The sequence below is a fragment of the Helianthus annuus genome, chromosome 11 (genome assembly GCF_002127325.2).
Source record: "Helianthus annuus cultivar XRQ/B chromosome 11, HanXRQr2.0-SUNRISE, whole genome shotgun sequence".
NCBI lineage: Eukaryota > Viridiplantae > Streptophyta > Magnoliopsida > Asterales > Asteraceae > Helianthus > Helianthus annuus.
Genome location: NC_035443.2, coordinates 12,236,391 through 12,308,479, shown reverse-complemented (window position 1 = coordinate 12,308,479; position 72,089 = coordinate 12,236,391). Strand labels below are relative to the sequence as shown.

Genomic DNA, 72,089 nt, shown 5'->3' with positions numbered 1-72,089 from the left:
AGACTCATTTATAGCCTCTTGAACACTGCCTTTGTAATACATTTTCACATCTTGTTGACTACTCGGATTATTCATCCTTGCAATCTTTTGTTGTTCAAGATTTTGACCCTCAATCTTCTCGATGAACTGAGAAATCGTCAAACAATCATATTCTCTGGTGTTCTTTAAGATCATCAAAAATGTACCCCACTCTTTCTGAGGTAAAGCATCAGCTAATTTGTCGACCCATTCCTCTTGTTCTTTGGTTATGCTTAACAATGACATAGAACGCACTAAGTGGCAATATCTTTCAACCAATTTCTTTGTATCTTCCCCTGGCAAACTTGTGAAAAGATCAAATTCTTTCTTAAGCAGTGCCTTTTTACTCTTAATCATCTTCTCACTTCCCTCAAATTTGGTTTTAAGAGCATCCCAAATTGATTTTGAAGTTTTGTCATGTTGAAGCAATACAAAGATGTCTTCTTTAATAGCTTGCTGAAGTAGACTAATCATCATCTTTTCAGCTTTGTACATGTCACGTTCTTTGTCATTGAATTTAGAGATTGTTTTTTCAACTCGCAGTTCAGTACGTGGTAGTACATACTTTTTCAGAATACACTCCCAAGATCTCAAATGATTAGCTTGAACCCAGTTTTCAAACCGATCTTTCCAACCGTACTACTCCTCAATGCTCATTAGCTTCGGGGGTTTTTTTGCATAGTTCCAGTTTCGTTTTCCATGTTCATGCTTTGAGTAATGGCAGCCGGAGTAGTCGGGGATGTGACAAATGCGTTGTAAAATTCTTCACTCATGATTCAGTAACACGGTTATCAAGACAAATACTTTTCAAGCGAAATCAGTGTCTCAAACGGAATTACACCAAGCGAGATTACTTCAAGCGAGATTAACCTGCAACAACAAACTTCAAACGGAATTAATCTCTTCAAACGAAATTACCTAATTTCGTTTGAATTGTAACCAGTTTCAAACGGAATACTAATTCCGTGCGGAATTAGTTTCTATTTCAAGCGAAATTAGCTTCACACTTTAATTCCGTGCGGAATTAAGTAGCAATTTCAAACGAGATTAGTTTCTGACTGTAATTTCGAGCGGAATTAAGGCATAATTCCAAGCGGAATTAAGATGATGTCAGCATTTTTGAAACAGAATTACTTGTTTTATCAGTTTTAGATTGAATTAAGGTCCAATTTTCTCAAGGCTTTGTTAAAACATGATTCCGATTATGATGTGTGAAATTCAAATCATTTTGACCGATAAAACTTGTTCAATTTAGAAAAGAAGGTGTAGAAGTAAGAAAACAAGATGAAATCAAGCTGAAATCTGCAGAACTCCTCCTCCTGAGCTCTGATACCAATTGTAGGATCGTTGTCGGACCCGAAATGAGTCGATCAGAGGCGTTCTACTCAACATGAAAGGCGGAAACATACATGATGAGTTGAATTCGGCTAGATAAACACTTTAACTATCGTTTGTATTGATCTGAAACAGTTTTACAGCAAGACGACACTTCGACAGAGCTTCGCCGTCGGAAAACCTCTAAGTAACTTCGTACCAAATGACATGGTATTACACCTATTTATAGACTCAGTAATTCCGCACGAAACATGCTCACACGGAATCAGATATAAACGAAATTACATGTTCACACGGAATTACCTTGTAATTCCGTGTGGAATTACATAATGCTTCATTCAAGCGGAATTAGCCCTTCATACGGAATTAGCCTTTGACATGTTTTCTTGAACTTCGTGCCATGAGTGATGTGTGTAAAATGCAACATATAAATTACATCAAATGAGGCATAAAACTAACCCTTTTTTAAGTACTAATGTTGGAAAAAGTATGTTTTTGTCTTCCTTTTGTATTTTCAGGATTAAATGAGCTCAAATTAACAAAAGAAGCAAAAAGACAGCTAAATCTAGCATAAATACAAGAAAAGGAACAAAAGTGGATTGCCCGACCCCTCAACAGCATCCTCCCAAGCAAAACAGAGAAGGCAGAAGACTGAACACGCCCCGTGCTCAGCGAGCACGGGGCCGTGCCTAAGAAGCAGCAGAAAAGACAAACATATAGAAGCTTCTATTGCTCACCAGGGGGCCGTGCCCAGTGAACACGGGGGCGTGCCCAAAGTACTGCAGGCGCATTAATTGTAATTGCGAATTACAATTAATGAAGAGAGATAGTGTCAGACAGGCACGGGGCCGTGCCCAGCGGACACGGGGCCGTGCCCAGGCCTCTGTTTAGCCTATAAATAGGAGTGCTTGGCTTCATTGCAACTCATCCCTTGGCACACCACCTCTCTCACACTTCATCCACCACCCACCACCATCACAACACCATCATCCACAACCATCATCCATTGTCCATCATAGAGTGTGTGAGTCGTCTCGGGATCCAAGATTGCTCGTAAGAGTTCTTGACAATCAAGGCCATGTTTGCCTAAGTCTCTTACATCACTTGGTGAAGACAAGTGTTTAGTATAACACTTTTAATTTTTAATCTTTTGCACTTTGGTTTTGTATTAATGACTTTAATAACTAGTTGCTTATGTTGAAGGTGACTTTTCCTTATCGTTTGTCCGTGGTGTCTTGGCATTATTTTACTGTCTATATAAAATAAAAGATTTTCACCATTCATATCTCCACGGTTTATATGGAGGTATGTTGGCTAGCTGGTTGGGGGTTAAGGGAACGGTTTGGTAAGGGTCTTGCCCTTGTTCAGCGTTTAGAGGTCCTGCAAGGGACCTGGGTCAAATTTAGTAAGATCTACTTCAATACCGAAAGGTATTGGATGGCGGGGATCCAAACTCTTTGACCCCCTCATAAGTTAACTACTATTAATACTATAAAACGGCTATTTAGGACTCTATCCCTGCTGACCCAGACTACTTAGTCGAGGGTAACGTCACCTCCAAAAGAGGGGCCTACCATAATTTGCATTAATAACTTAATTCATTATCTTTCAATAATCCGACCCTTTAGGATTGTATCCTTGCTGACTCAAACTACTGGGTTGAGGGTAACGTCGCCTTCAAAAGAGGGGTCTACTACAATAACTAAGATAATCTCTTAAACAAGTGCAAAAGTGCGAAAATAATCAAAGGTTATACTAATACACGAGTCGGATCCAAGTGATTCATCTTGTCTATCTGTTTTTTTATTTTATTTTTCTCAGCATTTAGTTAGGTTTATTTTCTTAGTTTAAAAATCTTTTTCTAACATTTTGATTTGATTAGACGTTGAGGATAAACCGGTACTAAAAGCTCTTGTGTCCTTGGACGACCTCGGTATCTTACCAACACTATACTACGTCCACGATGGGTGCACTTGCCCATATGTGTGTTTAGTGTTAGTAAATATCGTGTTTTATAAATTTAAAACTTGGCTAAAAAGTGTAAAAAGGGCTTAAAATATATACCGAAAATATATTACACTACACGCACATCAAGTTTTTAGCGCAGTTGCCGGGGACACAAGGATTTTAAGAAAGTTAGGAATCAACGGCCTAATCATTTTTTTTATTTTCTTTTTAATTTTTTAGGATTCTCTTAGTTTTTCAGCTTCTGCAGAGCTCAGCACGGGCCGTGTCTGCTGAACACGCCCCCGTGCTCAATCATTGGAACTGGCAATCTTGTTTTAAGTCAGACAGTAAGCTGAACACGGGGCCGTGCTCACTCAACACGCCCCCGTGCCCAAGATTTAGTTACTGAAAACAGAACCGTTAGATCCCGGCGGTTGGTAATTTCTGACACAAACATGAGTGATGGTAATTCTTTTTACTTTCGGCACTCTTATGGTACGTGGTGTCAATTATGTGGAGGCAAACATAAAGAATTAGAATGTTACTTTCTAAATTATAAGCCCCACTATATAGACCCACCGTCTCCCTATAACCTTAAGAGGGGCGAAAGTAAAAATAATCACTATCTCTCCCTCGAATGCGCCTAGCCAGATATTCTAGGAGAAATGCTCCTTGACAAGTTATTTCAACTAGAAAATCTAATTTTAAATTGGTTAAAAGAGCTTAGGAACGATTTCATTAATCCATCCCAAGACAACGACCATGAAGAAATGTTGGGGTCGCATTCCAACAACCTCGTTGCTCCCAAAAATACCTTCAGTTCTAGCGAAGACTTGGACGATAGTCGTCCCTGTGCCGATTGTGCCGTGAAGGACTCTCCATCGACTTTGTTCGGTGCATACATAGACCTGAGCGATTCGGCATATACCTTCTTTAACAAGAGCCCGGAAAAGGGTTGGCCTTGTCCACCTAGAATAAAAATAGGAATTACCCTCACCGACAACCTCTTGCGTTCTCGCCTTAGTCTAGGACAATTAAGGTATCTTAGGCACTTTGGGGTTGTTCCAACCAGTAAGGAACCACCCGATACAATTAAGTTCCTTAACAAAATTAGACAAACTTCATAATCAGCCTCTTGACACGGGGCCGTGTCCAGCCAACACGCCCCCGTGCCCACCAAAAGATTCCCTTCTGACCTTTACGTCAGAATACGGACAAACCGTGTCAGAATTCTATCTGCACACGGGGCCGTGCCCCTGGACACGGGGCCGTGTCTAGGATGCTGTCGTTTTCTATAAATGCAACCAAGAATTCTGCACATTTGGACCATCTTGGGACAGAGATTTGAAGGAATCTTCTCTCAACTATCCTAGGTATGTTCTAAAAGAAGGTTCCAACAAACCATCTTGTCATTTCCTCTTTTAACCATTTCCTTCTTCTTCATCTTTCTCCAAGAACCTCCATTAAAGTTTGAAATTTCAAGCTTTGTGGTGAAGATTATTGAGTTTTGTTCAAGGAATATTGTTAAAAATAAGTTGTATAACATTGTTTTAAGTTATTAATGTTTAAGAAGACCCCACAAGTTCAGAAAATAACTTAAAACTTCAAGTTTCCTTGTTCCAAAACTCTGCAGAAAGATGAACACGGGGCCGTGCTCAATGAGCACGGGGCCATGTCCAGATTACTGTTCAGCAAATAAACTATTTTCAGTTTATTTTTCGTAGAATGTCGAGTGAAAACAGCGAGACATCTTCCGTGCATTCATCAAACAGTCGAAGAGGGAGGAGGCCCTCCATTGAAGTTACACTTGTACACTATGTCATAGCATTAAGGGAGGCTCTCGACGAAATGACGTCAGTAGAGGAGGTCCTAATCGACCGTATCAACGATCTTACGGTGGGACTTGAGAGTAGCTTCCAAGAAATTAACCTCTTGCACCAGAGGTTAAATATTCTTGTAACACCCCCGATGGAACCAGTCCTTCCTCAAGAGGATTGGAACCTAGCGCTTGAAGTTAACAACCATACCGGGTGGGACGACATTCCGGTGGAACCTCCCATGGAGCATCAACAAGAGATCCCGGTGGAAGTCGCAACTCCTCAAACTAATGCTAACGAGCCCTCTTTTCTCCTCCCAAGGGAGGTGGAGGAGTGGCTCGCCGACATGTGAGGAAACCACACCCGGAAGAAGGAGTTCTATGAAGCCACATCCAACCAAGATACTAGCTTCTTGGAAATTTTGCTAATTAAAATAACTTGTAGGCTAGAACTCCATGGTTTAATGCTTCTTGTGTTTTCTTATCTAGCTTAATATTATTATAGGACTATGTATCTCTCTATGGTTTTAATGGAATGATGGTTTTAAGGTTTGAATGGGTCATAATAAATAAAACACAATCATGGTGGCCAAGGATGACAAGGGAAACGAGAAACATGGCTCCATGCACAAAAACAAGGCCATCCGACAACAATTTCTCCATTACAGTAAGTTCAGCACGGGCCGTGCCCAGCCAACACGGCCCCGTGCTGAACACCCTGCAGACAAATGCCCAGTTCAGGTAACTGGACACGGGCCGTGTTCACCGAACACGCTCCAGGCTTCTGTTTCTTTTCTTTAATTATTGTTACTGGCACCTGAACACGGGGCCGTGCCCGGTCCCCACGGGGCCGTGTCCAGACTGCCAGTAACATAAATTTTTGCTTTTAACACCATGTTACACATTCAATCAACCTAAAAATTTATTTTTGGGACACATTGAGGACAATGTGTAATTTAAGTGTGGGGGGATGCTAAAACCTTGAATTTTGCAAGTCCTAATAACAAGCCTTACACAAAACTCTATTGGAACCGCTAATCACCCCAAATTTTTTTCAAAAATTTTCATTTTTTTTACTTGTCTAATTTTTAAGTTGGGAATTCTAAGACTAACAAGGTTATATTTTTACACGTTTACAACCGATAGCGTCGTGATAAAAAGAACCAACATAAGAAAATTATGAAACGGCATGACAAGCTTAGTTAAAATTCGATTATATATACTTGATCACATAAAAACCCATTCCCATAAAAGTGAGTTTTGAGCCTTTATTGAGCATACAAATATACATCTTTACGCTAAATGCTCATTTTTCGTTTCTTGTGTGAATAGCCGCTTGGTTCTTACGACTCTAGAACTTGCCACGACAATTCATTCCCGATCCTTACCAACTTAAACCCAAGTAAGTAAATGATGGAGGCATTCGGACTAACCCTTTTTCTTTCAAAACCATTATTTTTATTTTTCTTTTCACCTACCCAAAAACTCCCCCTAGTTAGCCCCTTTGAGCCTAAACCGTTTCGTTTCTTAACCCAAAACCCTTTTTACCCACCAAAAACCCTTTTTATTTTTACCTTTATTTTAGTAACAAGCTCGGTTTTCGTATGACCAAATATATATATATATATATATATATTTACAATGAAGTTAGAAATAAACAAACAAAGCTCCTCAAACAAAAGCTTGTTTGAAGAAATACTTCATTTAAAATAAAAAGTCACAAAAACAAAATGTTTTACGAAAACCGACGCTTTTTACGAATTTCGCCCTTTTCTACTAACCACTAACCCAACTACCCACCTTTAGCCCAAGCCTAACCCTTCACCCAAAAAGTCCTCTTGATATTTACAAAGGTATAAAGTTAAAAAGGAGGAGGATTGATTGCTTGGCAAGCTTATGGTAGGAATAAGTTCCATGCCGCTCTCGAGTGATTCACTAAAAATACACATTCGGCCGAGTGTGAGTGATTTCTCCCGTGAGGTATGTGAACTTGTATATAAATGGAATTTTAGAAAGGTATGTTATGCCTTAATAAATAATTTACCTTATGAAAAGTTTTTAATAAATCATGACGAATAGGATTGTAAATAAATAAAAATAAAACCCGATAAAGATCTTGGATTACCGACACTCTATGACAAGCCAAAGCCTTCTCTTCTACCCATTCCATTTGGGAGTGTAAGCCACATATTAAAGAGTTTTGCTTGAGGACAAGCAAAAGTTCAAGTGTGGGGATATTTGATGTGTGTAAAATGCAACATATAAATTACATCAAATGAGGCATAAAACTAACCCTTTTTAAGTACTAATGTTGGAAAAAGTATGTTTTTGTCTTCCTTTTGTATTTTCAGGATTAAATGAGCTCAAATTAACAAAAGAAGCAAAAAGACAGCTAAATCTAGCATAAAGACAAGAAAAGGAACAAAAGTGGATTGCCCGACCCCTCAACAGCATCCTCCCAAGCAAAACAGAGAAGGTAGAAGACTGAACACGCCCCGTGCTCAGCGAGCACGGGGCCGTGCCCAAGAAGCAGCAGAAAAGACAAACCTATAGAAGCTTCTATTGCTCACCACGGGGCCGTGCCCAGTGAACATGGGGGCGTGCCCAAAGTACTGCAGGCGCATTAATTGTAATTGCGAATTACAATTAATGAAGAGAGATAGTGTCAGACAGGCACGGGGCCGTGCCCATGCCTCTGCTCAGCCTATAAATAAGAGTGCTTGGCTTCATTGCAACTCATCCCTTGGCACACCACCTCTCTCACACTTCATCCACCACCCACCACCATCACAACACCATCATCCACCACCATCATCCATTGTCCATCATAGAGTGTGTGAGTCGTCTCGGGATCCAAGATTGATCGTAAGAGTTCTTGACAATCAAGGCCATGTTTGCCTAAGTCTCTTACATCACTTGGTGAAGACAAATGTTTAGTATAATACTTTTTATTTTTAATCTTTTGCACTTTTTATTTTGTTTTGTATTAATGACTTTAATAACTAGTTGCTTATGTTGAAGGTGACTTTTCCTTATCGTTTGTCCGTGGTGTCTTGGTATTATTTTACTGTCTATATAAAATAAAAGATTTTCACCATTCATATCTCCACGGTCTATATGGAGGTATGTTGGCTACCTGGTCGGGGGTTAAGGGAACGGTTTGGTAAGGGTCTTGCCCTTGTTCAGCGTTTAGAGGTCCTGCAAGGGACCTGGGTCAAATTTAGTAGGATCTCCTTCAATACCCAAAGGTATTGGATGGCGGGGATCCAAACTCTTTGACCCCCTCATAAGTTAACTACTATTAATACTATAACCCGGCTATTTAGGACTGTATCCCTGCTGACTCGGACTACTTAGTCGAGGGTAACGTCACCTCCAAAAGAGGGGCCTACCATAATTTGCATTAATAACTTAATTCATTATCTTTCAATAATCCGACCCTTTAGGATTGTATCCTTGCTGACTCAAACTACTGGGTTGAGGGTAACGTCGCCTTCAAAAGAGGGGCCTACTACAATAACTAAGATAATCTCTTAAACAAGTGCAAAAGTGCGAAAATAATCAAAGGTTATACTAATACACGAGTCGGATCCAAGTGATTCATCTTGTCTATCATTTTTTTTTATTTTTTTTTCAGCATTTAGTTAGTTTTATTTTCTTAGTTTAAAAATCTTTTTCTAACATATGTCATAGGCTTTACTCTAATTTCTTTATCTTTGTCTTTCATTTGTAATTTTGCTGTTATTTGATTTTTATTCCAAAATTGTAATGGATTATCCGTATAACACTGTCTTAGCTTATATTTTATATTTTCCATGTGGTTATCTAAGTTTCTTAAATTTACTTGGTAATCTAGTGGTTCTTCTGGATAATATTCCAAAATTGGTATACCTTTTTCAAGTTTGGGTTTTTGTTTGTATCCTAAATCACCACGCTGGCTTGCGCGTGTTGTAAAATTAATTGGGAATTTTCTACCATATGCATTTTTTATTCTTTTTACAACTATCAAGTGGTGACATGGTGTTTTTAATATTATTTGATATGCTATTATATCAAAAGTTATTTTGTTAAATCTTTCTAGGAAATCATTTCCTAATAGTACATCTGATCCTGAATTATAAAAATAAAATGGTGGACATTTAACCATATATGATCCTATTAATATTGTTGGATTTTTTACTCCTCTTCGCAGAGGGATTATATCTTTTGAAAAACTAACACCGTTACAAGGTGTTAAATCTTCATGATATTCTTTTGGAAAGCAATCAGGTTTACATATGCATAACCCTGATCCACTATCTAAATAAGCAGCAAAGTATTCAGCTTTATAATCTTTATAGGTTATTCCTATATGGATGTATACACTTTTAGGACTTGTCATTTTGGTATATATATCATCTTATCATTATATGTGGTTTTTAACCCATAAAAGGTTATTTGATAAGGTTTAACATTTTCTAAAAAGGTTAATCCTAGCATAATTTCTAATGTATCATTTTCATGTTCATTACCTATTAACAATCTTAATGGAATTTTTTCTTCACCAAATTTAATTATAGTTTCTATGGCTTCATTTATTTCATGTAACTCACCATTAAAGTTAATATATTGGTGAGGTTCTTCTAACGGATATTTTTGCAAATGGTCACATAGTTTGTGATTTATATAATTTCCATTTGCACCTGTATCTATTAGTATATTTATATGAGAGAATTTCTTTCCATTGAAATATTCTCCTTTTATTTTATAATTTCTTACGTTATCTTCTTTAGCATCAATGATATTATAAAATCTATTAGAATTAGTCAGCGTTGCAAGGGGATGACTAACTACACCTTTATTTGAAAAGGAAATCTAGGGGCGATCTGGTTAGTTAATAGAATTGGTTTATCTTGTAAATCAAGACTTAATGGTCTTGAATCTATTTCTTCAATTTTAGGTAGGGTTGGTATTTGTATTTGGCATACTTCATTAAACAAAAAAGGAAAATCTATAGTATCTTTTATACTAAAACAATTGAATGGTGGGTATTTGATATAGCATATGTAATAGAATATGGCCTATTTTGTTGTTTAAAGAAATCTTTCCTTTTAAAATCTTGTAACAAACTTAAAGTTTTATCAAAATCTTTGTCTTGGATATAATAGGAAATTCTTGGGTATATATTAAACTTTAGTTTACCATATTGCAAATTTCCTCGTAGTATTCCTAGACATGCTTCTTCTTTGTTTTGGATTCTATTATCCATAACTGCTAATTCTATAGGGGTATCTATACCTTCTTTAAAGGTGGATTTTATTATTATTTGGATAGCTCCAACGTGTACCCATCCCAAAGTATTCCTTATTTCAGGCTTTATCTTTTGTAGTTTTTCTTGAATATCTTTTTTAGACAACAATGGTATCATTACTTTGTTAGATGTTATATTAATATCTAAAGCTCGTTCCTGAATATTCAATCCATAATATAGATTATGATTTCTTGGTTTTATCCCTAACCTTTGTAAAGTATTTATTTTAAATCCCGAATAATTTGATAATGAAAAATTTTCATGTTGTATTTGTTTTAATTTTTTCTTATCTATTAAAATTTCTTATTTATATTCTCCTAGTTGCTTTTCTTGACAATCTATTATAAAATTATCTGTTTTACTAGTAGTAGCTATGTCAGATTTATTCATTTTCAGAGGACGTATATTCAGTTTCAGTTAAAATAAATGTACTTTCATCAGAATCTATATCATGAAGATCATTAATTTGTATGAATTCTCCTTCATCTATCATTTTTTCCATATCCTCATTTATTTCAAATATTTTAAGATTTTTATTAAACTTTTTAGGACACTTATTTGCAAGATGTCCTTCCTCATGACAAATAAAGCATCTACATTTTTTAGGATTTTGTTTTCTTTTATATGTAGGCTTAAAAGTCTGTTTATATCCTTTTCTTTTATAGTATTTGGTTTTACGCTTTTTAAAATATCTTTTCCTAAAATGACTTCTTTTCTTATATTTTCTTTTTATCTTTCCATAGTAAAAAGAACTATCACATCCTATCATTAAAGGCATTTTTGGGCTACTACAACATAGAGATATTTTTCTTTTTAAGTTTTTACTCATTTTAGCTAGTATGGCATCTCCACACCACTCGCTCAATTTATCTCTAGCATGTGTTATTCTTTTTCTTAAAGTATCAGTTGTTCCTGGGTTATATGTATTCATTAGTTTTTGCCCCCATGGGTCAGGTATCTTTGCAAAAAATAAGGGTAAATAATTACATGTATCCGGTACTTGGTTATAGATATGATAATAATAATAATCTTGAAAAACACAAATATATCTATCAATTTCACAAATATCACATAATTGTAGACGTAATAAAGCTGTCAAATATTTTTGTATAGTTGCTGAGTCTTTTATTATATTACCTTCCCTACAAAACTCTAATCTAAAAGCTTCAACAGCTCTTGTTATTATGTTTGCTATATTTTGATCTTCTGATTCAAATATATAGCTTTTTGCATCAGGGCTTATGTTTTGCCAATATCTTAAAGCACTGTTTAAAAGAGTCCTTTCTAAAAATCCTTTTATTGTTTCAATGTCCATTTTATTAACAGAAACTGCTATTCTAAAAGCGGTTTCCCATTTATCTATTGCTTCTTCAGTATTGTTCACACAATCTATATCTAAATATATTTCAAAAGGATTAATTGGTTAATTTTTCATAACTCGGTATGGTTTATAATTATCTTCTTGTTTCATTGTTGACTTTATTGCAGCATGTCCTTGAGTAGGCCTTTGAGATTCATTTCTTATTGGTATATTTTTATCCTTACTTGTACTAGGTGTATCATTTATCTTAAAATTTTCACCAACTTTAATATTTATAAAATTTTCATTTAAATCCATATCTCTTACTTTAGTTATTAAATTCTCTACCTCAGAATCTTCTACGTTACGGACTATATTATTTTCACTTTCCGTATCTGAACTCATTTCTAATTTTCTTTATAACCCTTAGGTATTTTCATACTTTGTAAGAGTTGGATCAAAGGATCTTGTAGTCTACTTATTTTTTCTTTATCTTTCCTATTAGGACATGTAGACTCTAATAATTCCATAATTTTATTTAGTCTAAAAATTATATTTTCTCCATAAAATATGATAGTTTTTGTACTTCTATCAAATCTTTATCTATTTTTAAAGAATTTTCACTTTCTTTTAGTTTATTAAAATTATGGTTATCCATTAAGATGAATTATATTGCCAATCAGTATCATCATATACAAAGTCAGAACTAGTCCATTCATATCTACTAAAATTAAAATCTTCGTCAGATATATAATTTTCATCAAAATCAATGTAACACCCCGTGTTACCGAATGTCAAAGTCAAAGTCAAAGACAAGATTTACTTCTTTGACTATAGTTAGTCTACTTTAGGTGTGCATTTTCGTTAGTTGTATTATGTGGAGTAAGTGTTATTAATCAAAGTAATCGAATGAATCGAATGTTTATCAACGCGAAACGCTAAATGACTGTGAATAGTAGGAAGTAACAATGCGATAAAGTCAATCAATCAATAATCAAGCTAATCGAAATCATCATCAAACTCGAAACTCGAACTGTGCAAACTTTGGTGTCGTTATACGTGTGTGTGTGCCTTATGTGTTACTTGTGCGTGTTTACTTTATGTTATGTGTGGTGTTCAATCGAATCAAAACTCGAACTCAATCGAAATCGAATCATGATAATTGGTGGAGAAGAGACAGTGCAAGATGTAGATGCTTGTATATAGATGTAGTGGCTGGGATTAAAAGTAATTTGAATAGGAAATTCTATCGTATTCATATCGCCTTCAATCGAAATCGAAATATCAGAAATCGTCGCGCCGAACGCTCGAAACAGGCTGTTGATCGATCAGGCTCCTAGCCGATCGAACAGCCCAGCCGATCGGACGGACTGTCCGATTGAGCAGGCTGTCCGATCGGGATGCCTGGCCGATCGGCCAGCCCTTCCCTCTTTGGGAAGCCTATAAATAGCCCTGTCATTTTCATTCTTTCCACTTTTGGAAACTCTCTGACCGACCAGCTCGTGCTCCCCTTCTTTTCTTAGATTTCTCTCGATTCCGGTAAGATTTCATCCTAAATCTTGTACTTTCTTGATCAATACACACTCCTACACCTTTCTATCTTTCAAATCTTAACTTTTGACCGTGAAATCATCAAGATTCAAGCATTCAAGGATGATGTCATCATGGTGTTCTTGAAGAACTCCATGTTTTGGCCTCAATCCACCAAGAATAGCTTAGATCTAACCGATTTCCACATAAACAAACAAAGATCTATCCTAGATCTAAACATTTACACGATGTAAAGGATGGAAAGATGGATTTTCCAACTTTCTTTCAACTCTTTTACACTAAATGCCTTCAAACCGGTAGGAACGGGGCTTGAGCCAACTCACTAATCATTCTAATAGTTGTGTGGTTCAAGATTCGGATTCTATCTACGAGGTTCACCGATTTCGGGTTAAACTATAAACTTCATTCCGAACCGTTCACCGACCGGACTTGGGTGATTCCTGTCCGAGCAGGGGAAACAAGTAAGAACGAAGGTTCCATGGTTCAACTCGTTGTCAAAATACTTCGATATAACGTCAAACCATCAGAACAGCCAAGTGTTAGACGAACAGCCCAGCCGATCGGACATGTCAGCCGATCGACCAGGCCAGCCGATCGACCAGGCCAGCCGATCGGCTAGCACATGGCCCCACACTTTGACAATTTCATGAAATCTAGTATTGAACGAAGTGCTGTTCGATCGAACTACGGTTTGGGTTGAATTACTCTTCGGATCATGAGATACTATGCTTCAACACTTAATCGATTTCCAACTCGTTCAACGTATTGGAGTGCCACCCGATCGAACATGCTGTCCGATCAGGTGACATCCTGCTAAGGACTTATTACTGAAGTACCTAACTGATCGGTTAAGCCGGCCGATCGAACGGCCCATTCGATCGATCGATCTGAAAGGTAAGGACACTCCAATGTTCTCAAATACTACAACGAAAACTTCAAAAGGTCAAGCCATCATACACAAACACATCCTACTCAAAGGAAGAAACAATCCACTTTAACAGCCCAACCGATCGAGCCTACCGGCCGACCGAACAGGCTGTCCGAACGGACTGTCAAACCGAACGAACAACCCATCCGATCGAACCTACCGTTCGATCGACCAGGCTGTTCGACCCATCAACACTTGTATTCGTTTTACGCGTTACCCATCGTTACACTATCGCACTATTTAGGCTAACCCTACTCTCAAGCGCTCCCTTCAATCCGTCAATCACTGTGAGTATACTCGATCCCTTTTTGCTTTTAGCACTTTTGGGTGTTACATACGTTGCTTATCTAAAATCACACTCGAACACACTACTCAATTACTTTAAACGCTAACCGTTCTGCATGTATTACGTGACTAAATGAATGCTTGTTGTTATGTTTACACGTGGAATGCTGTCTACCTGCCTTAACGATGATAGTACTATAGTTTGGACTCAGCACCCGTTCACACGGGGGTTGTTAAGGACAATTACTTGCATGGATTACGGTGGTAATCATGTATTGCGAACTGCCTCGGGCAGTCAACCCGCAGTCATTGGTATCGATAGTTCCATGTCGATAATTAACATGCTTCGTTTTCCTCTTTGTACGTGCTGGTTATGCGTAAACTATTTCGAACTCTATATGCTATTATCAAACTTGTATGCTCACCTTTACATTTTATGTATTGACTTTATTTTAACGTATGTGACAGGCAATTAGGATGCTCATCTGCTAGGAAGGCGAGCTTAGAATAAGCGTCTAGAGCATAGTTGTCTGTAGATCTTGCAGATCGAGTCTCTAGAAGCATTTGAACAATATTTATATTTGAATCTGAGTTGTCGGAACAGAACATTTGACTAGTTGTTATCTGTAATAATTTGTTTTACTATTTGGGATATGGTATGTGACGTATTATTTAAACTGAATGGTAATGATAGTTGTTGTGGAAACTTCTGGACAATCTGTTTCGCTCAGTGCCATGCCCCGATGATTCCGCCATCAGTTGGGGTGTGACAGATTGGTATCAGAGCCATAACTATAGGGAATTAGGCCAGACACGACCTAGTCTGGGTCGCTGTCTTAGAGACCTAGACTATAGCTAGGAACCAATGGACCAAGCGTATGTGCTAGATCCTGCTATTCTTCGTTATCACTGCACACAAATTTTCAAATAGAGCCAAGCAATTTAGTCGAGATTAGGTGTGAAAACCGCAAACTCTCGACTAAGCTACTTGCTCGGTATTGTTTTACCAACTTATCAGAGAGTTTCATCATTACTCTTCAATAACGAACGAGGAGAATTATACCAAATCAGGAGTGAAATCCATATTTTGATGAATAATCTCCTCAATTTCACTAAAACGAGGAAGAAATTGCTAAGCCAGGGGTGAAACCCAAACCTTGGCAACTTATTCCAACTTATACTCATCTCACCAAAGCCTCGTAAGACTTCAACGACCTGAACTCACGAGTATGACCTAGGGAATGCGTAATGAATGCCCAGGAAACGAGGCAGAGACACGATCCCGAAAGTCGAAATGTGACGACAAGTCTATTGAGAATAGTCAAATCGCTTTGGGTAGTCGACGTCTAGTAGCCGCAGACAATCTAATTCTCGATTTTATGTGTTTCTGAGTCGGCAGTTGTCACTTTGATGGTTCATCGATTTTATGTGCTTTATGTGTAATTACCTGTTTATGTGTTTGAATTTTTGGAAGATTATTCGATTTTGCTATCACTTCGATCGACACACACGACTCGCATTGCTACTATATCTCAATACGCTAACAAGTCGCTGCAATTTTAGACGATATCATGCTATGATGTACGATTATATTATACTATTCGACATGCTAGACGACTATACTATGCTATACCCGATATGCTAAACGCAATCACTATACACGAACGACACGCAAGCTTTGAATGATAGGTTTCTGTATTCTGACTGCATCTGTGATTAAAAGTGTTTCTATGTTTATGTGTCTCTATGCCCTACGTGCTTATGTGCTTCTGTGACTACGTGAATCTGTGACTATGTACTTGTGTGTTTATGTGATACATGTTTCGACGTGTTCCTAAGCTTTAGTAACGTGTGAGGTGAGCTTCGATTTTGATGTGTCTGAGACCAACGACGATGTCTGTTGCAGACCATGTCGTCATCTGGACACCGAACCCCTCTTACCCGCCGAGAAAAGAGAGACCGTCGCCTTGCTGCAATCATCGCCAAGCAAGTGGCAAAAGCTGTGAGCAATGTGTATGGAAACGTCAGCAAATCTTCTGAGGAGTCGCGAACCGAAGCTCCTAAAGATGCTAACAAGACTGTTTTCAGCTTCAAACAGTTCAAGGCATGCGGACCAAAAGAATTCACCGGAGAAGATGGCCCAACGGCTATGTTTCAATGGTTCGATTCTATCGAAGTCACTTTGCGCCAAAGTGGCTGTCCTGCAAATATTCGTACCCTAAACGCAACCGACGTCTTCCAGTCCCGAGCTCTAGACTGGTGGACGGCCGAACGAAACAAACGCGGGAATGATGCAGCTTATGAGCTGACTTGGGAAGAGCTGAAAGCCATCATGATGGATGAATTCTGCCCTCCCCATGAACGCCAAAAGCTGGAGGACGAGTTTTGGAACATCAAGCAGAAGGACGGAGACAACGCTGCCTTGACTGCTCGCTTCAAGCAGCTTAGCATTATCTGTCCATATCAAGTCAAGACGCCAGACATGGCCATCAAGAAGTACATTCGAGCTCTACCCGATTGTGTTGCCGATTTTGTTCACGCCGCGAAAACCTCATCAATCGAGGAAACTTACTTGCTTGGCGCCGAGATCAATGACAAGCGAGTAAAAGCTGGTTTCTGGGATAAGCCATCCAAGTCGCTTCATCAAGCTACTACTGCACCAACCGCCGACACCACCACTGCTCAACCATCCAAGTCATCACGCCGCAAGAAGAAGAACAACAACAACAGGTCCAGCAACAAGAGCTGTGCTGTCGCTACAACTGCTGCTCCTCTGCAAGTCGTACCACCTCAGCAGCAGTCTCATCATCGACCAGCACCAGTGACCAATGCACCGCCAGCAAAGCGCGCTTACACAGCTCCCCACCCGCTCTTCCCGACATGCTCATATCATCATCCGATGGGACTTGCCTGTCGTTTCTGTGCTCATTGTAACCTCTACGGTCATTTCACTGCCAATTGTCGCTATGGTCCTCGTCAAGCCCCAGTTCAAGCCACTACTCATCAAGCTCTACTCCCAGCCCCTCAAGGCCAACACGCAGCTCAAGCACCCACGGTCAATGCTCGAGTCTGGTTTGCATGTGGTGACCCTAACCATTTTGCAAACATGTACCCAAACAGGGTTGTGAAACAAGAGCCCCAGCAGCAGCAACAGCCTCAGCAGCAGCAACAACCTCAGCAGCAGCAACAAGCAGCCCGTCCCAGAACCTTCAACATCAACGCTCGTCAAGCGCAGGCTGATAACAACGTGGTTAATGGTACGTTCCTTGTGAATGGTATTTATGCATCATGTTTGTTTGATACTGGAGCCGATAACAACTTTGTGTCATTTGAATTCGAGAAGCTTCTTAGTCGTAAGCGCCCCCCTCATCATTCGAAGTTGAAGTCGCTACGGGAAGAACTGTCGCCGTAAATTCTGTTCTTCATGATTGTACTCTCGAGCTCAACAATCACGTCTTCCCAATCGACCTTATTCCAATGCAGCTCGGAAGTTTTGACATCATAGTAGGCATGGACTTTCTACTCGAAACCATGCTGAAGTTGTGTGCTTTGATAAAATGATTCGATTCTCGCTCGCGAATGGTGATTTATTATGTGTGTACGGTGAAACTGCTTCGAAAGGTCTCAAGCTCATGTCATGTGTCCAAGCTAGCAAGTATCTCCGCAAGGAATACAAAGCTTTCTTGGCTAACATCGTAGTAGCGGAGAAGGAAAAGAAAAAGAAGGCGGAAGCCAAAGACGTTCCAGTGGTCCGTGAATTTCCACAGGTGTTCCCTGATGATCTTCCCGGATTACCGCCAAGTCGTGATATCGACTTTCGTATCGACCTCATTCCTGGAGCTAACCCCGTTGCCAAAGCTCCATATCGACTCGCGCCATCCGAAATGAGGGAATTTTCGAACCAACTCCAGGACTTACTTGAAAAGGGCTTTATTCGCCCGAGCACCTCTCCTTGGGGCGCACCAGTCCTTTTCGTCAAAAAGAAGGATGGGTCGTTCAGGATGTGCATCGACTATCGGGAATTGAATAAGTTGACCATCAAGAACCGTTACCCTCTATCTCGCATCGACGATTTGTTTGATCAGCTACTAGGTGCTAAGTGTTTCTCGAAGATCGATCTACGTTCAGGTTATCATCAATTGCGCATTCAAAAGGAGGACATCCCCAAAACCACATTTCAAACTCGTTATGGCCATTATGAATTCGTTGTTATGCCTTTTGGTTTAACCAATGCACCCGCGGTTTTCATGGATCTGATGAATCGCGTGTGTAAGCCATTTCGAGATCGTTTCGTCATCGTATTCATCGACGATGTCTTGATCTATTCCAAGTCGAAAGCCGAACACACGCAACATCTACGTTTGGTTCTCGAGTTACTTCAGGGGAATCAACTCTATGCCAAGTTCTCCAAGTGCGAATTCTGGCTGGACGAGGTTCAGTTTCTGGGTTACATTGTTAATAGTCAAGGTGTCCATGTCGATCCCGCGAAAATTAAAGAAGTTAAGAGTTGGATTACGCCCAAGAACCCATCTGAAGTTCGTTCATTTCTCGGACTAGCGGGCTATTATCAACGATTTATCGAAGGATTTTCTAAAATCGCTGTGCCGCTTACCACCCTTACTCATAAAGACAAGCCTTTTGCTTGGGGAATTGAACAAGAGTCTGCCTTTCAAACCCTCAAGCATATGCTTTGCAATGCTCCTATTCTCACGTTGCCCGACGGAAACAACGATTTCATTGTCTATTGTGATGCCTCCAACCTTGGTCTTGGTTGCGTTCTCATGCAGCGGGACAAGGTTATAGCTTACGCATCTCGTCAGCTCAAAGTCCATGAGAAGAACTATACAAGCCATGATCTCGAGCTAGGCGCAGTTGGTTTTGCATTGAAGATTTGGCGACACTACCCGTATGGTACCAAGTGTACGATCTTCACCGATCACAGGAGTTTACAACACATCTTTAATCAGAGGGAACTTAATATGCGTCAAAGCCGATGGGTAGAACTTCTTAACGATTACGACTGTGAGATTCGTTATCACCCAGACAAAGCAAATGTTGTTGCCGATGGGCTCAGCAGACGGAGTTATATGCTCAGTATCCGTAATACTCAAGCCCAGCATGACCTCGAAACCCTGATCCGTGAAGCCCAACATGCTTGTTTCAATGAACGCACCCTGAAGAAGGAGAGAATTTATTACGATGGAGCTCAGCTTGTAAGCAAATCAAATGGGATCTTCTATTTTCTAGACCGAATTTGGATCCATAAGCGGACTGAGTTGAGAAAGATTCTATAGGATGAAGCCCACAAATCTCGGTATTCTATTCATCCTGGTGCCGACAAAATGTACCAGGACCTTCGCTACAAGTACTGGTGGCCGGGCATGAAACGGGATATCGCACTCTATGTTGGAAGTTGCCTGACTTGTGCGAGAGTTAAGGCCGAACATCAACAACCTTCTGGCTTACTCGAACAACCGCCAATTCCGATATGGAAGTGGGAGAGTATAGCTATGGATTTCATAACCAAACTTCCGCCCATGCCATCAGGTCACAACAACATTTGGGTTATAGTTGACCGTTTGACCAAATCAGCCCACTTTTTGCCCATACGAGAAGACTACAAGGTAGAACGACTAGCCCAAATCTACAACGACGAGATCATTTGTAATCATGGTACGCCTCATGACATCATCTCTGACCGTGATGCTCGGTTTACCTCGCGATTGTGGGAAACGTTTCAAGCAGCTCTCGGTACAACACTTAACTTAAATACCGCATTCCATCCTCAAACCGACGGACAGACTGAAAGGACGATCCGTACTCTTGAAGACATGCTCCGTGCGTGTGTCATAGACTTCGGTGGTAGTTGGAACAAATACTTACCGTTAGTCGAATTCTCGTACAACAACAGCTATCATGCCAGCATACAAATGGCACCATTCGAGGCCCTATATGGAAGAAGATGTCGATCGCCTATTGTATGGCACGAGATCGGTCACTCGCAATTAATCGGTCCGGAGCTATTACAAGAAACGACTGACAAAATCATCCAGATTCGAGACAACTTGTCGAAAGCCCGGGATAGACAGAAAAGTTACGCCGATAGAAGACGCAAGCCCCTTGAATTTGATGTTGGCGACTACGTACTCCTAAAGGTATCACCTTGGAAGGGTGTGGTCAGATTCGGCAAGAAAGGGAAACTGGCGCCTCGATATGTTGGACCTTTTAAGATTCTGGAAAGGATCGGAAAAGTCGCCTACAGACTCGAACTACCGGAGGAACTTAGCAACGTCCACCCAACTTTCCATGTGTCGAACCTCCGAAAGTGTCTAGCTAACCATGATCTGAGTGTACCTCTCGATGACCTTCAAGTAAACGAAACGCTACACTTCGTGGAAAAGCCTGTCGAAATCATGGATCGCCAAACCAAGCAACTCAGGCGCTCGCGCATACCTATCATGAAAGTCCGATGGGAAGGCAAACGAGGCGCAGAGTTCACTTGGGAACTCGAAAGCGACATGAAGGCGAAGTACCCGCAGTTGTTCAAATGAAAGTTTTGATCCGATTTTCAACTATGAAGCGATTGCGAAACGACCATGCGACATGCGGAATCCGTGAACGTACGAGACTGAACACAAGAACGTACAATTTAACGTGAATCACGGTGCTGTGCGACTTTCAGCCTAATTTCAGGACGAAATTCCCTAAACAAGGGGAGGCTGTAACACCCCGTGTTACCGAATGTCAAAGTCAAAGTCAAAGACAAGATTTACTTCTTTGACTATAGTTAGTCTACTTTAGGTGTGCATTTTCGTTAGTTGTATTATGTGGAGTAAGTGTTATTAATCAAAGTAATCGAATGAATCGAATGTTTATCAACGCGAAACGCTAAACGACTGTGAATAGTAGGAAGAAACAATGCGATAAAGTCAATCAATCAATAATCAAGCTAATCAAAATCATCATCAAACTCGAAACTCGAACTGTGCAAACTTTGGTGTCGTCATACGTGTGTGTGTGCCTTATGTGTTACTTGTGCGTGTTTACTTTATGTTATGTGTGGTGTTCAATCGAATCGAAACTCGAACTCAATCGAAATCGAATCATGATAATTGGTGGAGAAGAGACAATGCAAGATGTAGATGCTTGTATGTAGATGTAGTGGTTGGGATTAAAAGTAATTTGAATAGGAAATTCTATCGTATTCATATCGCCGTCAATCAAAATCGAAATATCAGAAATCGTCACGCCGAACGCTCGAAACAGGCTGTTGATCGATCAGGCTCCTAGCCGATCGAACAGCCCAGCCGATCGGACGGACTGTCCGATCGAGCAGGCTATCCGATCGGGATGCCTGGCCGATCGGCCAGCCCTTCCCTCTTTGGGAAGCCTATAAACAGCCCTGTCATTGTCATTCTTTCCACTTTTGGAAACTCTCTGACCGACCAGCTCGTGCTCCCCTTCTTTTCTAAGATTTCTCTCGATTCCAGTAAGATTTCATCCTAAATCTTGTACTTTCTTGATCAATACACACTCCTACACCTTTCTGTCTTTCAAATCTTAACTTTTGACCGTGAAATCATCAAGATTCAAACATTCAAGATGGTGTCATCATGGTGTTCTTGAAGAACTCCATGTTTTGGCCTCAATCCACCAAGAATAGCTTAGATCTAACCGATTTCCACATAAACAAACAAAGATCTATCCTAGATCTAAACATGTTACACGATGTAAAGGATGGAAAGATGGATTTTCCAACTTTCTTTCAACTCTTTTACACTCAATACCTTCAAACCGGTAGGAACGGAGCTTGAGCCAACTCACTAATCATTCTAATAGTTGTGTGGTTCAAGATTCGGATTCTATCTACGAGGTTCACCGATTTCGGGTTAAACTATAAACTTCGTTCCGAACCGTTCACCGGCCGGACTTGGGTGATTCCTGTCCGAGCAGGGGAAACAAGTAAGAACGAAGGTTCCATGGTTCAACTCGTTGTCAAAATACTTTGATATAACGTCAAACCACCAGAACAGCCAAGTGTTAGACGAACAGGCCGACCAGGTCAGGATGCTGGCCAATCGGACAGGCTGTTCGAACGAACAGCCCAGCCGATCGGACATGTCAGCCGATCGACCAGGCCAGCCGATCGGCTAGCACATGGCCCCACACTTTGACAATTTCATGAAGTCTAGTATTGAACGAAGTGTTGTTCGATCGAACTACGGTTTGGGTTGAATTACTATTCGGATCATGAGATACTGTGGTTCAACACTTAATCGATTTCCAACTCGTTCGACGTATTGGAGTGCCACCCGATCGAACATGCTGTCCGATCAGGTGACATCCTGCTAAGGACTTATTACTGAAGTATCTAACCGATCGGTTAAGCCGGGCGATCAAACGGCCCGTTCGATCGATCGACCTGAAAGGTAAGGACACTCTAATGTTCTCAAATACTACAACGAAAACTTCAAAAGGTCAAGCCATCATACACAAACACATCCTACTCAAAAGAAGAAACAATCCACTCGAACAGCCCAACCGCTCGAGCCTACCGGCCGACCGAACAGGCTGTCCGAACGGACTGTCAAATCGAACGAACAACCCGTCCGATCGACCAGGCTGTTCGACCCATCAACACTTGTATTCGTTTTACGCGTTACTCATGTCACACCCCCAAAATCCACACGCGGAGTACCACCGCTTGGAGGCGTGACATGACCAGGATCAAGCCACCAATCATATTGAACATAGTAATTAAATAATAAAAGTAATCAATTCAACCCATCACAATATAACTGGTGTTTAACAAAGCATAATTTGAGTAGCGGAATCATAAGTATGTAAACCCAAAGTAAATCATAAGTTCAGTAGTTTAAGCGTTTAACATGGTATCCACGATCCATGTCCCACAACGACCTGCTCCTCCCTGTGCAAGCTCCATATGTACCTAAGGTCCTGCAAGGCATGCAGCAGAGAGTCAACAACTAGTTGAGCGAGTTCACAGTTAATAGTTTAGTAATTGTAATAGTATAGTAAGCCTTGTGTTCGTTCATTAAGTCAAGTATCGTATTAGTTCGTATCGCGGCCCTCTAGGCATGTATGCGAAGATTAGGGAAAGTTTCCCAAGTATTCTAGACTAGGTATATTTGTATCGCGGCCACCCGGCATGTGTGCGAAGTTTAGTGTATAGTTCGCGGCCTTCCTAGGCATGTGTGCGAAGATCAGTCATAATATCGCGGCCAACCCCGGGGTGTATGCGAAGATCAGTTCTATATGTATCACTAGTCTAGTAGTATCTTATCAATAACCTTCCTCACCCGAGGATCATATCACTAATTTCCATTATCTAGGTAAGTACAAGTAAATAATCAAATCCCATTCCCACCCTAGGAACCCCATGCCTTGTGGAAAGTGTGAACTCACCTTGGTTTGCTCGGTTTGACTCTTTAAAGAAATAGCTAATAGTCAAGGTCGGTGTTGGGATTGAACCCTACCAGAGGAACAGATGATGTAAAGCCAAAACTGGTTCAGAACAGTGGATTCATCATAAGCAGCGGTTTACACTAAACTTTCCCCTTGACAGTGGCTCCAACATCTGATGCAACTCAAAGTACTGATATTCTACAACAAATGTTGACCTACAACAACTGCTGATTCCTAAAGACTGCTGGAGACTAAGCACTGATGTCCAATCTACTGATATCTCAAAATACTACTGAGGACCAAAGCCCTGTTGAGGACAAGCACTGTTGAACCAAAGGCCTGATCAACCAAAGGTGAACCACTGCTCAACCACAACAATAGCTTAGTATTAACAGCAGATTCAACAGCAGCAGTTTAACTTATATCTTGTAATCAGTTGTTTAGTAAGCAGGGCTTGTACTAGTCAGTAGTTACAGGTTGTTAGGTTGTTAGATGTCACTTTCATGGTGATGTCAGCTTTGATTCTCAGTGGTTTGATCTGCACTATAAATAGAGCAGTACCTGTACTGTTCTATTTGAGCTTGGAGCTTTTTGCTCATCTCCTTTCATCTTGTACGATCAACCAGGGAGTATCAGGCTGAGGGGGAGTTTAGTATGTATGTAACCTTTTGATTTGAATCCTTCGACTAATGAGAATCAATTGTTTATGAAAAACTATTTCCCTTTGTTTGTGTTTACAAAGTTTGCTACTCATTTCCGCTGCACTTATTAGTTTTATGCAAACAAACACGAATCATGACAGCCTCAGATCCTAACAATTGGTATCAGAGCCTGGACAGTCAAATTCGATCTAACAATCAATTTGACATAACAGTTCAGCTCAAAATTCATTGATACTAAGGTTGATTGTATTCAGTTGAAAAACAGAGCAACGAGAAATCATGTTCAAAATGATGGATCTGATACTCTGTAAAACAACCAAGATGTCATATGACACACAAACTTCATATAACAAGTGATATCATGCATAGAACACCTATAGTGCTCAGATCTGAAAATATGTCTGATAACTATGGTATAATCTATTTAGTTTACAAATTGATTTCAATTGTTTCTATGAAGGTTGTGATGTTTTTATCATGACTGCTTCTAAAGTGTTTGCCTCATGTTAACAAAAATCTATGTTCGAATGATAACATTAGTGTTTTTGTTAGCATAAAAAGAGGGAAATTAAAACTTTAGCTATTTAGATCTTATGTATTAAAAAACAGGTTGAGGTTTCTCTAAAAGGACCAAAATCAACTATGTTAAGAATACATTAAGAAAATCAGCAGTTAAAATATTCAGATCATGAGTAATGTGGAATTTGGCATAAGCAAGTGCAAAAATGTCCAAATCTCTCAAAACGTTGCTGAAAATGATTTCGGATTGAGTATTCTTTCCTTGAAAACCTTCCAGTAAAAAGTTTCAATACTTTTCTATGGAAAGGGCAAAAAGGGAAAGAAGAAAAATTACAAAAACTCAAAAGTGTGTTTATCTCAAAACTTTTGAATTCAAAAGAAAAGAGTATAAACCCAAAACACTTAAGAGTCCACCGGTTAATCCTACAAAAGGAAAACCAAAAATAGATCTGCGTTTTTGGTCAAACATAATGTCATCAATCATCCATGCACAATCATTGTTTCAGGGAAGTTCAGGTAACAAAAGTATCTTCAGATATCTTTCAATAAAGAGGAAGAGGCCAAATTTTCAGAAATTATTCACATGGTAATAAGGTTCACAAAGAACTTTCAAAACCCCTGTGAACTGGCTCCTCATGGTAACAATCAACTGACAAGGAAATGGTACCAAACAGTGGTTACAGGACTTTGGTTCAAACCACTGACCATTGTCCTAAGCTTGAGAATGAAGTGATTTTGACTTTATTCAAAGTTATTTTAACTCTTGAGACACACCAGATCTAATTGACTTTATTTTCAGAAAACTTTTATTTTTTTTGTAAAGTTTTCTCAAAATAAAACAGGATATATTATTTTTTTGGAATGATATAGTTTGTACTCTTACTTGTTTTTTATAGCAAAAGTTCAAACACCTGTCAGGATGTAGACCCTTATTTTTTTTTTGGTGATACTATCCTTGAAAATAGATCAAAAGGAAATGGTGCAAGTGTCAAGGTCATGTCAAACTCAAGTTTGTTTTAACACTGATCAAAGATTGGTTGCTGACAGACCTTAAAACACTTGGATGCTCATGTTCTAATGACACAAAATGAGTAGCCATAGTAAAAAGGTTTCCATCATATGGGGTACTAAACCACTGTCAGGAATCTATAAAAGTGTTCAAAACTTGAAATAGATAAACATGTGGTAACACCTTGAATGCTGAAACAAGTAAATTTGCTGCATTAAAAATCCCTGTAAACCCTGCTGTTATGATTAATTCTGATAAACTTGCATTTAAAATGTGTTTGTCAAGTATTTGGTTCTGCAGGTGACCCACATTCATCATCAACAGATCTTGGACATGATACCAAAATCGTTTCCATCATCAGAGTAGCAGATGTACAAAACAACTGTTAAAGCTCATCCATTGATGTACAAATAGTGTTTGATCTAAGTTGCTTTCTAATTCTCTACCACCACTTCACCAAACCACTGTTGATAAATATTCATCAAAAGTGGATAAAAAAATCTTCAGTATGCCAAACCCCTCCTTCAAATCCTTTCACATCCATTCCAAGCTACTGCTGGATCATCAAAGTCACCAGCAGTGGTTAGCTCAGATGATTCACATCTGCAGCTCCACCTGTTAAAACATCAATCCTCCTTAAAACTCAACCATTTCACCATTCTCTTGGCAACATCAATGAAAAGGATTCTTTTAAAAAGGCTATCCTAAAACATGTGTCTTCTTGCTGACTCTCTACCACTCCATCAACAAGTCAAAGTGCCATAAAGCATTGAAAAACAGAAAGTTGGGTAGTTGTCTCCTAAGAAGAGCTTCAGCAGTTCAGTGACAACAAGCTTGAAAAACTTGTGCCACAGCCAAAGGATGAGAATCCTTAGGCAAATAGTGGGTCCTCAAAAAACGTTGCATATGCTAGGAGCATGTTTGTCAAGATTTTGTCGTACTCAAACACGTACAGACACCAAGAGTGTGAAAAGACTACATCAGGGGGATATCAATTCCTAGGCAATAAGCTTAGTATTTTGACTGTACACATGCAGCAGATGTTTCCACAACACTGATTGAAGAATATTATGATGCTGTTGTTGTTGCTGAAAAGTCCAACTATTTGTAACGTCAAAATATGTTATTGGATTTTGATATAAATTGCTTAAAAGACTTCTTTTATGCAGGGATGTCAAGTAGCTGAAATATATCATCAAAAATCCAGTATCTCATTCATCCATCATCACTGGACATCAGACACCACTGTGTGGGGGATTGCTATGAAGAAGGTTTGATTTCTTTGCATCATGTCCATCCTAAAGATCAGTTGGCAAATGTACAAACCTAAGAATTTGATACATCTACCTTTGAAAACTTCATCTCTAGGATTGGAATGCTAAACATGGATCAAAGCAAGCATTCTTGTGTTTCATGTGTAAATAGCATCAAAATGTTTTCAGAAAATCAAAATAAAATCTTAAAAATAGTTTAAAATTGAATTTTTCAATAAATCCTCAAAGTCTGTTTCCAAAACACAAGCAGAGGTTCCTGAGCAGACTTTAGCAGCTAACACTGCTCCTCAGGCACCTGCTGCTGAGCCCACTGCTCAAGGTGATCACAGCAGCAAAACAACTGTTGTGAAACCCACACCTAAACCCACCAAAACAAAAAGAAAATTCAAAAGCCCCCCAAACCTACAATAAAGGCAATTCTGGAAGATGAGATCCCAGAGCAACTGCCAGTGACAACACAAAAGTCACTAGAAACCACTGCTGCTACTTCCTCACAGCAGATGGTCGAAAGATCTCAACCCATGCCTCAAACTCCTCCTGCTTCTTCTCAAAAAGAACAGGTTGTAAGAACAGGGACACCAAATTATGATGCTATGGAATCACTTGATTTCATCATCCACAGTCCACTGCCCGGGGCAAATTCACTTTCAACTCCCATCATCATTTCACAAATACCACCATCAATAATGACCTTGTTGCATGCTTTGGATATAACTCAGACATAAATCAGTTCCTTTCAACCACCTATCACCGAGAGTATACTCCAACAAGTGACTGAGTCTGATGCTTATACCTCTGCTATCCCAGCAACAACTGAGGAGGTTACACCCCTTGAGTTACAAGTAACTCTTAATGGTAATCCAAGTGAAGCAGCCACTACAAGTGCTGAACCCACTGGTTTGCATTTGGACAGTGGTTACATCAATAAGACTTCCTTGGAGGCAATTCCTTCTATAGCACCTCTGACATCCACCAGTGGATCTGTTTTGACCACTGGCAACATCAAAAGGTTGTCAAGTGTTGAAGGAAGAAGACCCTAGTACCAAGAAAAAGGGGCATCAGTGGTTAATGTTTGGAGTACACTCCCTACCTCAACCACTGATAAAACCACTGCTAGTGGGAAATCAGATGATCCCAATTGATGGTTTAAGGTACCTAGAATTGACGGATAGAATTGAGAAACTGGATACCTCTGTTGCAGAAATCTAAGAAATGTTGCATCAGTTGTTGAAAGTCCAAATGGTGCAACCCACTGTTGTTCCAACTCAAGCACTTGCTCCACCACAAGCACCTGCTGCAAATGAGCTATGGAATTTATTTCAACCCCTGCACTTATCTTCGAAAGAGTTGATGATGCCAAAAAGGGGGAGAAAATGACTCTGAGGAAAATCTCTCAGTAACTTTTGCTGAAACATCTGTCATAGAAAAGGAAAAGGGAGGTGATGAAACCCTGAAATTTCAAGCAGATGATGAAGATACACAAATGAGGATCGTTCAAAGTCAAGTCAACTCAGCTGGTCTCAAAATCACTGCTGATATTAAAAAGGGTAAAGGATGAGAGCAGAGCTTTGGTTGAGAAAAAGATAGTTCTGCAAAAAGGAAAAGAAGAGGTTGGTACTTCATTAAAGAAGAGTCCTGTTAGAAAAACAAGGCAATCAACCACCACAGCTTCTAAAACTAAGCCAGTTACTATTTCAACCACAACTTCTGTTCTCACAAAATCACTTACTCCTCCACCATTAACAACATCTGTCACCCAAACAACTGCCACCAATACCACATCAACACACACCACAACCACTGCCACCCCCACTAAATCAACCACTGCCATCCTTTATCAAAAAGGGAAACAAAGCAGATGGATGCTGAAATACCAAAAGAAGACCAAGCTTCAGAGAATATATCATAAAGATGGTTCTTCAGACACTTAGAGCAGAACTACAAGAAACATCAAAATCTCAAATTACTGCTCAAAGTTGTCATCACTAGGCCTCAATCTCAAAACTCATCGATCAAATAAATCTCTCCCAAGAAACCCATTGGATTCAAAGATACTAAAGTAAAAGTCTGATCAAAAGACCCACGTATCGACTTTGCTCAGATCCAATGGTGAGGTGAAGCGTATATCAAGGGAAACAACATTTGGCCTGGGTGTTGAAGATTTGCAAGATCTCCTTGAGCTTACACTGTGCAGGGATGAGGGTGATAAGGATTCCATGAACTTTAAATTACAAATCAAAGATCAAGTAAGGGAACTCCTGCTGAGATAATAAAGATCCTGAATAATGAAGTGTTTTGGCATCATCTGTTCCAGGGGGAGATTGTTGGGATTGAACCCTACCAGAGGAACAGATGATGTAAAGCCAAAACTGGTTCAGAACAGTGGATTCATCATAAGCAGCGGTTTACACTAAACTTTCCCCTTGACAGTGGCTCCAACATCTGATGCAACTCAAAGTACTGATATTCTACAACAAATGTTGACCTACAACAACTGCTGATTCCTAAAGACTGCTGGAGACTAAGCACTGATGTCCAATCTACTGATATCTCAAAATACTGCTGAGGACCAAAGCCCTGTTGAGGACAAGCACTGTTGAACCAAAGGCCTGATCAACCAAAGGTGAACCACTGCTCAACCACAACAATGGCTTAGTATTAACAGCAGATTCAACAGCAGCAGTTTAACTTATATCTTGTAATCAGTTGTTTAGTAAGCAGGGCTTGTACTAGTCAGTAGTTACAGGTTGTTAGGTTGTTAGATGTCACTTTCATGGTGATGTCAGCTTTGATTCTCAGTGGTTTGATCTGCACTATAAATAGAGCAGTACCTGTACTGTTCTATTTGAGCTTGGAGCTTTTTGCTCATCTCCTTTCATCTTGTACGATCAACCAGGGAGTATCAGGCTGAGGGGGAGTTTAGTATGTATGTAATCTTTTGATTTGAATCCTTCGACTAATGAGAATCAATTGTTTATGAAAAACTATTTCCCTTTGTTTGTGTTTACAAAGTTTGCTACTCATTTCCGCTGCACTAATTAGTTTTATGCAAACAAACACGAATCATGACAGCCTCAGATCCTAACAGTCGGTCAATCACGTCCTAGTATTGTTAACAGGCCAATCAGTTTCACATAGACTCATGTCCCATAACTTCTTAGTTTTTCAACACAAATAGTACACAGGTAATTCACGTATTATCATACGAGTCACACTAGCTAGCCATGCAAGAAAACAGTCCATCAATTCAATTCATATAATAAGTAACTGAAATATCAAATAATAATATTATTTTAATTCGAGCATTAGTAAACATATATATAGGCCATTCGAAATTTTACACACTCATGGAGTGTGGGCTTTTCAACTAATTCAAGCACTTGTAGCCACCCAGTTTACACAACAGGATTACATCATCTCTTACTAATTACTATAGCCCAAGGTGTGCAACTAGCACAAAATATGCAAACATACACAATACATCCTATAGCACATTAATAACCACACACAGTGGGTCGGCCCGGCATGAAAGGGGCCTTTGGCCCAGATGAGTTGTGGGTGTTCAACGGGTCACGAACCTACAGCCCATTGTGATTTACCCCAACTGAACCCATAACAATTTACCCATAGACTGTCGGCCCAATTAACTGCACCTCAAGTTTTTCATTAGTCCCACCCGTGACCCACCTTTATTACCCTGCCCAAATATATATCAACCTACCCATCCCGATCCACTAGCAGCAATATTTAACCACTTTTATTGTTGGTTTTAGCCCGAGAATAAATGTTAGGGTCTCGGCCCACTTAACCAACTATTGTGGGCGGCCCATTATCACTCATGCAGGTTTCAACTATGACTTCATATACAACCGGTTTCAATGAAACAATTTATCATGCAATCCCAGTTTCATGCAACTAATAATTTCAGTTCACATAACAAGATGCCCAAGTCATGTTATCGATTACACAAGCAAATACCAGGAGCATATCATATCATTCATCATTATGCAGGTTTACACAAAATATAATACATATAGCCAATCAAAATTTTACCAAAGTTACTGGACTTAACTAAATTGTATCTATACTTTTTAATAGCATAATGATCCACCACCATAATTGCACACAAATACATCACCTTCAAGCAAACTAATTTTAGGATTCTAAAGCAGACGATTTCAAACATTACGTAAGAAATATTAAGCATTAAACATACATCATCATCATCGTTTCTTTTTTTTTATCACAAGATTATTCTTTATGCATAACCAGGTGTATAATATGCATCATTAGTTGTACGTTTCTAAGAACCCAACATTACAAAGCATGGATCATTCTTAATCATCAAACTTGCATAATACATACACAGATCATTTATTTTCATATAGTTTCAAGTAATCATTCAATCACAGGCACCAAACGACGCTACAGTTGGACCCAAACTGAAACAACGTGTTCGAAGACGAGGTAACGAGATATGTGGGGCTTACCGGCGATCGGTGGTGATGTGCTCCGGTTGCCGAGGGAGGAAGAGAGACGAGAGGTGATGCGCGAGACGGTGGTGGAGCTACAGCCGATTGCCGTAGGGTTCGGATGACATGCGTGAGGGCGTACGTACATGTATATGTATATATATACTTTTGGCTGAATATTGGCGGTGTAATGCTTGTGTGGGCCGATGTTAGGGTGGGCTGGGGGTTAGGGTCACGTAATTGTACCAACAATCAGATTTCAAACTTCCCATGTGTTACTATTATTGTTCTTATAAATATATTGTTTATTTATTTATTTATTTATATAGTTATTTTTTTTAAACTAAACCAACAAATACAGTTTGTCGCACAAAGAGTTAGCAAAGTCGTGAATAATATCCACACAATGTTTTGACCGTTAAAGGTTTTGGGTTGCGCGAGGAGGTTGGGTCGACTAGGGCGACAAACATAATTAATTTATCAAATAAAATACATATGGGATTCGATTTATAAAGGCGAAGCAAACGGTTTGTACCTTGAAGTTACGGGTTGTCACAACTCATCGTTACACTATCGCACTACTCAGGCTAACCCTACTCTCAAGCGCTCCCTTCAATCCATCAATCGCTGTGAGTATACTCGATCCCTTTTTACTTTTAGCACTTTTGGGTGTTACCTACGTTGCTTATCTAAAATCATAATCGAACACACTACTCAATTACTTTAAACGCTAACCGTTCTGCATGTATTACGTGACTAAATGAATGCTTGTTGTTATGTTTACACGTGGAATGCTGTCTACCTGCCTTAACGACGATAGTAATATAGTTTGGACTCAGCACCCGTTCACACGGGGGTTGTTAAGGACAATTACTTGCATGGATTACGGTGGTAATCATGTATTGCAAACTGCCTCGGGCACTCAACCAGCAGTCATTGGTATCGATAGTTCCATGTCGATAATTAACATGCTTCGTTTTCCTCTGTGTACGTGCTGGTTATGCGTAAACTATTTCGAACTCTATATGCTATTATCAAACTTGTATGCTCACCTTTACATTTTATGTATTGACTTTATTTTAACGTATGTGACAGGCAATTAGGATGCTCATCTGCTAGGAAGGCGAGCTTAGAATAAGCGTCTAGAGCATAGTTGTCTGTAGATCTTGCAGATCGAGTCTCTAGAAGCATTTGAACAATATTTATATTTGAATCTGAGTTGTCAGAACAGAACATTTGACTAGTTGTTATCTGTAATAATTTGTTTTACTATTTGGGATACGGTATGGGACGTATTATTTAAACTGAATGGTAATGATAGTTGTTGTGGAAACTTCTGGACAATCTGTTTCGCTCAGTGCCATGCCCCGATGATTCCGCCATCGGTTGGGGTGTGACAATCAAGTTCAGAATTTAAATTCCGTTTTCTAGTAAATCATTTTGTTGATTTAATCTAAGCATGATAACTTTATTATTTATAAAGTTCAAATTTAATACAATTAAATTATCAAACTCAATCTCATGCAAAGTACTATCAATATCTAGAGCCCCCCGCGAAGGAATTCTGCGTGGCTCTGATACCATTCATAGCGGTATCTGCCGAAATATTTTGTCGGTTCAAAATTGATAACTCAAGTAGGTAGAAAAGGTTAATTTAGCCTTTACTTATTCAGTTAATACTGAAAGAAAGAGTTTTCATAACTTTAATGAAAATGATGTTCATTACAGAAGAGGATTAGGAATTAAAGTAATATTCCAAGCATTGCAAGCTGCTTTTAAAAATGGATTTAGAACATATGGTGGGAAAAAAATGTTTTCTCCTGTCATGATTTCTCCAGCAAAAAATACTCCACCATCAGCCAAAAAATATTTAGAAGATAAAATCCAATTTTTAGAAAAAGGCATAATAAGATCGAGTCCTCAGGCTCAAGAAAGGGTTTGCTTATTTAGGGATCATAAAAAAGGTATGAATCCAAAAGATATGTGTCCAATATGCTATAAACAAAAAGACAAGGACACTATGAGTATTGTTTCTCAAAATGAGGGTCAAACATCTGATAATTAAGGATTTTATAAATCCTTTACTCCAAAAATGATATTCAAATCATCAGATTTTTACCGTTCGAAGATAAGGCATTTAAACAAGCCTTTAAGACTCACATGGAGTCAAAACTTGCTTTTCCCATGCCCACCTACTTTAGAATACAAGGATGAACGTGGCTAAAGAGGAAATAATGGATAAATAAGCTCAAGTTCCTAAGAGTGGACTTTCTTTTACAAAAAACAACTTTCAATACCTCCTGACAAAGTTAAAGTTACAAGAAGGCTCATGTCTTAAGAAAAGCATGTGAAAAGAAAAGGACAAAGACCTGGAGCTTATCTAAAAAAGAGGAGGATAAAAGGAGGAGAAAGGAAGGAGAAAGGCCATTAAGCTTCAACAAGTGTTTAAAAAAGTTTTTATGTACTAAAAAAGTGTGTTGTATTTTACTTAAGCTTTTGTATCTTTTCTAAACATCTTCCCGTGTAAATCATCCACCATGAAATAAAAAGATTTCCCTTTTCCTTATAAAGTCTTTTTGAGTGTTCTTTCTATTTTTAGATATTTCTCTATTAAAAAGAAAAAAAAATCTCCAATCTTAAAACGTTTGTACTCCAACTGAGGTTCTTCCAATCCTAGATAATAATAATAATAATAATAATAATAATAATAATAATAATAATAATAATAATAATAATAGTTAAATAAATTTATAAAACAAAAGGTTTAATAAACCTAAGAGTCAACCAAGAGAGTCATTTTATAGTTTTAGTAATGCTATAATAGAACAAAACTATAATGGATAATATGTAATATAAGCTTGTAAATTAAGCATATAATTATATACCATGCAATTAAGTGGTATACAAGCATTGGTGTATGAAATTAAATAGTAATTTTGTGAGTGTGACTAAAACTAGTGTTTGGGCGTTAGTAGGAGATATTGATTTCTTCTCTATGGAGGTAAGACTCTACCAAAGGTCTGCGTTGAGTTCATTTCTTTTTGCGGTTGTCTTAGATGAGCTCAGTGGCGGAGCTTGACTAAAAGTTTCGAGGGGGCGTAAAGTCATGGGACCCAATTTTTTTTCCTATCGTTATGTTTCGGGTCGGGCCGGCTATTCGATTCGGGTCGGGTCAAATAATAATAGTTCCAAACAAAACTAAAAAAAATTCATTCATTTAAAGGATCCGTTCTTACATATAAAAAAATTAAATATTGTTTAATAAACAAAAGACCAATATATATAATGGTACGAGATAAATGAAACCTGGACGAAGAATTACAACTCAGCCCGACGACCTTTAAGATTTAAAGTGGTAACAAACTTTTTTGATTTATATATTGTATAAATATTTAGGCAAAATAATTGGAGGGGCGATCCTATGTAATTTTAAAATTCTTGAACGAAAAATCAGAAATTATACACTTCTAACCGAAACATTGGAGGGGGCGGGTGCACCCCCGGGCACCTACTAACCTACGCCCCTGGATGAGCTGTCAAATTCAATTTAGGAGGCAGTTCCATGGTGCTTGCTTTTTGCTGATGATATTTTATTAGTCGCACAGAGTAAACAGACCGTGAATCCAAGGTTAGAGGAGTGACAAGCAACTTTGGAGGGCAAAGGTTTAAGAATTAGCCGCTCTAAGACTGAGTACGTGTGTTGTGATTCTAGTGGTGTGGGAAATGGTGAGGAGATTCAGATCATCATTGAGGGACTAGTGGTCCTGCAGTCTACTAAGTTCAAGTATTTAAGATTGTTTATTCAAAGGGATGTGAAGATAGATAGTTAGGAGATTGGATGGTGTAGAGCAGCGATTGGGGTTTTGTGTGACAAGAGGTTTTCAACCAAATTAAAGGGGAAATTTTACAGGGTTGCAGTTAGACCTTCTATGCTATACGGAAATGAGTGTTGAGCCATCAAGAAGACACAAGCACGTAAACTAGAGGTAGCAAAAATGAGAATGTTGATGTGGATGTGTAGGCATACTAGGTTGGACATGATAAGAAATGAAGTTTTTAGGAATAGATTAGGGGTAACTAGTATATTAAATAAGATCAAGGAGGGGAGGTTAAGATACTTTGGGCATGTAAGGAGGACGCAGACGACGACCACCGTTAGAACCGTGGAAACTCTTATGGTCGAGGGAAAACGAAGTAGGGGTAGACCGAAACTAACTTGGGATGAGCGAATTAGGAATGATTTAAAAGACTTGCACCTTTCTAATGACATGGTCGAGAATAGGTCTTCGTGAAGACATAGAATTAGGGTTAAGGACTTTCAAAAAACTAGTTTATTTTCCCCCAACAGAATTACTGCATTTTTTTTTTTTTTTTTTTTTTTTGTAATATACCCAGCTAACTTACAATACATATAATCAATAGTAACATATAAGCATCTTGACAGTTTGGCCGAGTGGTCTAAGGCGCCAGATTTAGGCTCTGGTCCGAAAGGGCGTGGGTTCAAATCCCACAGCTGTCATCCTTTTTCTTTTTACCCACGAATTTCATTAACAAATAAAAAATGCGTTATTCATTAGAAACACAACACCGTTTGAGTTCGATAAGACTTATCGAACTCCTGATAGGGTAACAAAAGATGAGATTATTAATGCGGTTAACGAATCGGTTGATATGGGTTCGTTGTCGTTGGATGAGTTTTTCAGGAGGTATACTAGTGAAGATAATGAGAGTTTTTCGAAACTAATCGAAAAGGGTAATCGGAACAAGAGGTTACGGTGTGAGTTTTTGTTAGAGGGTGAGAATCGCGATAACGGATTGAAACCGGATAGAATTACGAACGGGTATGGGACGTCGGATCAGCCTTTAGCTAGGTTAGATGGTTGGAAGTATACCGCGAAGAATTTGTTGATGTATCATCCGGCGGATAGAGGTGAAGTGGCTTTAACGCAAGAAGAGTGGGTTAATCGGTTGAAAGCGATGACGAAGGAGAAAAAGCCCGAATCCGTTTTATGTTGAGTCTACTAAAAAGCGGATAACGGGTATAGTTTCGTTAAAACTCCATCGCCGGCACCGGGTGTGGACGAATCACCGTTTGTTACACGGGGAGAGATCGAAGGCACACCGTTGCGATTGGAACCCGAGGACACTCCGGTTGACATCGGTGGTAGTGGAAACGGGCCGCAGTTCAATATCCCTCTTCCGCCTTCGAGAGACGTAAAGGCGCATTCGTTATCGCGAGAAGCTTCAAGGAAAATCAGGGATCGTTCTAGAATGTTCCAGAAACCGCCACTGCCGTCTGGCTGTGCTAGTCCAGGTGCCCGGACGCTTTCTCCCGCTGCACTGGGAAGTTTGTCAGAAACGCGATTGCAAAGTCTTCGCATTCTGCTGGTGTTGATGAGTCGCTTCAAGCTAGTTATCGCGGGTCAAGCCCTGGGTTTTCGACGCCGAAAGGTGGAAGAAGTGCGTCTAGAACTTACGTTGACCGTATATGTATCGTTGAATGTCGAAGCATACAACTTTTAAGTTGCATACTTATGAATCTATAAGGGTGGCATGCCATGGTTTTATAAGCATTTTGTGATTGTTTCTTCTTGTTTCGTTGCCTTTATTTATCTTTTTAGTTTCATTGACTTTACTTTGACCATATATCATCATCATAATCAGTATATCCCACCAATAGCAAAGCTAAGGTAGGATCTGAGGAGGGTAAGATATAGACAGCTTTACCTCCACCCCGTAGAAATAGAGAGGCTGCTTCCAATGAGACCCCTCGGCTCGACTTTGACCATATATGTATTGTTGAATTATGCATGCTAGAAGTTATTGTTTGCAGTGTATACATCTGTTATCTTTGTATTTGGTTCTTCTTTGGAGCAAACTTGCAGTAGAAGATTCACATGATTTCACATGGATTCATTAATGGTGAATCTTTCATGGGCCTTACTCGACGATTTTAGTTTTCGCCGAAAGAGTTTGCTTTATTCATGATGAAAATGTGTTCAAGATTACATCTTTTCTTGCTTTTGCTTAAAGTGGAATCTGCTGCTACACCTTTTTCCTAGATTAAACAAACCACATGCCTGGATATTGGTTCAAAAGTCAAGTTGACTTTCTAACTGACACGCGATACTTGTGAAGGTGCGATCGCGGTAGAGTCTTGAACGGTTCTGATTGCGGTAGTCTTGAATGATCTATTTATTATGAATATGATTAAATGTAGGGAGTTGCAACAGTATATGATGAGCTGCGATTTAATGTGTTCATCTGGTGTCACATGAGTTTTGCTTTGAGAATTTTAGCTTTTGAGATTTTGAAGATTTGGTTGTCACGGGTGATACTGTTTACATGAGATTTTGAAGTTTCGGGTTAACCTGTAAACACGTTTAGCTAAATAGGTTGGGTTCATGTCAATTTGACAAATTAAAACTTTTAAGCGTATGGGGTGGGCTATTGTTTAAAAGAAAAACGGGTATATGCCAAGCAAGGCAATGATACGGGTTATCCCAAGCGTTTTGTATGCTATATAGAGGGGCTTTCAATCAGGGCCGTTCCAACATTTTTAAAGACCCTAAGCGAACCAGAAAGTGGGGCCCTAATTTCACACATAAACTCTCCTTCAATCCCGGTGGACCCATCGCCATGGGTGATTACAGTTAATTTTTTCGTCTAGTGATAGCCGATAGCCTAGAATTGAAAGCAGGTTGCGATGGGAAGTGGGAACGATGATTGCGGCTGTATTTTAGGGGCTTTAGGTCGCTGAATAATGATGATTAGGTTGATGGTTGTTTTGTTGTAATAGCCAGAAATTAATACGAAATGGGCTTTGAAACTGGGTCTTTTTTGCTAAATAATATTTACCTTGGGCTCCTTTAATGAAAAACTAGTTTAGTTTTGAAATAAAGGTATTTATTTGGGTCTAATACATATAGTATGTATAAAAATTTTCTAAAAACTTGGAGGCCCTAGGCCCGTGCCTAGATTGACAAGCCTATGGAGCCGGCCTTGCTTTCAATACAAAACCAAATGTAAGTATGGAATTGCGAGAATCGTATAAACAGATACACACGTCACTTTTAATATAATAGATGGTATGAAACTATGAATACGTATGTTATTATACCTAATCAGCACTATGTACAAATGCTTAGTTCGTTTCTCATAGTCTCTATTTAAAATTAGTTATAGAGTTAATTTTCGTTTTGCTCTCTATGGTTTGGTCATTTTAACAGTTTTGCTCAAATAGTTTAGAAATAGCAATTTTCCTCCCTGATCTTTCGAGTTTGTCGTCAGTTTGCTCCCTGGCTCTAACTCAGTTAAAACGTTCAATTAAAAGTAGGGGTATTTCGGTAGTTTACTCCCTGTCTCTAACTCAATTAAAACGTTTAGTTAAAAGTCGCGGTAGTTGTGGTCGGCAGGTGGTGGTGGATGTTTGTGGATGGTGGTGGCCGGTAGAAAGAGTGGTTGGAAAGATGGGGATCAGAAAAGAATTACTTATATATATATGTAAATAAACAAGTTATAGGTTTATTTAGGTGAAAAGACTTACATGCCCTTGCTTTTATCTATAAAATTACCAAAATACCGTTCTACTTAATGGATTTTTTGATGGAGTTAGAGGTGGGGAGCATAATGACGATAAGTTAGAAAAATTAGGGAGGAAAATAGCTATTTTTAAACTATTGGGACAAAACTGTTAAAATCACCAAATCACAGGGAGCAAAATGGAAGTTAACTCTTAGTTATATAATCATATTTTTCCTTATTCAAAATGACACGTTATTTATATATATAATTTTTTTTTTCAATTTTTGTAATGACACGCATCCAATATATATAAATTGGCACCACCCCCTGCCATACATACTTCTCCCATGCTCTTGCAATCTTTGACAAAATACAGGATCCTGAACAACTTCTGCTTCATTCTTCATTCTTAAGGTAAACTAATCACAACTTCACATGTCTTCTGATTATATTTTATGCTTATACGCTTTCGTAGACTACCGATATGGATTTATGTAAACGATGATCATGTAAAGTCATAATTCGAAACCTTACATCGAATTTTTATGCAACGTGTTCATTATGCCATACGCCCATACATAAGCACTGTATCTGAACAGTGGCGGATCTAGAAAATCCTTATAGGGGCAGGGCAACAGTATATAGATAATTTGTTATGTTATGTTTGATCCTTTGAATTAGCTTGAAATTTACATAATAATTGTTAGGACAATTTAGCTATATATGATAAATCTTGTTTACAATATTATTATTATTATTATTATTAAAGGGAATATCTACAAAATGCCATCTGCAAGTCATGAGACATCTGATCAAGACCGAGAAGCGTTTGTTGAGGTTGATCCGTCAGGACGATTTGGGCGGTACAGCGACCTATTGGGCGCTGGTGCGGTAAAAAAGGTCTACAGGGGATTTGACCAAGAAGAAGGCAGGGATGTAGCCTGGAACCAAGTCAAACTAAGAAATTTTAGCGATGACCCGACCGTGTTAAAAAGACTGTTATCGGAAATCGAATTGTTACAAACTCTAGAGAATGAAAACATCATTGTTCTGTATAGTTTCTGGATGGATGTTGAAAACACTACCTTGAACTTTATCACGGAGGCGTGTGCTTCGGGTAATTTGAGGGATTATAGGAAGAAACATAGGCGCGTGTCGCTCAAGGCGATGAAGAACTGGTCAAGACAGATTCTTAGAGGGTTGGAGTATCTTCATACCCATGAACCCTGCATTATTCATAGAGATCTTAATTGTAGCAACATCTTCATCAATGGAAACATTGGAAAGGTAAGTATGCTTTTTGATTCTAAATTCTATTAGCCTGAAGAACACCTACACAGCGTAAACGAACCAAACGAACACGAACAAGACCTTGTTCGTGTTCGTTTGTTAAGAAATATATGTGTTCGCGAACCGTTCACGAACACATATCGAATGATATTTTATGTTTGTGTTCGTTTGTTAAGGAAATGAACTTGTTCGTGTTCGTTTGTGTTTGTTTGTTAATGTTAGGCAACGAACATTGACAAACACAAATGAGCACAAACTAATGTTCATGAACACAAATGGAAATAAACGAACACAAACAATCGTTCATGAACATAATATATAATACACCGACACTTCTTAGATATTTAATTTGTCGGAATTTTGAGGTATTTAATTAAATATAAAAACTGAAAACACTAATGAAGTATCGAACACAAACGAACACGTTAGCGAACGTTCACGAACATAAATAAACGAACACGACCTGTGTTCATGTTTGTTCATTTAACTAAACGAACGGAATTTCTTGTTCGTGTTTGTTTGTTTAGTAAATGAACGAACACAAATGAACTTCCCGCCGAACGGTTGCAGGATTTTGGTGAGTCCTGTAAGTTTTCCTTAACAGGTGCTCATATAATAATAATGTTCTTATAATGTTGTGCCATGTGTCAGGTTAAAATCGGGGACTTGGGTTTAGCGGCAGTGGTGGGTAAGAACCACGCGGCTCATACATTACTAGGGACACCCGAATACATGGCTCCCGAGTTGTACGAGGAAGATTACAACGAGTTAGTGGATATTTACTCATTTGGAATGTGTTTGGTTGAAATGGCTACAATGGAAATACCCTATAGCGAGTGCGACAGTATTGCTAAAATATACCGAAAGGTTACAAGCGGTGCCATGCCTCAAGCGTTTAATAAAGTCAATGATCCTGAATTAAAAGCGTTTATTGAACGATGCATTGGTCAACCTCGAGCTAGGCCTTCCGCATCCGATCTTCTTCAAGACCCGTTTCTAGTCATCACTAGTAGTGAAGAGAGTGATGGCAGTACCTAAAGACGTTTTTATGTGTATATGTGTATAAGTGTCACGCAACATATAAAATTTTTAAATAGATAATCATGATAACTATGTTAGTATTTGTTCCTATTGTTATAAGTGTGTCACATATGGTTGTTATATGGTTATCTATCTCATTATGTTCGAAAATTATTATGAACATGTGTTTATACGATTCTCTACTTAAAATTGATTCTGTAATGAAAGAACCCTTTTTGTTAATCGAATTTATGTATACTTTATTTTTATATCTTGATGTAATGATTTTAAATAGTTGAAGTTGGTTGAAGATAAATATTATTATCAATCCTTAATTTAGCAAAAATGGTTTGTGAGTGATTTTTACTATTCATTTTTCTTACATATTTGACCTCTCAACTTTCATTTTTATACACATCAACCCCTTTAGTTTTATTTTTAACCTCTTTAATTTTCATCGTTTACAGATTTGTCGTTTTGCGTTTCAGTCTAAATCTTGTGAGTAAACATGCTGCAACGTGCATGTGTGGTTCAACGTTTTTACATCTATTTTTTGGTGGTTTAACAGCCCCGTTACAGCTCGAGGGTCCTCAACCGACTTATTTCTTGTTTTCTATGTTTTACATTTCGGTCTAATTTTTATGAGTTAACACACCGTAACGCGCATCCGTGATTCAACGTTTTTACACATTTACTTTTTGTTTGGTTTAACGGTCCTGTCACAAAGCGTGAATCAAATACTAGTTAGGGCATGTTTGGCTAAGCTTATTTAAGGTAAAAAGGACTTTTTGTGAAAAGAACTTATTGACTTATGACTTTTTGAAAAAGCGTTTGGATTAGCTTATGGGATGGGAAAAACTAATACGTCAATAAGTTGTTTTTTGAAAAGCGTTTGGCTTAACTTATTGGTGTAAAATGACTAAAATGGACATCCTTTCATAAGGAGTGTTATAAATAAGGGGTAATCAGGTAATTTGGTCTTTAAAAAGTTAAAAGCTGATAAAAAGTCACAAACCACTAACTTCTCAAAAACTCCTTTTTGATGGCTTTTTCTCCTTTTCAAAAAGTCATTTTGAAAATGAGTTTTAGGTTTGCCAAACACTAAAACTCTTTTTTAGTTTTTTGATTAAGTCAATAAGTTATAAGAGTGTAGGGAGTGGTTAGACACTTGAAAGTGGTAAACTTTAAAATCAACCAATGAAAGTGTGCCATGTCAAAGTGGTAAACTATGCTCAAAAGTGTTGGCAATGGTTAGACACTTCATGAATTAGTAAACTATTTAAAAAAAAGAAAAAATGTGTAATTGGTTGAGATGACATGGACCCCACCACACACCCCCACTCTCTCCCCTCTCCTCCCTCACCCCGATTCGGTAACCCCTCACCGATTTCTCCCCCCAAATCGGCAAAACTATTTCGGTAAACCACAGGGCATTGGTCACCGATCGGTGCCGAATCCCTTTGCCGACTTCACTCCAGACGACCTAAGTTGGGTTAGAAAAGCTTAGCAAAACATGCCCTTAGTCCTAAAAGACATTGTGTAATGAAAAAGAATTGTTATGGTTTTGGTATAACTTGATGGGGAATTAATTTAAAAAATAAAATAAAATAAAAAAAAGAGGAATTATGGGGATTGAGTAGTGTGGGAGGAAACAAAACAAAGAATAAGGAATAAAAAATGGAGGATTTTAAGAGCCGTGCCGTCCTGGTTGTTAACTTATGCAACAAACCACTCAAAGACTTCACCTTCACTTCATCTATACATTCTTTGACATTCCACTCTTTGTGTTATACGTATACACACCTATATATAATTATTAATTATAAAATATAAAATACAAATATTGTGTTTTAATGAAAGTTTGATAAGTTATTTATTTTATGATTTTATCTACACACAAAAATCATAACGACGACTCTCAAAATCCAATACTTTACACTAAAAACAGATTTTCAGAAAGTTTCAGTAAATTAACACTGCGAAGGGAAAAAAACAGAGGGGCCCCTCTTGGCCCTTAGTAAGCTTCGCCAATGATAACCAATGATTCGGCTTTTTAGCTAGTTCAGTTATGATTCGATTAATATAAAGTTGAAAATTTTACATAATTTTAGTATATAAAAAAAAATATTACAAGTTGAATGGGTTTGTAGGTGAATTGGGACACAAAAAATGTAGAGATTGTCAAAATGGTCACATGTAAGAAGGATATAAAACTTTACACCCTTATTCTACTGTCCAAAGCTTTGCTAACATTTTCAAACTTCCCATAATTCAAGAAACTATCTTTGAAACCTTCAAAAATTACCATTTCTTTTACTACATTCGTGTGCATCTTACTTTGACCATCACTACATATGCTTCTACTATACATACTACACACATCCAATGGCTCAGATTCATCCAAGATCATCTGGTTTTCTGGATTCTAGAAGTACTAACAATGTACCATTTTCATTATTATAAGTTGAGGAGATCCGGATCAAGCAACTATATCCATGAAAAGACTCAAAAATGATGGTTAAATTCTCAGTTTGTTTGTAAAGTTTGCAGAGTTACAATTGCTTCTTGTTGTTGTACTGTTTATTACCATATGGATGGTTCTACACCTAAAGATAATATTTCTGTGCTTTCTAGTCCTTTTTCTTCTGCAAATGTTAGTGCCCTCCTCAAGATCAAGATCATTTCATGGTAAAGTTTGAATCTTTCGTATGTTGATCGACTCTTTCGTTGAATTCAATCATACCCTTTTGATAAAGTTTGCATTTTTCGTTACATTTATCGCATCTTTCGTTGAATTTAATCGTACCCTTTTGATAAAGTTTGCATTTTTCGTTACATTTATCGCATCTTTCGTTGAATTTAATCATACCCTTTGATAAAGTTTGCATTTTTCGTTACATTTATCGCATCTTTCGTTGAATTTAATCATAACCTTTTGATAAAGTTTGCATTTTTCGTTACATTTATCGCATCTTTCGTTGAATTCAATCATACCCTTTTGATAAAGTTTGCATTTTTCGTTACATTTATCGCATCTTTCATTGAATTTAATCACACCCTTTGATAAAGTTTGCATTTTTCGTTGCATTTATCGCATCTTTCGTTGAATTTAATCATACCCTTTTGATAAAGTTTGCATTTTTCGTTACATTTATCGCATCTTTCGTTGAATTTAATCAATACCCTTTTGATAAAGTTTGCATTTTTCGTTACATTTATCGCATCTTTCATTGAATTTAATCAATACCCTTTTGATAAAGTTTGCATTTTTCGTTACATTTATCGCATCTTTCGTTGAATTCAATCACACCCTTTGATAAAGTTTGCATTTTTCGTTACATTTATCGAATCTTTCGTTGAATTCACACCCTTTTGATAAAGTTTGCATTTTTCGTTACATTTATCGCATCTTTCATTGAATTTAATCAATACCCTTTCGATAAAGTTTGCATTTTTGTTAAATTTATCGCATATTTCGTTGAATTCAATCACACCCTTTGATAAAGTTTGCATTTTCGTTACATTTATCGAATCTTACGTTGAATTCAATCATACCCTTTTGATGTTTCTCTTTCTTTTCGATTATATTCGTTACAGGAGTCAAGAAACAGGCTTGCCAGCTTCGGTTTGTGTCCGCGTTGGAGATAGACTTTTCAATCTTCACAAGGTGAGTTTGTGGTTCAAAACAACAAAAGTTTAAACCTTTGATAGTTTCTAATAGTTGAATAAATTCTTGATTGTTTATGCAGTATCCTTTATTTTCAAAAAGTGGATACTTTAACCGAGAATTAACCGATTCTAATGAAGTTGTACTACCACAAGACTTCCCAGGCGGGCCCGAGACTTTCGAAATGATCTCACTTTTTGTTTACGGGTCATCCACTTTAGTCGACCCGTTTAACGTTGCATCTTTAAGATGTGCAGCCGAGTTTCTTGAAATGACGGAAGAATACACCTCGGGGAACTTGTGTGAACGCTTCGACATATACTTGAACCAAGTTGTGTTACAAAGCTGGGAGGACACACTTATTGTCCTCCAAAAGTGTCAATCACTTGACCCGTGGGCCGAAGAGCTCTTAATCGTGAGTAGGTGCATTGAATCCTTAGCTTTCATGGCCTGCATGGAGATTCTTGATCCCGAAAGAAGAAGAGACCAGTCGGTTGTTACTCTAGAAGCTTTAAGCGCTCAAAGATGGAGCTCCGAAATGGTCCAAGAAATCTTGACCCAAGATGTTTGGATCAAAGACTTAATGGCTCTCCCATTCGGGTTTTTCAAACGGGTCATCGGGTCTTTAAGAAGACAAGGTATGAAAGAAAAGTATGTTAGCCCGGTTGTGTTATTCTACGCGAATTCGACACTTTTTGATGAAAACGGCGCCAAAGAAGATGTATCATGTTTACTAAAAGGGATTCTTGATTTACTTCAAATTGGGGAAAAGGGTAGTAGAGTTATTCCGGTTGGATTTTACTTCCGTTTGCTATCCGAATCGCTAAAACTCAAGTTGGATAAAGAGTATACTCTAAAGTTACAAAATCAAATTTCTGGGGCGTTACATATGGGTCGAGTTGAAGATTTTTTACTGCCAGAAAGTGGGATAGATGATGTCGCTAGTAGCATTGAAATGACGACAATGGAAAGCATATTTTCAACGTATGTTGTGTTTCACTTGTGCCCAAACAACGGTACTCCTTCGCCTTATAATTCTGTTGTTGCAGAATTATGGGACGCGTATCTTACCCGTATAGCTAGTGATGCGAAAATACACGCGAAAAGATTCATGGAACTTATTGAACTCATGCCTATATCATGTAGGCAGAACCATGACAATCTTTATAAGGCACTGAACATCTTTCTACAGGTAAGTTCCTTTACTTGTTGTATAATAACTATGACCATTTTGACTTTTCCGACGTAAATGAGTAAAATGCTATTTTCATCCCAGAGCTTTAGCCAGCTTTGCGACTTTCCTCCAAAGGTTGCATCTGGATCCAAAAGATTTGAAATCTTGCCATTTTCATCAAGCTCGTTAACTCCATCCAGTTTTCTCCGTTAAGTCAGGGGTATTTCCGTCTTTTTTACTTTATGTAAGAAAATACCCATGCCGGAGAAAAATGGATGGAGTTGACAAGCCTAATGAAAATAACAAAATTTCAAACCTTTTGGATCCAGATGCGAAGAAACAAACCTTTGGAGGAAAGTCACAAAACTGGCCGAACCTCATGGACGACTAAAATGGCATTTTACTCGACGTAAATGTTGAAAATGTTGAGACTTGTTTTTGCAGGTTCATACTGAGTTGTCACAAGATGAAAAGAGTATGGTATGCAAATACCTCAACTGTCAGAAACTCTCAAATGAAGTTTGTATAGAAGCGGTTCAAAACGAATTAATGCCTTTACGATTAATAGTACAAGCGCTTTTCGTTCAACAACTAAGCACACACAAAGCGTTAAAGGAATGCTCCGATTCATTCAGATACGCACATTGTGGAGACTTCTCAGGAAGCATCCCGAGTTCAAGATTCGCAAATTCAAGAAGCCAGAATCTCGTAGAAAGCCCGTGTTTTGATGTACAAGACACGAGAAACCAACCGCTAAGTTTCTTGCTACAAAACGACTCAGAAAAACCCGAGTTTTGCAAGAAAGAATACGAGTCCACAAGCTTTAGAATTCAAACACTTGAACAACAGTTGATGGTGTTGAAAAGAAGCATCCAACTACAAAATACATCCAAGAAAAGAGAACAAGGTTCGAAGAAAGTGGACCCCGTGAGGCCATACGGGTTAGAAGGAAGAACAATGAGTAAGAAGAGAACCCCTCTTGGTCAAGTGACTAGCTGCATAGGAACGGTGAATTTAGCGTCACAAAGGAGGTATGCTAGCCGGTTATTGAATGTGTTTAGGAGATTTAGTTTGTTTGGTAGAGCAAAAGCGAAGAAGAAACCGAGTGTAACCGGTGTTTGGCCCAAACCGATGTAAAGCGTTTACTTTATATAATTCATATGTATGTGTTATCCTAGTATTTATTATTTGTGAAATGCAACAAATTAAGTGCCTGATTCCCCCTACCCAACGTAACCTGGTCCCACTAGTTAACAGGGTATTGGCGGGTCCCATGAGATGATTAGAAACATGCTTCTTAACTTCTTTTATTTGTGAAATGCAACAAATTAAGCGCCTGATTCCCCCTACCCAACGTAACCTGGTCCCACTAGTTAACAGGGATTGGTGGGTCCCATGAGTTGATTACAAACATGCTTCTTAACTTCTTTTATTTACGTAGTACAAAAGTCACAAAGTTACAATACATCAAACCTTTGATAATCAAACACGATTAATAAGACTACAAATAACAAGTAAAACCAAGCGCAAATAACGAGTTGTTAACAAACCGTTGATGTCATTAAACAACGGGTTTCTTCACGATATGCCCGTTAACATAATGTTGACGACAAACAGGCATATACATATCCGCCCCACCAATAAGTTCAGTTTTCGTCTCGTTAGTCTTCCTGAAGGTGAAATGGGCCTTTTTGCCGCACAATTCACATCTGGCGGTTAATTTAGTTACCGTATCAGCAAGAGGTACTATATCAAGCACCGGACCAAAGTTTCGTCTGTCAAACAAAAGCGACTTAGATTTAACCGCTAAAACAATAAAACACAAAGTGATAACATAAACACGCAATCTAGCGAAGTAAACCACCTTAAATAATCGCCGTCAAGACCAGCAACGACGACAGTTTTCCCATCATGATCTGCAGCTTTACAACAAAACTCGTAAAGATCATCGAAGAACTGTGCTTCATCGATTCCAATTACATCCACCTGCCAAAAACACATAATTTGAACCAAAAGTTAACAAATATGAACTTTACCCCCCCCCCCCCCCCCCCAAAAAAAAAAAAAAAAAAGTTAACAAATATGAAAAAGGATTCTTGTTAACTACAGAATTTTCATTGCTTGCTACACAAGTAATCATAAAGGTCTCACCTTTCCATAAGCTTCTTCACCAAGCTTCTGTTTAAAAGACAACAAATCAGGCAGTGCCCAACATGGATACTTTGTTCCATCATGGGTCACAACCGAATCTATCGCATATCGGGTATCCTTGTTTGACTTTATCATTGCTATGTTCCTAATCAACAAGACAAACAACATGAATAAGTGATTAAGAGATCAGCTAGATAAGGGGAAACAGGCTGAAAGAGCCCAAACTTCAAACCAGCATAACTTCGGTTAGAGGCGGACCCAAGTGTCTTGGTGGGTGGGCTGGCGCACTCCTTGAAAAAAAAATTAGTGTATTTTTTAGGCAAAAAAACCGACTGCACCCCTTGAAAATATGGTTGAACCCTTCATCCGCACCCCAGCAAATAATGCAGGATAGAAGGGGGGGGGGGGGGACGAACTTTTCGCTCAGAAGTGTCCGGTATATAGTTTTCGTATAGAACTTTTTTAGGTATATACGTTTTCGACCCCCGGTTTTAAATTTTTTTTTAGGTATATATGTTTTTGACCATCCGATCGGAAATCTTAAGCTTCGCAACTGAATTCTTGGATCCGCCAATGACTTCGGTTACAATTGCAAAAGCCTCCAACGGTTTGACTGACCCAAATTCCTTGATCTAAGGCCCGATTTTGTCAATCAAAGTAGGGATGAGCAAATAGTACTGGGTACCGAAACCGAGTACCAAATTTAACCTATCAAATCATTTTCCATACCAATTTTTGCGTTTTTCGAGTTCGGTACCGGTACCATTTCGGTACTTTCGGAACCGAGCTCATCCCTAATCCCAATTTTCCCTCAAAATTTTGCAAACTTTTGAACTTTCCTATGGTTTTAATTTCAATAATTGAAGGTCAATTTGTAATTTCTAAAATCTCTCTATTTTTATTTATTTGTTTCCGCTCTGCGTCCATAACGAAAGCTAACAATCAATGAATTGATGAGAGCAAAAAGATGAAGAATTATGAAATACCTGCCATTGGTGGCTTCAGATTTGATCCTGCGAAGAAGGGCGGTGGTTTTACCGGCAAACATTGGGCCCACAATGACATGAAGTTCACCTGAAGGGTTTATGTTCGTGATCTGATCTTGATCAGTGGGTGTCAGAGACATGATGTTTTGAATTTGGGGAAGTGGGATGTGATGGAGCATGTCTTATCTTGAATCTTGTATAAATAATGGATGGATGATGATTAATGAGATGTGAATTTGTGGGATTTTGAGTTTGAAACTTTGGCGGGAAGATGAGATATTTTGGGAGGGAAGAAGAGTATGAGACAAGTTTCATGAAAAGATAAAGTTGGAGCGCATTGTTGCTTGCTGGCATGTTTGTTGTTTGTTTTGATTGGTGTTTTTTTATTCACTTGAAGTTGAAGTGACAAAAGTGAAAGTTCTATTTGGGCCTGGCCCAGAAATCAGGCCCAATACCATGTCAAGAAGTAGAGGTGTGAAAAAACCGGTTTGGCCTGAGAAATTGGTTTTCAACCTGACCTGATCCTGAAAAATGGTTTGGGCCCTCACCCAATTCGACTCGGTTTGAGTGGGTTGGATTTTTCAACTGTAAGTTCAGTTTATAACCCAAACCAAACCAGGCTGGTCCATTTAAAAAAAAAAAAAAAAACTCTGTTTGGTTTGGGCCCAAACCGGTTTTTGTACACCTCTACCTAGTTCAAGACAACATGTGATTGGCTGCCCCCTGTTGGTGTTGCCTTTGTAAAAAAGGGTAATATCCAAACCCCTTCTTGGTGTTGTCTTTGTAAAAATGACGTGGAAACCATCGATCACATCTTTACCTCTTGCGTCGTGGCTTCGGTGATTTCATAACACATCAGCGAGTGGGGCGATATTCCACATATTTATGTTTTCTCCATTAAAGATATGTTTGAGATTCAGACTTTTATCATAATAAAATTTTACATGAAATTTATTTTTCTAGTTTAATACAATACATACTGTTTAGTTTGTTTTTCGAGAAACATATGCAAATTCAAAGAATTTTAAAAATTCTTCATCCCACATTGACAAAGGAATAAAGTTGTGTAAAAAATGTCAATGAAACATGAGGTGCCCCTCATTGCTAAGGTTACATGGTATGGAATGGAGCCGGCACATCAGCGATACCTAAGTTCATCAGTGCCACATAAGCAATCCCCCCCCCCCACCCCCCAATTTATTCTTTTGGTTTTAAAGGGTTAAAGTATAAATTCTAGTAATGAGTTTTTGTTTAAACTCAGATTTGTACCGCTTTAGCCATTCTCAAGATTTTGGTTTGTAATTGTATGATTAATAAACATGGAGATGAAATGTGGAGATCAAAAATGATGAAGGGATGTTTCTTTATTCTTAAAGCCATAATGTGCATATTACATTTTGATACAATCATAATAAGTAACTTTAAGATGTTTGGTTTGATCCGGTATTATTGTTCCATACGAGCCATGTGATACTAATCCGGTTGCTAAATTAATCAATAAGCAACTTGATTTTCCCGTTGACTGATTATAACCTGTCTCTTGATATGTTTTACATGTTTAATTACTGATATGACATAACACGAGATAAAATATGTAACATATATCTTAAACTTTAAGGGTATTCAAACTACTTGCATAAGTGTGTTTTTTATTTTTTATTTATATATTTAACCAAACAAGAAATCAAGCTGCCCAGTTGATTGAAGATTTTGTTGAGAAACCGCATGCATTTGAGGGACACCATCTAAAACCAAATTCCCAGCTTGCCATACTTGATTAACAACAGACCCGCTTGCAAACGGGCCCACAGTCGCATAAATGGTGATCTCATTGTTCAAAAACTCAGCCGAAAGGCCCGAAACAGGAAAGTTAAGATCTGAAGGCAGCATCGACGGGCTGTAACTAGTTATCATTGTTGGATATACTGTCACACTTCCATTACTGTTGACAAATGCCACTAATGCTTCTGACCCAACCATACCTATTTGGTTCGGGTTGATGGCCCACGCAACCCAACCACCGGCCCCTTGTCTGGCCCGGTATGCAATATCGGCTACACCCATGGTTGAGTTGTAGGTCCAATGAAGCTGAGCTGATAAATGAGGAAGATCTTTACAAGAAGTGTAGACTCCTTTAGATGTGAATGTATGATCTAAGCATCTAAAAGCATATGAAATATCAAAATGAGATTGAAGAAAATATGGAATTAGAACAAGGGTATAGCTTATAGTTATAGCCATTGATAGAATAATAATAATATTGAGTTAAATGCTTATATATGCATAGTAAAATACATGTAGGACTGTCATGAAAGTGTTACTTATTATACCAACTAGTATAGCAGGTGTATCATGTGTGATGAACCAACTAGAGGGTTTAAATGTGTGAAAAACTATTTTGAAAAAAAGAAATTAAGAATACTTTAGATAATTTTTTTTACATAAAACCACATTCATATACTCTTAACGGTTCGGGTTTTTCGGTTTCTTGGATTCCTCAGATTAAATTTTTTTGTGGTTTGATCCATGAGTAAGCATGGTTCAGTTCGGTTATTGGGAAAATCAAAGAGGAATAATCAACCAAAATAAGACGATTTGACCCAACTTTTTTTTACCAAAATAGATGTGAATTTTTTACACTTAAAAAACTAGACATATTATTAAAAAAAAATCCAACAAGAAAATGTCACATATGCGGAGCCGGCTAGAATTTAGCCGGCGCAAAAAAAAAAAAAAAAAAAAAAAAAAAAAAAAAAAAAAACATCTTTAAAAGTACTACAAGTCCACAAAAACATCAAATTAAAACAATACACGTGTAATAAACCGGCTAACAATACAAGTGTAATGATGGGGCTAAAATTTAGCCTGTTTGTTACATGTGTATTGTTTTGATCACATGTTTTTATGAACATGTTGTATTGTTCAAGGTTTTTTATGGTAGTCACTTACGAGTCCTTTTCTCATTGTTTTTTTTTTCCTAGTTTTTTAATTGCTATTGTTCAAGGTTTTTTATGCTAGTCACTTACGAGTCCTTTTCTCATTGTTTTTTTTTCCTAGTTTTTTAATTGCAAAAGTTTCACGTCTTGTTATTTTTGTGATTTTCCCAAAACGTAGTCTATAACTTATGTTTTGTTTTTAGATTTTCATAATCATTCAATTTGATTTATTTGGTTATCAGTAAAGGCAAACTAAATTAACCAAAAAGAAATATAATATTGATAACCCGTTTAGAAAAACTAATAAATCACCTGTTATCTATCTTCTATCTATACTTTCTATAAAAGAAGAAAACCAAGTAACATAAGAAAAGCTGATGTGTCAGCTAGAGAGGCTGTCCAACAATGTTTTTCTTATGTCATTACTGCATCATAAAGCCTATTATATAAAATCATTTTAAATTCTATTCAAACCTCTGCCCCTTCACCTTATAATCAAACCTCTATTCCCAAAGTAAAGCTCTGTCCAAATTCAAAATTCTGGCTCCAGATTCAAAATTCAAAATTTAAACCATATATTCGAATCATATAAATAAGATATATGAATCTGGCTCCACATTCAAATTTCAAGTCTATCTCTCTCGCTCATATCTGCGAGCGTATCCCTCTCTCTCAAATGCATATTTCTTGTGATTCAGCCGGCTAATCTCCGATTATACTTCTTTGTTCGAATGTTTGTTGATTCTGTTTACATATCATCGTTGCAATATCATGTGTTTGAACTTCTATTTACATGTTATCGTTACAGTATCATTGTTCCAACATCGTCGTTTCAATGAAGCTTCCCTTCACACATCAACCTTTCAACATCGATGTTGCAGTATCATTGTTGCAACATCGTGAAAAGTTGCATGTGCTACCTTCTTTGATGGGAGAGTTGCATCGTTCGATTTTCGTTAAATCGAAAGTCAGCTTTTCTTATGTCAGTGAGATTTTCTTCTTTTATACAAAGTATAGATTCGTGCAATATTGTGAAAAGTTAGATGTGCTACAACAATTGAGAGGAGACCTTTGCATTTTAGGTTTGTTTCTTATTTTGATTACCTAGAGTTTAAAATGATTATGAACAAACAACTGTTGATGATGTTGAGAGTTTTTATTGACACTGACATTTTAGAATATGTTAAGATGCATGTTGAGATTATTAAATTAAACTATTACATAGAAAAATAAATATTTATAAACTATTACACGCTAGAGTTAACACTTGCTAGGATTTCGTAGACTCTGGCCTTTCTCCATGTGATTTCATGCTCTCTTTTGTTTTTCAGATCAGTTAGCTTGTTGCAGATTTTCTGATCCTGTTTTAGTAGTTGTGTCAGAAATTCTTCTGCATTCTTCTGGAAATCTGATGAAGGAGAGTAGAGGACTTCGTCGAGCAATGCTATGCTGTTTCAGGTTTTGTTGTAATTAGTGTCATTAATTATGTCGACTTTCCTGTTTAGTTCTCCGTCTGTTCTTTTTTCTTTGAGTGACCACATCGAGAATTGCGTTTTAATATTGATGGTGTCTGACCAGTGGTAGAAGCTGAAGTTTGCCATGTAGATTTTTTGTTGGATTTTTTGATTTGGAACAATTTTTGACAGACGGTGATTTGTAGGACAATTTGTTGATGTTTTGAATCGAAAGTAATCATCGGTCTTTTATAGAGTTTAAAAACGCGTCTACATGGTAAATGAAGAGCTTAATTGTAATTATGATAATCTGCTTTTGTTCTTTGAAGTTCGAAAATTTGTCCCTTGGGTTTCTTGATATTTAATTTTAGAGTTTTCCCATGAAGGTTGGGGTTTGAAAAGGTTTTTGCATTAAAAGACTGCTGTTTTGAAATATACATTAATATGTTTCTATTAAAACTACACGTTTTCATTGATTATATTATTAAATGTACAATGACTTTAAGTGTGATTTCTTTCACTGTTAGATATTTTAGTATATAAACTCATAGTCACTTTACCTGTTTTTCATCACGTTTTCCTACGAAGATATCATACTTTCAGGAAAGTCGAATAATATACTTTATTGAGATGGTGATGTATAAGAATTTATATATCTTTTAAACGTCAAATACGCCCCGTTTATGCGAAAACTCTTTGTATTTTCATTGATTTTGGTACTCATTTGAGTTGTTTGTGAAAATACAGGTCTGGGCTTCGGCCCGGTGTTGAAACGGAGGCTTTTGGAGCAAAATGAAGCGAAAATGATGCATTCCAGCAAACTGCCAGATACGGCACTATCGTGCCAAACAGTGGCACGATCGTGCCAAGCCTTCCGACACGGCACTCTCAGCCAGCACTAGCATCCAGCAGCCAAACTATCAAAATCAGGGGACGCACGACCGTGCCAGGTCAATTTCAGCCCCAGATCATCTTGTTTCCGAGATCGACTCAATCACAGCCGAGCACTATCGGCTCGCACGACCAGGCCATGCCCGAGCACGGTCGTGCGACCTTGGGAACTTTTGAGCGCGATTTTTCCCAAAATGGTAGCATACTTGGTCAACATTCAAGAAAGTTGCTCTGACACTTGCCAAGCACGACCGTGCCAAAAGGTGGCATGGTAGTGCCAAACGCCCAGAGTTTAAATACGAGTTCCGAGCTCATTTGCAAGAGGGTTGGAGCATTTTGGTGACTTTTTCTCTCAAGAATCTGGTCTTAGAAGCTTGTTGGAGCCAAGAGGAAGCCTTGAAGAGGACTAAATCACTTGAAGATCTACTCAAACACCATTTTAATCTTGTCTTTAACTTGGTTAGCTTACTACATTATGAACAATTTATGTTTCTTTGCACTTGATTTGGTAGCCATGAGCCTTATGGGCTAAACATTTGAGTTGTCTAAACTTTGTTGAAGCTAATGAATATGTGATAACATGGAAGTAGATGTGATGATTGTTCTTGTTAATCTTCAATTCTTCATGTTGGCATTTAATCTTGTTCTTGGAGTTCTTGTACATGCTTAAAGTTCTTGTTCTTGAATGTTTGCTCATAAGTATTTACATGTTGTGTTGGAAAGCCCATGTAAAGAATATGATTATTGAATCTTGTTAACTTGTTAGTATGATTCATAGCATGAAACTAGGAATGGTGATTGCTAATGTGATTGAATGATGATTTGAGCATGTGCATGAATTCTTGCATCTAGATTTGGAAAGATCAAAAGTATGTTTATATGGATTCTATAGTTTGTGTTCATGTTAGTTTGATGATTTAGGCCAAAATTGTTAGCTAGCATGACCATGCTTGTGGTTCATATCAAGAACATGATGATAGTGCCAACTACTTGAAACCAAGTTAGGGTGATTAGTGTGTTGTTCATATTAGTTTTCCCTAATTTGTAGAGTTATGAGTTTTGACAAACAAATAACTCATGATTAAAGATTAACATCAACTTAGCAAGTGAGCTTAAAAGAATAATTTTTAGGTGATTAGAATGTTAATTCATTTTTAGCTTTCCTAAGAATTATAGACTAGGAAGCCTTGATTGGGGACTTAGTCAAATTTTAGAGCTTGCATCATCACAAAACCTTCCACCTTGTTGTCATATGTTTGTTAGTGGAGACTTAGTTTAGGCAACCCTTTCTTAGATATTGTTCTTTGTTAGAATTTTTAGTAGTTTATTTATTTGCATGCTAAGTTAGAAAAATCAACCCAATCATTTGAAAAAGCTTTAAAGTAACAAAAGTTTAGTATCGAGACACCGCATCCACGGATTGATATCCGGTTCTTACCGATTAGCTATACTGCCACCCGACGGGTACACTTGCCCTTTTGTGTGTGTAGGTAGTTTCTAGGTGAAAAACCATTTTTAAAACTAAATTTGTGTGAAGAAAAACTCAATTAAAAATATATTTAATTCACGCACATCAAGTTTTTGGCGCCGTTGCCGGGGATGCGGTCTTCCTGAAAACGATTCGAGTTACTTATTTAGCCACTTGTGAAAATTGTATAAAGTTTTTGTCTACTTGTTTTATTTGCCTTTGCTTGATTATTTGAAAAAAAAATGATTATCTGTTAGTTGTTTTTGTTTTTGTATATATATAGTGCATTGTGCTCCTCCTTATTCCCTACAGGTCGTGCATGTCCTCAACCCCCACTGCTGATATCGTTGAGCCTTCATCGGAGCCGGAGCGTGATCTTCGCCGGAGACTGCGGGAGCAGTTTCGCGTGGTAGCCGAGGCGATTAAGACAGACACAGCGGGAGCTGACGACACCTTCTGCGAGGTTCAAGTCGACATGGCGGACGCAGAAGAGAATAGGATCTTAAATGAAATTGGAAAACTGTCACTCGATGGTTTGCCTGCGAGCATCAATGCACCGACAATCAACAATAATAATTTTGAGATCAAGGCTGGCACCATATCGATGTTGCGGAATGCGATACAGTTTTATGGCAAGGAGCACGAGGATCCTATTGTTCACATTGTGGGGTTTCTAGAGGTTTGTGCCACGTTTAGTATTCGTGATGCATCACCGGATGCTATCCGCCTTCGACTCTTTCCGTTTTCTTTACGGGATGGAGCCAAGGAGTGGCTTCTTTCACTTCCAGCTGGATCTATCACTACATGGAATCAATTAGCTGAGAAGTTCCTTCAGAAGTATTTCCCTCCAGAGAAAACTGTTCGGTTGAGAACCAAGATTCTGAACTTTCGTTAGGACGAGGACGAATCCCTTACGAGGCATGGGAGCGGTTTAAAGAGCTTATGAGAAAGGTCCCACATCATGGGTTGCCCAAGTCGCAACAGTGTCAGATCTTCTACCATGGTTTGGACAGTCAGGGACAGATGATGGTGGATACATACTCGGGTGGTGATATCGGCACGAAAAATGCCACCGAGGCATTTGAGATTCTTGAAAAGTGTGCCGCGAAAAACCGGATGCAACAGCCCCCGAGGGGAAAGAGTTCTCGGCAGGGAGTTCATCATGTGGACGACTACACAGCCATGACAGCACGTATGGATGCCTTATCTTCGAAATTTGATCGAGTGATGGAAATGCACTCGAGAGGTTCTTCGATTGGGGGAGCATATTAGGTAGGTGATTTTCCGACGGGAAAGATGTCACACGAGCATGTTGATTTCATGGGTAACCAATACCGTCCTCAAAACAATCCCTACAGCAATACTTATAATCCGGGATGGAAGAATCATCCAAACTTTAGTTGGAAGCCCGATGCTTCTAACCAGCATCCACCCGGATTTGCTCCACGTCCCACAGCTCCAGTTCATGGAGCATATGGTCCACCTCGACCTCAGCAGCCGCCTCCTTCTAGTGATCCTAGTGTGCATGATATGCTTAGTTAAATCTTAGCTGGTCAAAACACTCAAAAGGCTGAGAATGAGAAGCGTTTTAAGGAGTATGATAGTCGTTTCACGAGGCACGAGAGTGAGTTGAGAAGCCAAAAGGCTTCCATGCAGGCCATTGAGAACCAAGTTGGCCAGATTGCCAAGATGTTGTCTGAGAGACAACAGGGGGGCCTTCCGAGCAACACATAGCCAAATCCAAATGCTACTTCAAAGGCCATCACATTGAGAAGCGGCAAGACCGCTCAGCCCATCCCTCCGACTGTTCCAGCAAAGCCGGATGACGACGATGAGGTTGATGAGGAGATTGAGGCTGAGTCTCCGGGTGAGGTACAACAGAGGCGACTCCCAGCAAGTACCGCACGACCCAAGGAGCCAGTGAGAGAGTATGTCCCTCCCATTCCATATCCGGGGAGGTTGAAGAAGCAGAAAATGGAAGAACACTATGGTAAATTCCTCGAGCTTTTTAAGCAACTTCATATAAATTTACCATTTGTCGAGGCACTTGCTCAAATGCCTAAGTATGCCAAGTTTCTGAAGGATATCCTATCCAACAAAAAGAAACTTGAGGAGCTTTCACAGGTGACCTTGAATGAAGAGTGTTCAGCGGTTCTTCAGAACAAACTACCGAAGAAGATGAATGATCCTGGGAATTTCACTATCCCGTGTTTGATTGGTAGTTTGTCGGTCAGCAATGCATTAGCTGATCTTGGAGCTAGCATAAACCTCATGCCATATGCGGTTTTTGCTAAGCTAGACTTGGGTGAGCCCAAGCCGACTCGTATGAGCATTCAGCTAGCCGACCGTTCAGTGAAGTACCCTCGAGGCATAGTTGAGAATATGCTGGTGAAAATCGACAAGTTTGTCTTTCCTGTCGATTTCGTGATTCTGGACATGGATGAGGACAAAAATGTTCCACTTATCTTAGGTCGCCCATTCCTAGCCACTGCGAGAGCCTTGATTGATGTCTGCACCGGTAGACTTACTCTTAGGGTTGATGATGAGGAGGTTACCTTTGACATTGGGAAATCCATGCAACACTCACAAAGTCAAGATGATACACTCTACTTTATTGAGACTATCGATACTTATGTGAGTGATCATCTTCATGCTACATTCGAGGAGGATGTTATGGACACACAGCTGCTAGGAGGGGAGATTTTTGGTTCGCCTAGTGTGGACCGAATGATTGAGGAGGTGACCTGTCTGATAGGTCACGCGTCTCCCCCGTGTCCCGAGGTTTTTGAGGTTGTGGATCGCGTTACTGAGCCTAAAGCACACCCTTCTATTGAGGATCCACCTTCGGTTGAGCTTAACGAGCTTCCAGATCATTTGGAGTATGCTTTCTTCGAGGGTGAGACTCATCTGCCCGTTATCATTTCTGCTGGATTATCGAAAGAAGAAAAGGATCAATTGCTTGAAGTCCTGAAGTAGCACAAGAAGGCGATTGCTTGGAAGATTATGGATATAAAAGGGATCAATCCAACCTTTTGTACCCATAAGATCTTGATGGAGGAGGACTTTAAACCTGTAGTACAACATCAGAGGCGTTTGAACCCCAACATGCAGGAGGTTGTGAAGAAAGAGGTCATCAAACTACTTGATGCAGGTTTGATATATCCGATCTCTGATTCACCATAGGTTAGTCCTGTACAGGTAGTCCCAGAGAAAGGAGGAATAACAGTGGTGACCAATGAGAAAAACGAGTTGATTCCTACTCGTACTGTCACTAGATGGAGAGTTTGCATTGACTACCGCAAACTCAATGATGCCACGAGGAAGGATCATTTCCCACTTCCTTTCATTGATCAGATGTTGGAGAGGTTGTCGGGCAGGATGTACTACTGCTTCCTTGATGGTTTTTCAGGATATTTTCAGATTCCCATCTCTCTTGAGGATCAGGAGAAGACGACATTCACATGTCCCTATGGCACATTCGCCTACCGGCGGATGCCCTTTGGACTGTGCAATGCCCCGGCCACATTTCAGAGGTGTATGTTGGCCTTTTTTCATGACATGATCGAGGACTCCATGGAGGTTTTCATGGATGATTTTTCTGTGTTTGGAAGTTCTTTTGATCAGTGTCTCGGGAATCTGAAAAAGATGTTGGCTAGATGTGAAGAAGCCAACCTTGTGTTGAATTGGGAGAAATGCCACTTCATGGTGAAGGAGGGCATTGTGCTTGGGCACAAGATTTCACAGGCGGGGCTTGAGGTTGACCGAGCCAAAGTCGAGACTATTTCGAAGCTCCCGCCTCCCACATCCGTGAAATCTATTAGGAGTTTTCTGGGTCATGCAGGTTTTTACCGGCGATTCATAAAGGACTTTTCCAAAATCGCCCGTCCCATGACTCAGCTCCTCGAGAAAGATGCCCAGTTTGTTTTCTCCGATGAGTGCCTTCGGGCATTTGAGTTGTTGAAGGAGAAGTTGGTGAATGCCCCGATCATGGTTGCTCCCGACTGGGAGCTGCCATTTGAGTTGATGTGTGATGCGAGTGACTTCGCAGTCGGGGCTGCCTTGGGTCAAAGGAAAGATAAACACATTCACCCGATTTACTATGCGAGCAAGACCTTGAATGATGCTCAGGAGCACTACACCACGACAGAGAAAGAGCTCCTAGCCGTGGTCTTCGCTTTCGATAAGTTTCGGTCATATCTTGTCCTTTCCAAGACCATTGTGTACACGGATCATGCAGCACTTCGGTATCTTTTCAGCAAGCAGGATGCTAAACCGAGATTGATACGTTGGATTTTGTTGCTGTAAGAATTTGATATTGAAATCCGTGATAAAAAAGGGGCTGAAAATTTGGCAGCCGATCATTTGTCTCGTCTTGAGCATTCCGAGGGAAAAGAAACTTGTGGGACTAACATCAATGACAATTTCCCCCACGAGTTTCTCATGAGGATCGAGATAGTGATGATTCCCCATGGTTTGCTGATTTTACAAACTACTTAGCTAGTGGCATCCTGATCAAGGGGATGACCCATCAGCAGAAGCGAAAGTTCTTTGAGGATGTCAAGCATTACTTCTGGGATGACCCTTACTTGTTTAGGGTAGGAGCGGATCGGATGATCCGACGATGCGTGCATGGTGACGAGGCGAGGAATATTTTACGCCACTGTCACGAAGGACCCACGGGAGGCCACCACGGAGCGAACAACACGGCAAGGAAAGTGTTTGATGCCGGATTCTTTTGGCCGACTATTTTCCGTGATGCCCATGAGTGGGTGAGGTCCTGTGATACTTGCCAGAGGGCGAGCAACATTTCTGCATGCCATGAGATGCCACAAAACGGCATCCAAGTTTGTGAGGTTTTTGATGTGTGGGGGCTAGACTTCATGGGCCCGTTTCCGACTTCTTTTGGTAACCGCTACATCCTAGTCGCTGTTGATTACGTTTCAAAGTGGGATAAAGCACAGGCTTTGCCCACTAATGATGCTAGGGTAGTGGTGAGGTTTTTGAAAAAGTTGTTTGCCCGCTTTGGTGCCCCGAAGGCATTGATTAGTGACCGTGGGACGCATTTCTGTAATGCTCAGCTCGAGAAAGCATTGTCCCGATATGGTGTGCAACATCGATTCTCTACACCATATCATCCGCAGACGAGCGGACAGGTCGAGGTTACTAATCGGGGTATCAAGCAGATTTTGGAGAAAACGGTTAATTCTAGCCGTAAGGATTGGTCCGAGAAATTGGACGATGCACTATGGGCTTTTCGGACAGCCTACAAGACTCCTATAGGCACCACACCGTTTAAATTGGTCTATGGGAAGTCTTGTCATTTGCCTGTGGAACTCGAGCACAAAGCATACTGGGCTTTGAAGACAGTTAATCTTGACATGGCTGCTGCATGTGAGAACAGGTTTGTGCAGATTCACGAGATTGAGGAGCTTAGGCAGATGCGTATGAAAGCTCCAAGCTGTACAAGGAACGTACTAAGACGCTTCATGATGCCCGCTTGAAGGACAAAAAGGAATTCCGAGTGGGCAATCGTGTGTTGTTGTACAACTCACGTCTCAAGTTGTTTCCTGGTAAGCTCAAATCTCGTTGGTCGGGTCCCTACATTGTACGGTCAGTGTTTCCTTACAGGACCGTGGAGATAGGCCATGAGGATGGCCGGTTGTTTAAAGTCAACGGGCATAGGTTAAAGGCTTATGTTGGAGGGCCCGTTGACCCGAGTGAGGAGGTTGTTACCCTCCACCCCAGGAACAAATGAATTCGTGGTGGTGAGTCTAGCTGAAGACTCGTAAATAAACTTAGCATGTTTTTATGATTATTGTTTTTGTTATTATTTTTGTGTGTGGTTGTCCTTTTATTTTCAGGTTGCGGTTCGTTCTGGTCGCGAGGGATGTTAGAGCTTGTTGCCGGCTCTCAGGTATGTTAGTTCGGTTCTTTTTCTTGGTAGGAGATGCTTCGTGAGTGCCCCGGGTTCAAGGAGTTTATCTATATATATTTCCATTTTCTACATCCTCAAAAAAAAAAATTAAAATCAAAATTCGAAAATAAAGCACTACCAACAAAATCTGGCACTACCAGAAAGTGTCAGCCCCTTTTGCAGCCAATAATAGAGCCATCTTCAATAAAACTCAAGCACCACCATTATTTTCTTCATAAACACCTCCTTACTCCATTGAACCCACTTCAAGCACTGACGAATTCTCTGCATCTCCTAGCTTCCTCCAAGAAATTCTTTCATCCCAACATCATTCCAGGTACGGATTCATCCATTTTCTTGTTAGTTTTATGTGTTTTGATGTCATGTTCTTAGTGTTCTTCATAGTAGTTCTTTAAGTTTTTAGGGCTTGGTCTAAATCACTCGATTCAAGCCCATTTTTAGTGTTTTTTTGTGTTGGTTTGAACCACAGTGAGCCGATTTACAAAACCCCTAAGCAAAAATGTGAAAAATGGGGGTTTCGGGAGTGATTTGGGTGTTTTTGCGATCTGGGCTTCCGTCACGCACGGTCATGCTTCGAGACAGATCTTCAAATATTCTTTAAAACTTCATAAATTGCCCAGAAATTCAGATGGCACGAGGGTGCCGTCCGGACGCACGATCGTGCTCTTCATAACCTATGTCGGATTTGCCCAGATCTTCAAGGAGGCACGAGGGTGCCGATATACGGCATGATCGTGCCCCGCGCCTAATCACTCAAATAGTTTGAATTTCTTCCCGGTAATCGGTCCGGCACGAGGGTGTCGTCTTGAAGCACGGTCGTGCTTCTCGAGATCTCCCAGATCAGTCGTCGGAGGTCGGTAAGGCACGAGGGTGCCAATGTGTGGCACGATGGTGCTTCTCAAAAATATGGTTCAGATCCGAGCCGTTTACGGCCGAGCACGATGGTGCCGTGGGAGGGCACGGTTGTGCTCCTGGGGAATATGGTAGTGCCATATGGTGGCACGACCGTGCCAAATTGTCCAGTCCCGAAATTTTTGTCTGTTTGTTTTGGCTGCTGATTAATCTTATCTCAATTTTGCAGATGGATCACCCCTACTTGCGGTTCTTCGACAATGCCAGGGAAGGGTATTGTATCCCGAAAGTGGAGAGGTTGTGGGCCCGACGACACCTTATTGAGCCCATGAGGAGGCTGCAGATGGTGGATTTGGATCTGCTCGGACAGTCCGAGAGGACAGAATGGGAAGGATTTGGGACCCGCTACCTGTAGTTGAGGAAGGTGATGGTGGTGATGATAGTGATGGTGGTGATGGTGGCGATCATGATGTGCACATGCACGATATCCCGGTTCAGGGGCAGGATGGGGGCGCTGGAGGAGCGGACCCCCACATGCAGGTTGGACAGGTGATTCACGGGTTTGATAGCCCGAATTGGGATAACGTGTATGGTGGCTTTGGTGGTAGAGGTTATGAGCATGGGGGTTATGGCGCCTACGGTCCTTCCGAGCCGTCATCGATGGATCTCTGGAGGCGCATGGACGGGCTGGCATTGGACCAAGAAGAAGTGAGGCGACATGTGGGTCTCATACGCGCGGAGCAACACCGGCAGGGCAAATTTATGGAGGAAATGTACGAGCAGACCCGACGCAACATGGATTGGTTGTTTGGTTCGCAGCAGCACATCGCAAACTCAATCAACCATCCATACACACAGCCGCCGCCGCATTTTGCGCGTAGATCCAGATTTGATCGCAGGGACGACGCCGGTCCTTCGGGACCCGGTGAGAGGTTTTAGTCCCGCTCCCCATCTCGTATTTTTATTACTATTTCGTGTTTGAGGGGTGTGCCATTTTCCATCGTACGTACACCCCTCCGTCGTAGGTGGTTAGTTTTTATTGTTTTGATTAGTGAGTTAAATTAATAAACCAAGGCAAGGGAAAAATGGGTTGGGTAAGATTCTTGTGTATTTGACCATGTTTGCTAAATGTGCAGTGTTGGCTCAAATTCTGTTGAATAAACAGTGAGATGTTGGCTTGGTGGATGGGTTGGCTGTTGTTGTGGATGCTCCTTTTTGCTTCATCTTGTTCCGATTCTAGCCTTATGTTTCAGGGGAGTTTTCGTGTTCCCGCCTTCCTTTATTTGTATTGAATTCGCAATTCCTTTGCTTATTCAATTTTTTGTTGTACATCGAGGGCGATGTACAATTCAAGTGTGGGGAGGTGGTCTATGGCTTGAGCTTTGTTGTCAAAATAAAAATAATAATAATAATAGTAATAATAATAATAATGCAAAGCTCTCTTTTAATAATTTTTGTGGCATATAAATCAAATCAACATAAGTATCGAAATAAGCACCAAAAATTTTTGATAAATAAACTGGGTTAGCACAAAAAGGGGGCTTCGCTCGTGTAAGGAAAACCGCCAAGTAATATGTTTTTTGTATAAAATTGAGCATGAGAAATCAAGCGATTGACCTACTTGTTTGCCTTGCATATTTACCCAATACGCCTGTTTCCGTGAGTTATTTTTGAGCCTTATAGCTTTAGGATTATTTTTGCTCATGTTTTTGCTGTCAAAGATTGAGTGTACTGGATAACTTTTGCGATTTAGAACTTGTGTTAGGTATACATTTCGAGGCCACAAAGCGATAATACAAGCATAGAAATGATTGAGGCATTAGGAAACCTTTTTCATTTTAGCCATTTTCATTCACCTCCTTACCCAAATTATTCCCCTAGTCAAACCAATTTGAGCCTTTCCCGTTCGTTTCTTGAAAACCACCAAATATTAGCCACTTAGCCAAATTAGCCTTTTATATTTTTATCCCATTTTTGGTTGAAAGCCTGGTTCGGTTAATGATTAACTTGTAGCTTTTGTATAGCTTTCTCTTAGTTGCTATGTCCCTCATGATCAATAGTTTTTAGCTAAGTAGACGTACTTAGTTTTCTCCAAAGCATGGGTTATTCTTGTAAAAAAAATAATAAAAAACCCCCCAAAGAAATATAGATGAGAAAGCCTTATCAAATGGCTTTGTTAGAGCAATTTTGGGAGTAGAAAAAGAAATATTTGTTGGTTAGCTCTCGGTTAGTTATCTTGTAGTTGTATGGTTCTATTTTTCTTATGTTTTAAGTTAGTCAAACCATCGGGTTACAACCGTTTTAGCCACTTTTCAAAATCCTCTTCCACACCCTTAACCCAAGCCAAGTTACAACCCAAAACAAGACCTCATGATTTGTGCTTTATTTTTGCCGAGTGATTAGATTTGATCCTTCCACAAGCCTATGATATCGCATGGTTATCGTCTTGGCATCGAGTGTTCTAAACATACTCCACAAATTGTATGTGCAACTATAATTAGCCGAGTGTGTGTGAACATTGTGAGGATGCATGGTGAACTTGTAGGGATTTCTAAGATGGACCATTGCTCATAAACATATTTTACATATTTCTTTTCGGTTCTTTCTTTATATCGAGCACTCCTTGATTGTTTTGACCCAAGTTATTTGTTTGTGCTTATGAAATGCTAGTTGAGATGATTGCCATTTAGAGAGTTTCGTTGATTTTAGTTTGCTTGAGGACAAGCAAAGTTCAAGTGTGGGGATGTTTGATGTATAAGAATTTATACATCTTTTAAACGTTAAATACGCCCCGTTTATGCGAAAACTCTTTGTATTTTCATTGATTTTGGTACTCATTTGAGTTGTTTGTGAAAATACAGGTCCGAGCTTCGGCCCAGTGATGAAACGGAGGCTTTTGGAGCAAAATGGAGCGAAAATGATGCATTCCAGCAAACTGCTAGATACGGTACTACCGTGCCAAACTGTGGCACGACCGTGCCAAGCCTTCCGACATCGGCACTCTCAGCCAGCACTAGCATCCAGCAGCCAAACCATCAAAATCAGGGGACGCACGACCGTGCCAGGTCAATTTCAGCCCCAGATCATCTTGTTTCCGAGATCGACTCAATCACAGCCGAGCACTATCGGCTCGCACGACCAGGCCATGCTCGAGCACGGTCGTGCGACCTCGGGAACTTTTGAGCGCGATTTTTCCCAAAATGGTAGCATACTTGGTCAACATTCGAGAAAGTTGCTCTGACACTTTCCAAGCACGACCGTGCCAAAAGGTGGCATGGTAGTGCCAAACGCCCAGAGTTTAAATACGAGTTCCTAGCTCATTTGCAAGAGGGTTGGAGCATTTTGGTGACTTTTTCTCTCAAGAAATCTGGTCTTGGAAGCTTGTTGGAGCCAAGAGGAAGCCTTGAAGAGGACTAAATCACTTGAAGATCTACTCAAACACCATTTTAATCTTGTCTTTAACTTGGCTAGCTTACTACATTATGAACAATTTATGTTTCTTTGCACTTGATTTGGTAGCCATGAGCCTTATGGGCTAAACATTTGAGTTGTCTAAACTTTGTTGAAGCTAATGAATATGTGATAACATGGAAGTAGATGTGATGATTGTTCTTGTTAATCTTCATCATGGTTGTAAAACAAGGTTTCTAAGGCCGAGTACTCCCCGAGTAGTCGCTACAAGGTAGATTTGAAAGTTTAGTTGTTTAGTATGTTATGTAATTATTGGACTTTTAATGTCATGAATAAATGAATAAATTTTAATCTTATGAAGCTATGTTGTTGCGTTTTAGTTTTACTTATTTAGTGTTTGAGTTTGATTTAGATTATGTTGATGTTGAAATGTGTCTGAACAGATGTTTGGTAAGTCAACAGAGGTTTAATAGGATCAAGGGTTGGTTTGATGGTGAACAGATGAGTGCAAAGATAAAACAAGGTATAAAATTTGATCATTGATAGCAGTTTTTTGAAGAATCTGTGCTCCTGCAAATTACAGAGAGTCAATATTTGGAGTTGTAAAAGGTTTGTTGTAGTTAAATGTGGTAAAAGAGAACATCTGCTGATGATGAAAGATTGAAGAAGGAAAGGTCTGTATGGGAGACCAGATGTTAAAGAACTACATATGCTATTCAAAATATGTTGAGCCAACAAAAGGTTTTTAAAGTAACAGTGGTAGGTTAAATAGCAGATGTTGGGAGTTTGTTAGTCCATTAGATTAGATGTTGCACAATATGTGAAATTGTAATTGTTGACCTTTGTATAAGCTTGCTGCTATTGTCATATATTCGAACCCTCTTATGAAACAACTGTCTATGCTAACGACTGTTGATTTACCACTGTTGAATAAATGAATAAATTTTAATACTATTAATCTTTGTTGTCGCATCTTCATTTTAATTATTTCAGTCATTCCTATGTATTATTATATAATTTTGAATAACATCTAAGGATTGCAAACTGATATTGATGTTGATGTGTAACATCTACAATATTTGTTCATCAATAACAATTTTTTGGAAGAATTTGCGGTAAGACCTCATTACAAAGAGTCGACAAAAGAGAGCATCTGCTGATGAATGAATGTCTGAAGATGCAAAGGTCTGCTATGGGCCAACAGATGTTAACGAACAATAGATGATATTCAATCTTAAAATGCTCAACAGAGGTTTTGATACTAACTGTGGTTGGGGTAATAGCAGATGTTAGACTTACGACTGTTGAGTTACAGCTGTTGAAAACAACTGTTTTTGAAACTTCTGCTTGTCTAAAAATACATCCACTACTAAAAGGTACCGTCTGTTGTCATAATTTCTGTTTATCCTAATGACTCTTGATTTACTATACTGCTGACTGTCATCCATTATCACAAGAGAGGTTCTGAGTTGGACAGATGTTAGCTAAAAATAAAACAACTGCTGAAAGTTATCATCTATTCTCATAACTTCTGTTTATCTAACGACTGTTTGACTCACACTGTTCCTAACTTCTGTAGTCGACCAACATAGGTTTCCAAACAATTGTCATCGGTTGTCGCAAGAGAGGTTCTGACGTGGACAGATCTTAACCATCAGATATTTGTAACTACTGCCACGTCAGCCTTCGCTTTTTCTCTCTATATAAAAGCTGTTTCGTCCCTAAATCGAGCTTCTACCACTGTCGTGTCGAATTCAAAATTCTCAAAAACAGTTTCCAACATATTAAAAACCCTCCAACTTAAACCCTGTTTCATCCCCAAATCACCTTCTTCTCCGATCATGTCTCTGAACATCAAAAACCCTCACAACTACCTCCCCATCTTCGAGAAAACTAGCAAAAATACCAGCTTTCACTCAATAATTGATCTTTTAACGTCATCAAAATACAAATCAATCCTTATTGCTGATGCTCCGGTTCATACAGTAACACTCCGACAATTTTGGTTTAATGCTGAAATAGAGTCTAAAGATAATAATCCAGTTGCCATCACATCTAAGGTCGGGAAAAGTGTGGTATGAATTTCTCCCTTCACAATTTCCACTACAATTGCATTAGACGACTTGGGAGGTAAGAACACCTTTGAAAAATCTGAACTTCATACAGAGTTCATTGAAAGAGGGTATGATGCAAAATTAAAGGAAGTTACTATGTACAAACCAAACTTCCCTCCGCCAATGAAATTTTTGTTTCATACTCTTTTAACTTGTCTCTCAGCCAAGACCACCACATTTAATGAGATACCTTTAAACATTCAGTATTTGGGTTATGCTGTTTTAACAAAATCTGATTACAATTTATCACAAGCACTGTTTTCTGATTTTTTGAATATGAAAAATGTGAAAAAATTGAAAAAAGGTGTTCGTAGTAATGCTTTTCTGTTGTATCCAAGACTTCTGAGCTACTACCTACGAAAAGAAGTGTCACAAACAGATTTTGAACAAGGTGTAGCTTTTCAAATAAATAGTCTTACAAGTAAAATTTTTACTAGACTTATGGATAAAGAGTCAGAAGTTTCAAGAACAGAAACAAAGGGGGATGAGCCTGTTTTAGATGCGTCCACATCTGTTGCTCAAACCTCTGTTGTTGAGCCAACTACTCCTGGTGATCATGACACCACAACCAATGTTGTGAAACACACACCAGGAAAACACAAAATGAAATCTGTCACATCCAAAAAGCCCACCAAAACCAAATAAAATAAAAAGGTTCCTCTGGAAGATGAGATCCCAGAGGTTAATGCAGTGACAACACAAATGTCACTTGAAACCACTACTGCTACTTCCTCACCACAGTTGTTGGAAATATCTCAACCCATCCAAACTCCTCACGTATCCTCACAAAAGGATCATGTTGTAAGCACAGGGATACCACAAGAAGAAGTAGACCTTTCATATGAAAGTATGTTTAAAAGTCCCTCTCCCAGGGCAATCACGCTTTCTACCTCACAACCCTCTTCTCAAGTTCCATCAACAATATTACCTCTGTTTGAAGCAACTGAATTTCAGAAAGAAAATAGTTCCTCTAATGCACACATTACTGAGAGTAGAGCGCAACAAATGACTGTGTATGAACCAAGTCAATTTGCTATCCTACAAACAGTTGAGGAGGTTATCCCCGTTGAGTATTACGAAACTCTTGGTGGTAGTTCAAGTGGAGCAGCCACTACAACTGTTGAACCCATTGGTGATCAGTTAGACAGTGGTTACATCATTAAGACTCCCTTGAAGGCAACCACTGATGAGGTTACAACTGTAATCTCTGCTTCAGTGGGATGTCCCCAGAACCAAGAAAAAGGGGCATCTGTTTCTGATGATATGGAGAATTCTCCTATCATCAAAACAAATACAACCACTACAGGTGGGAATTCAGATGATCCTATTAAAGTAGGTGATGAATTAAGTTATAAGGATTTGTCGGTTAGAGTGCCTACCATTGAAACAGATGTTGCTGAAATGAAAGAATTGAAAAGCAGATGATAGAGCTTTTTAAAAGTCAACCTACCACACAGGAAATTGCCAATGAGCTTTGGAATTCTATGCAACCCATCCTTCAAGCTCAGAGGAATTCGGCTGAAAGTAACCGCAATTTCAGTTTGGAATTTATCAGAAATTTGGTTAACGCCAGGTATAAAGACCACAAGCAGACATTATGAACATTAAGGAACATCTGTTAAAACTTACTGGCTCCACCCCTACATCAATCTTTGAGAAAGATGATGATGATGATGATAATGATGCCAAAAATGGGGAGAAAGATTCATTGAGAAAGTTGCCACCAGATTCAAAAGCTAATCCTACAGAAATTGTATCCCCTGCTCAACCTAAATCCAAACCTTCTCCAAAAAAACCACCACAAAAGAAGGAGAAAATAACTTCAACACCATCATCACCCATTCTCTCAATAGATGCTGATATAACAAAAGTATCAACAGATGTTTACCGAACAGCTGCTGAGACACCAGTTGTTTCAGCAAAAGTTTGTCAAACATCTGCCATGATCATTTTCACTACACCAAACACAATCCAACCACCTCCAACATCACAAAGATTTCCCATACATTCATCTTCACTACCAAAACATTCTCCTTCACCAGAAATCATCTCCACACGTAAGAGAAAAACTCATATTGTGTTAGAAGATGATGAGGAGATTAAATCTGCAATCCCTATATCATCTGCCTCCATTCAAAACAGTCCATGCTCGTCATTTCCACCCACAAAACCTACTTTATCTCTTATAATTGCTACACTACCATCAGTCATTCATTTGGAAGCTCAATATCCGCTGGAGTTAGTCATTGTTAAAGGTGAAATCGAATCATTCTTCACAACAGAGGATCCATCTAAAAGATCCTTCCCATCTCTTTATGGCTATAAGAAGCCTCAAAATTTAGATGAGTATCTGAAATTAAAAGTATCACAGGCTGAGGTTATAGCAAGAGAGAAAAACATAGGGATGGATGACAGGGAATACTAGAGGTTTTTATCATTTCAGCTTAGCAAAGTCGTAAAACTTGAAGACTATGCTAGGGACGTGAGTAAATCAATGTCTGAGATGCCAGTAATTCCTTAACTTCAGATGAAACTGAAGGATGCTTATGTTGCACATATTGTGAAGTACAAACCATATAAGGCAACTGAAGATCAATTCAAAAACTGGTCAGCAGATACTCTTAGAGAAGAGATCGATAGAATCACAAAAATGCACAATGATCCTCTGGTAAAGCCAACTCCACCTAATTGGAAGAAAGTCAAAACAGTGGATGCAGATGAGACATTGAAGTTTAAAAGAATGAGAGCAGAGCTTGTGGCTGCTAGTTATGGACCAGCTAGATCCATTGCCAGATGGTCTAAATTGAAGATAGTTGAGACATACAAAAAGCTGGAAGAACTTAGATCTGAAGATTCAAATGTTCTTCAAAACCCAGTCTATCCTACAACTGCTGCTCTATCTCTAAAAATTGATACTCCAAAAAACCTTCTCTCATCATCTGATTTGTCTGAACTAATTGCAAATTTAGTTAGCAGACCACAATCACCAAACTCATCTTCAATAATTCTTTGTCCAAGAAAACCAAGTGATCCAAAAATAGTAAAGTGGAAGTCATGCTCAAAAACCCAAGTATTGACTTTGATCAGATCAGATGGTAGTGTTGAAGAGATTAAAATGGATAGTGCATATAATGTGAATGCATACGATCTCCAAGATTTGTTGGACCTTCAACTTGAAAGGGATGATGAAGAAGACATGTTCTCCCTGGACTTTGAACTACAATTCAAATGACAAATCAAGGAGATGTTGATGAGAAATAAAAATCAGTAATAAAGAAGGGTTTTGTATCATCTGTTGTATAGGGAGATTGTTGGATCAGCAGCTGATACATTGTCTCCAGTAGCATATTTAACCAGATCACAACATGTAGCAAAGGACATGTT

At 39.0% G+C, this 72,089-nt stretch overlaps 5 protein-coding genes, 1 non-coding gene and 1 pseudogene across 6 annotated transcripts; 5 read left to right on the top strand and 2 right to left on the bottom strand.

Moving 5' to 3' along the window:
• The first annotated feature begins 31,837 nt into the window (after positions 1-31,837).
• On the top strand, positions 31,838-37,378 carry LOC110887777 (annotated as a pseudogene).
• TRNAL-UAG lies at positions 36,272-36,351 on the top strand. Its single transcript has one exon. It is a non-coding gene; the product is annotated as a tRNA-Leu (tRNA).
• A 2,298-nt stretch (positions 37,379-39,676) lies between the features above and the next one.
• On the top strand, positions 39,677-41,909 carry LOC110889618 (probable serine/threonine-protein kinase WNK11). The gene is made up of 3 exons (XM_022137182.2): positions 39,677-39,770; positions 40,126-40,643; positions 41,298-41,909. Exons 2-3 carry the CDS (start codon positions 40,140-40,142, stop codon positions 41,682-41,684), a joined length of 891 nt encoding a protein of 296 aa, XP_021992874.1. The 5' UTR covers positions 39,677-39,770; positions 40,126-40,139; the 3' UTR covers positions 41,685-41,909.
• A 2,148-nt stretch (positions 41,910-44,057) lies between these two features.
• Positions 44,058-47,724, top strand: LOC110889619 (BTB/POZ domain-containing protein At5g48130). The gene is made up of 4 exons (XM_022137183.2): positions 44,058-44,354; positions 45,264-45,333; positions 45,416-46,525; positions 46,952-47,724. Exons 1-4 carry the CDS (start codon positions 44,257-44,259, stop codon positions 47,642-47,644), a joined length of 1,971 nt encoding a protein of 656 aa, XP_021992875.1. The 5' UTR covers positions 44,058-44,256; the 3' UTR covers positions 47,645-47,724.
• A 183-nt stretch (positions 47,725-47,907) lies between these two features.
• LOC110889620 (thymidine kinase) lies at positions 47,908-50,001 on the bottom strand. Its single transcript, XM_022137184.2, has 4 exons — positions 49,645-50,001; positions 48,659-48,803; positions 48,372-48,493; positions 47,908-48,282 (listed from the first exon to the last, which is right to left on the bottom strand). The coding sequence occupies exons 1-4, from the start codon at positions 49,821-49,823 to the stop codon at positions 48,069-48,071; spliced, it is 660 nt and encodes a 219-aa protein (XP_021992876.1). The 5' UTR covers positions 49,824-50,001; the 3' UTR covers positions 47,908-48,068.
• Positions 50,002-50,990: 989 nt separating this feature from the next.
• LOC110889621 (cytochrome b561 and DOMON domain-containing protein At5g47530) lies at positions 50,991-51,906 on the bottom strand. Its single transcript, XM_022137185.2, has one exon. It carries the CDS (start codon positions 51,883-51,885, stop codon positions 51,313-51,315), a length of 573 nt encoding a protein of 190 aa, XP_021992877.1. The 5' UTR covers positions 51,886-51,906; the 3' UTR covers positions 50,991-51,312.
• A 5,783-nt stretch (positions 51,907-57,689) lies between these two features.
• LOC110887778 lies at positions 57,690-59,369 on the top strand. Its single transcript, XM_022135348.1, has 2 exons — positions 57,690-57,914; positions 58,152-59,369. The coding sequence occupies exons 1-2, from the start codon at positions 57,690-57,692 to the stop codon at positions 59,367-59,369; spliced, it is 1,443 nt and encodes a 480-aa protein (XP_021991040.1).
• The last annotated feature ends 12,720 nt before the right edge of the window (positions 59,370-72,089 follow it).

Excerpts from the sequence above, each read along its gene's own strand:
- LOC110889619 (XM_022137183.2), top strand. The coding sequence starts at position 44,257 with ATGGATGGTTCTACACCTAAAGATAATATTTCTGTGCTTTCTAGTCCT. Across the intron at positions 44,355-45,263 it reads AAGATCAAGATCATTTCATG|GAGTCAAGAAACAGGCTTGC; the intron begins GTAAAGTTTGAA and ends TATTCGTTACAG. Across the intron at positions 46,526-46,951 it reads CACTGAACATCTTTCTACAG|GTTCATACTGAGTTGTCACA; the intron begins GTAAGTTCCTTT and ends TTGTTTTTGCAG.
- LOC110887778 (XM_022135348.1), top strand. The coding sequence starts at position 57,690 with ATGTCACACGAGCATGTTGATTTCATGGGTAACCAATACCGTCCTCAA. Across the intron at positions 57,915-58,151 it reads CTCCTTCTAGTGATCCTAGT|GCCATCACATTGAGAAGCGG; the intron begins GTGCATGATATG and ends GCTACTTCAAAG.
- LOC110889621 (XM_022137185.2), bottom strand. The coding sequence starts at position 51,885 with ATGGCTATAACTATAAGCTATACCCTTGTTCTAATTCCATATTTTCTT.
- LOC110889618 (XM_022137182.2), top strand. The coding sequence starts at position 40,140 with ATGCCATCTGCAAGTCATGAGACATCTGATCAAGACCGAGAAGCGTTT. Across the intron at positions 40,644-41,297 it reads TCAATGGAAACATTGGAAAG|GTTAAAATCGGGGACTTGGG; the intron begins GTAAGTATGCTT and ends GCCATGTGTCAG.
- LOC110889620 (XM_022137184.2), bottom strand. The coding sequence starts at position 49,823 with ATGCTCCATCACATCCCACTTCCCCAAATTCAAAACATCATGTCTCTG. Across the intron at positions 48,804-49,644 it reads TCTGAAGCCACCAATGGCAG|GAACATAGCAATGATAAAGT; the intron begins GTATTTCATAAT and ends CTTGTTGATTAG. Across the intron at positions 48,283-48,371 it reads CTTGACGGCGATTATTTAAG|ACGAAACTTTGGTCCGGTGC; the intron begins GTGGTTTACTTC and ends TTTGTTTGACAG.